Consider the following 70,512-nt stretch of genomic DNA (forward strand, 5'->3'; position numbering starts at 1 on the left):
TTATCCCTCCTTCACCCGCCCCACAGCTACCATCGGACTCCCTCCATCATGCCACTGGAACAGCACTCCCTGAAGCCATCAGCCCTCCCCACACCTGTCTTTGAACCAAAGCCCACATTCCATCCTCATTCCAGCCAACTAGCCAACTCAAAGCAGTCTCATCGGCTCTTCCCTTGACTTCTTGTCCTGTGCCCACCCTTCTCTATTTCTTCCTACCTCTCTGTTCATTCCTTCTCAGCCTTTGTAGGCATAGCCTCCTTTTTGCATCCCTGACCTGTCGATGTGCCCAGAACACCACCCTGGCCACCGCCTCTTCTCTCTCCTGCTCTTCCTGAGCAATCCTGCCCTTGTCCACAGCCTCAATGACCCTGTCTCTGCTGACCCCATCTTCATGCTGACCCCAAACACTTCTGAGTGCCTCATCAAAATCTGCACTTAGTGTCTCAAAGACATTGCAAGCTCAACATGTTTAAAGTGGAACTTGCACTTTTCCTGTGACCCCCCCACAGCTCCCCTCCTCACTCACCCCCATCACAGTCCTATTCAGCTGTCCCCATCTCATTGCCTGCCCCTGCACAGAAACCTCAAAATCCATCCTGATGCGCCCTCTTTCTCAACACATCTCTGTGATGATCTCACTTTGTGATAACTCTGGAAACTTCCACAATTCCCCAACTCCACTGCCACAAGTAACCCCTATACTCTTAACCCTAACTTGTCTTCCTGCATCTCCTCATACATCTAGTACTCCACTGGGCATTCACACAGGTCATATTAAAATTCAAATGTCACCTTTTCCCTCTAGTGCTGCCAACTGTCAGGGTCTTCCTACCACCCTTAGAATAAGAGAAAGGTCCTTCATGTGGAATCTGCCTTTTGCCCATGTTCTATGTCTACACTTCTCTACCCTCCTGCTCTCCCTCTAGGCTCTGCTACAATGGAATTTTCTGACCTCTTCTCTTCGCTCTACCTTCTGCCACAGGTCCTTTGCACAGGTTCTTCCCTCTGCCCAGCATTCTCTCTCTCTCGCTTCCATTCTCTCCTACACAGAGTTCATATTTTATCACAAATATCACTTCCTCAGGACATCCTTCCCTAACCCCTGAGCAAAGATATGTCCCTTTTTCCTGTTAATGTTTTCATAATAATGGCCAGCATGCATACATAGACAGCGCTATTGTCAGAAATTCAAGACAATCCTGTAATGTTTTACAGATGAAGAAACTAAGACACAGAGAAGTTATGTAATTTACCCAAGATCACTTAGTTAATAAGAGGCAAAGCCACAGTTTGAAGCCAGGCTGAGTGACTCTAGCTTAGCTTTTAAATACTATACTATTTTGTAAGAAAACACCTCTTTTTTCCTTTCTACACCTACTCATTGTTTGTAGCAATGTATTTATGACTGTTGGTTTAGCATGTGTCTCCCCCAATGGACTCTGTTAGGGCAGAGAATGTTTCATCCCCCACCAGAGGCGCTCAATAAATACTTGCTAAGTGGCTGAAGGTGGATTAGTTTCCTCCCGATTCCTCACTCATTCACTTACCTGGTGCCAGGAGCAGCAGTTCTCAAACCTAGGAGGGCCAGGGACCTGCGGGATGTGCTTACCACGCCCATGATATTGGATGCATTGGATGCATCTTTCACATTTTTCAGAGCAAAGTTTCCATAGTTCATACTATCTTCAGATTCACAACAGGTCCATGAAAGTAAGAACAGTTGATTCACATATTCCCCAGACTTTCTCATCCTCTCCATCAACCTCCTTTCAACCACTACAACAGCTTCACGTCAAGTAGTTTTGTTCTCCGCAAGCCCATTCTCCACACTCCAGTCACAGTGATCTTTTAAAAACCCAAGGTTTAAGGATTGTCTGCTTAAACCAGTTAGAGACAATCTACTGCCCTTGGAGCAAAATGCACACTTGGCTGGGAGGAAGGTTTGCTATAGACCCCATCAGCTGATCCAACTTTATGTGTCCTCATTTGTCCCCTCTTCTCCCCAAGTCTGCCTATAGCCCAGCGCAGCACAGACTGGCTTCTATTTGGGTTTCCCTGGCCTATGCCAGGGTGATTTCTCCTATATACCCATTCGGTACTCTCTCCTGGGATGCCAGTGCTCTCCTTTGCACCTACAAATTCCTATTCCATATTTAAGTCTGAGCTTATATGTCTCTTGGGGGCTAGGTGCCCCTCCCTGCTCCCACAGGCCTTTCCCCCAACAACACACATAAGGCATAGAACCACAGTTGCTTGGTAACCTACTGTCTCTTTCCTGCCTGTGAGCTTCGAGGGCAAGCTATCATGTCTGATTCATCTTCCCCACACCCCCCATTCTAGCCAGGCACTACCCCAAGGTACGATGCTCAGTAAGGATTTATTCAACCAGTGAATGAATGAATCAACAGATGACAAATATTGCCAGGTTCATAAGTTCTAAAAATATGCAAAATGGATAAATGAGTGGGTAAATGGAAGCTCGAGTCTAGAAAGAGAATAGGATTAGGATGTTTGGAGATGAGTAAGACCCACTCGGTCTCAGAGAGCTAAAATGGAAGACAAATCCCTTCCAGGAGCAAATGTGAAAAACTTGAGAGTCATTTTATAGCCTGGCCTACCCAGAGGGCGGGTCCAGTCCTAGCCACGCCCCCAGGCAATAGGCGGTCTTTTTGCCCTCCGAGCCCCCGCCCTTTCCATCGCTGGGGGTGGAGCCGGTCACTTCCGGGGTTGAAACTACATTTCCCGGCGAGCCGCGCGGCGGGCGAACGAGGAGCCGGAAGTGGGGCGCGCGAGGTCTAAGGGCACGAGGGAAGTGGCGGGCTAGGACTGAGGGGGGCGTGCAGGTGAGCGGGGAGTTGCGGGCATGGCCGAGGCCAGGAAGCGGCGGGAGCTGCTACCCCTGATCTACCAGCATCTGCTCCAGGCGGGCTACGTGCGCGCTGCGCGGGAAGTGAAGGAACAGAGCGGCCAGGTAGGCGTGCGCCACGGCGTGCGAGGGCCGCGTGCGGAAGGTGGGGAGCTGCGGCCCGCCCCTCTTGCCCTGACGGTCTGGACGGCGAGGAGCGTGGGATCCCGCCGTAATCCGGGGTGCGGCCAGGGGCCCGAATGAGCCGCAGCCTCTGCGCCCGGGCTCCGCGGCTCCTGGCTCTTTGGGCCTCAGTTTCCCCATCAGTGCAGTGGGCGTGCCGGGATCTGTGATGGTTCCCACAGGCCTTCGTAAGCCCCGCGCCCCCTACCTCCACCCTCTTTCTGGTGGATCTGCATTTTAAGTTACCTGCCTCAGCCACGTGGTTCGGCGCGGCCCCCTGGGGCTAGAAGGTGGCTGCGAGTCTCAGGGGTGAGTTGGCCTAGCCCTGGGGGGGAGAGCCTCAAAGAAGGCGCTTGTGTCCCTGCCATTGACTTGTAGTCCAGGTTCTTAGCAGTTCTCAGCTTTGGGATTTGAACTCGTGGTAGTCATTTCTTAGTTCATTCACCCACTGGGCAACTGTTAACCTGGAGCTCTGGGTGGTCAGTAGAACCGTAAGCATGTCCCCCATCCCTTCCAGAGCTTAACATCTAATTGGGGAGACAGACATACATCAGAAATGTGAAAGTAAAAGTACTTCACACTACATTCATGGGGGGACAAGACAAGGGCGGCAGACAAGGGATATGAGAACTGCTTTTGGGGGGAAGTGTCTGAAATCTGACAAGGAAGGAAGGAGAATTTTCCAAAGGTGCAGATGCCCGGTAGGGGAGGGAACGTGTGTACTCTGATCTCCAGAAAGAGGACTGTGGCTGCAGTGTGGAATGCAAGGGTATAGAACACCATGGGGAAGAGGCTGGGACCAGGAATCCTCTCACAGGCCCTTTGGTCTTTATTAAAAGAGCAAGTGCTAAGCCACTGATGGTTTTTTTAACTACTGAGGTGGCAACTGATTAGTTAATATCCCCTTCTAATAAGCTCTGTCCTAAAAATTGTTTTTAGGACCTTCTGGAGGTACTAACGGGTAACGGGTTTAAGACATCATCTGTACTTTGCCCAAACCTCCCTGGACCTCAGTTGCCCTCTACTAGTTATATCACTTAACGTCTTGAGGGAAACAAGGAATGGCAGGACAGGATGCAGTACCCATCTTCATTGGCACCTTTGCCTAGGCAAAAATATTGTACCTTCTTGGCGCATACATTCTAGCAGGGGCACACAGATGACAAATATTTTTTTTAAAGATTTATGTATTTATACAAGCCCTGGGTACAGTCAGAAGCGCGGGAGGGTGAGAGAATTCACCAGAGCCAGAGCGGGGAGCAGAGCACGCAGAAGGACCGAAGTACACTGCTGAGGGGAGCAGCGGGCATGGCAGGAGAGGTCTGCATGCCATGTGGGACCCTTACCTGGTGGTCGGGGATCGAACCGGTGCTGTAGAGGCTGCGGGCAGCTTCACAACTCAGCGCTCAACCGCTGCGCCACCGGGGAGGCCCCAGATGACAAATATTTTTAAAAAGTGAATGATATGCTGTGTCAGGTGATGGTAGGTGTTTGTTAGCTGTAAAAGTAAGGCAGGCATGGGGAAGAGGGAATGTCAGGGTTCAATCATTAAAAAGGTAGTCAGGAAGCCCCACAGAGAGGGGACATTTAGGCAGAGACCTCAAGGAAATGAGGAGCCAGTTATATCATTAGCAGGGGAGACAGCATTCCTGACAGAGAGACCCTGACAGAGACTGGGTAACAGTCTCTGGGGCTGGGTAACACGTTTGTGGGACAGGGAGGGAACTAGCAGGCCCAGGGTGGAATTGAGTGAGGCTCACACTTGATGTCTCAGTGTTATTGGCTCACTGTGCTGGCCTCTGACTGAATTATCTCATTCAGACTTGGTCACCTGCTGTGTGGACACTACTGTTATCCCCATTTTATCAACAGGGAACCTGAAGTAAAGAGGTAAAGGGGTTAGCTTAGCCAGTTAACCAAGAAGCTCTGTCTGACTTCATACTGGACCCTTACACTCTGTTGCCCTCACCCCACATTGTTTACTCAACCTCCTTGGGACACTGGACACCCACCCCAGGTTCTTGACATTTGGACCCTCTGACCTCAACTCCAAAGGCGTGGAGTCCACTTTATTTCCTCTGCTTTCCCAAGGGACTGCCACCACTTGGTCCAGGCTCTTCTTAGCGGACTCATGAACTGCAGTCATGGTATCTGGATGCCTTGTGTCTGTGGTTCATACTGCCCTGGAGGGATGGACTAACCTGCCCTTTAAAGACCTCTGGAAGGTCAGGGGTGGAAAAAGCCCTGAACTGCAGCCAGTGTGAAGAGTGCGTGCCATGGAGGTTGGGGGCCGGATAAATGCTGGGCTGGAACATCCCAGCTCCATGTTTTCAGCATGTTGTCTGAAAAGCTTTTAGCTGGAAATGCTTGTCTTGCTGGTCTCCAGGAGATTTGGATAGTACAGCAAGACTAAGCAGACATAGTTCCCACAGCAAAGAGACCCTCTTTTCAACCACCAGTCTCTGCATGTCATGAGATCTTAGAGAGAGGGGCTCAGAGAGGACCCTTATTCTGATGTTTTCACTTTACTTTTCTGCAGAAAAGTTTCCTGACTCAGCCTGTCACCCTTCTGGACATCTACACACACTGGCAACAGTAAGTCCACTGGGGCTGAGAGTGTGGAGAGGAACCTCCAAGCAATCAGTTTGGAATAAGGGTACTCATGACCAGGAAGCCAGGTCACATGTCTGGGGGTCTGATGGGGGGCAAGGACATTATGCCCCATAATTAATGTTTCTAAGAGATAAAAGCATGTGTTAGTCATTCCATCAATAAACACTTATTAGAAACCTACTGAATGCCAGGTTTGCCCTAAGTACAGCGATTCTGACATGCCTGCCACATGTCACATGGTCTCTTCTTTCCTGGCTCTCATCTTGCAGTTAGGCATGTTGGGAGGATTACAAAAAAGAGATGTCTGGTGCCAAAACCACATCAACAGGTTAGTGTACCCTCATTTGGGGGTGGAGGGAGTCTTCCCTGAGATGCCTTTTGACAGAACTGCCAGGAGTGGGAGCGTGAACATGGTGATGGATGTAGGGAGGCAAGGCGTGGGGGGTGGTTGTGTCTTGCAGGGAACTGCTGCTGCTGAGGCCTGCAGCTGTGGGCACAGTACAGTGCAACTGGGCAGTTGGCAGTGGCTGGTGCTCTATGGTGAGAAATTGTGTCCCTGCCCCAAGAGCTTGGGAGCCATTGCGGGGGGGTGAAACAAAGTGGTGCGGTTTTGCCAGCATGGCAGGACTGGTGGGCTTGGACATCAGTGTCCCGGTGAGAGCTGGTGGGGCATAAAGCGGTACTAGTAGCAGAGGTACACAGTAGATCCACCAGAGACAGCTTAGCTTAGAGGGTCCCCCAAAGTTCAAACCTAGTAACTGGCTCTATGACCTTGGACAAACTTGGCCTCCATGTGTCTTCATCTGTAAAATAAAAATAATAGTAAATAAAATGCTCGAACTTGCCATTAGAAGCACTTCTCGCCCCTCTCCCCCATATTTTTTAAGCACCTACTGTGAACCAGAACTGTTCTCCATAATAGCTGGGAACAAATAAGAGAAAAATGACTGCCCTGGTGCAGCTTCCATTCTTTGGGAGGAGAGAAACTGCATAAATTGTCCCATGTAACCAGCGAAACCTGGTTTCATAGGCAGTTTCCCAAAAAGTGATCGGGGAACAAGGGGGCTAAGCAACATCTGTCTCTGCTAGGGAGCGGGGCGGATCCAGTGTCACTTGTGGGGCAGGAGGGTGGGATAAAGAAATGATACTTGAAAGTTCTGGGCCTGGGCCTTCTGCTTGTCCTACCAGGGCCCCAGACTGACTGACCCTTGCAAGGCACTTGGTTGTGCATTTGTTCATTTGAAATGTGCTGTGTCCAACCCTCCCCTCCCTGGGCTTACTGGGTAGTGGGGAGTGGGCCGGGAAATCACCAAAATATAGAGAGAAATGTTCTGTTGAATCTGAGTGGCATGGCAGCAGGGGTGTGTATGGGGAAATGGGCTTTCTGAGGAAGCTGTGTTGCAGTTGAGGCCTGAAGGATAAGGAAGGCCTGAAGACTCCTCTGGGAAGAAGGTATCTCATCCAGAAAGTTCTAGAGGGGAGAGAGGAGACTGGTGCTTCTGTGACGTGCTTGCAGGTGCTAGAATGTACCACTTAGTGACTGAGCTACTGTTCCTAGAGGGTTGGTTTTTTTTATTATTATTATTTATTTTTGCATACAAGAACTGGGGTACAGGCTAGAGGTGTGGTGGTGTGAGAGGATTTACAGAGACAGGAGCAGAACACTGCTGAGGGGAGCAGCGAGCGAGACAGGAGAGGTCTGCTCTGCTGTGTGGGTCACTTCCCTGACTGGGGATCGATGTCAAGCTGCAATAGCTGCTGATTGCTTTATAGTGCTGATGCTCAACCCCTTGCACCACCGGGGTGGCCCCTAGAGTTTTAGTGAACCACTTCCTGACTATTTTGAGGATAGACAATTATGAAGACATTTTATAAAATGAGTAAAAATGCAAAATACAGCAGTTTATCTATATTGTGTTCTCATTGTCATTTAGATTCCCCTTTCCTTGGGGTGTGGGGAGGCTGAGAATGCTGGAAAGACTTTCAGATTTCTTGGAGTTGTGCTGGCCTCCCAGTCAGTACAGCCTGTGCCCCTTGTTCTGCAGAACCTCAGAGGTTGGCAAGAAACGGAAGGCAGAGGATGATGCGGCTCTGCAGGCCAAGAAGACCCGCGTGTCTGACCCCATCAGCAGCTCAGAGAGCTCAGAGGAGGAGGAGGAAGAGGCAGAAGCCGAGACCACTAAAGCTAGTAAGAGCCCTGTGTTCTGGGTCCTGGGGGGCAGCCCCTGTCATTGGTTCTTGGGAACTCAGCCCAGGTCCACCCTGACTCTTGGGAACAGAGTCAGGAAGACTGGGAGACTGGGACCTGTCAGAGGAAAGATCCAGAGGGTTCCACATCTATCTCAGTGCATTGTGGACCCTGCCTTATGCAAACATAGTGTTTCTAGGTGCTGGGGATCCAGTGGTGAACAGAAAACCAAATGGGCCTTCTAGTCAAATTTGAGGTACATACAGTTAGCCCCTGCAGTGGGGCCCTGGTGTTGCATTTCTCCGGGCTTCCCAGTGATTCTGATAGAGATGGAAAGATGCCTGCTTTCTCAGAATTGCTGGAATGATTCCAGAGGCAGCAGCCTCTGCATGGCCTGGGGGGTGCTTGGAGAGTTGTGATTGTCTGTGGGCCTTTTTGGAAATGCACACTGGGAGCTGTCCTGGCCGCTCTGGCTTCAGGGCACCAGCTGGATGATGGGAGGCTCGCTCCTCCTTCAGGGTTCTCGGGGCTCCTTGTGCTTCCGACAGCACTCGTAACTCGAGGGCAGCTGTCCTTCCGCTCTGCTTTGTGTTATTGGATTGTTTATGTAGAAGGTAACATCTTCATTTTTTTTTTTAAAGATTTATTTATTTTTTATATAAGCACTGGGTACAGTCAGAAGTGCGGGAGGGTGAGAGAATTCACCAGAGCCAGAGAGGGGAGCAAAACAGGCAGACCAACGAAATACACTACTGAGGGGAGCAGCGGGCGGCAGGAGAGGTCTGCGCACCATGTGGGACCCTCGCCCGGCGGCCGGGCATCGAACCGGCACTGCAGAGGCTGCGGGCAGCTTTGCCATCCAGCACTCAACCGCTGTGCCTCCAGGGAGGCCCACATCTTCATTTTTAAATGTTTTCTAATTGAAAAATACAGGACTTATTATGAAGTGTTCATTCTAGAGTATTTTTAATTACTTTTTTTAAAGGCAAGGGAAATTTACCTATAGTCTTGCCACCTGTAATTTGACAAAATATATTTCCATTCATTTTTCCTAAGCATGTTTCTTTTCAATATTTGCAATTGTATTGCTACATGTTATATATATATATATGTATGTATGTATATATGTATATGTATATGTGTGTATATATATATATATATATTGCTTACTATTTTAAAGAATATGCTATACAAGTTTATTTTGAACTGTCCAAAAGCATATAGAAGAAAAATGGAAGGTTTTCAGTTCTCCTGCCCACCCGCGCCCTGCCTGCTGGAAGGGCTTCAGTGGTCCTCAGCCGCATCTACCTGTGCTTACGTCTACATGTGGTTACACCTGTGATATAAAACATAAAATATAAAAATATATACTGACTGGCTAGTCAGTGGATATTTAAAGCTGTGATGATGGTTACGCTTCTTAAAGGAGTCCTCCCTGAGAGAAACTGAAGTGTCTGTGGGCAGCATAATACAGTGTCTGGCTTTTCTTCAGGATAATTCTCAATGCAAGGGTGACCCAGGGGACACTTGAAATCAGACTGATGATGGTTAGACCTGGTCATTCAGTATCTGTCCAGGAAAAGAACTAGATCAAGCCATTCATCTCCGCAATGTCCTCTTTAAAAAAAAAAAAAAAAAGATGTATTTATTTATACAAGAACTGAGGTACAGGCCAAAGTTGTGGGAGGGTGAGAGAATTCACCAGAGACAGAGTGGGGAGTAGAACCGGCAGACAGACCAAAAACATTGCTGAGGGGAACAGCGGGCGAGGCTGAAGAGGTCTGCCGCGCCATGTGGGTATATCCCTGGCTCCCCGGGAATCAAACCCGTGCCGCAGAAGCTGCGGACAGCTCCACAGCGCGGCACTCAACCTGCTGCTGTGCCACCGGGGAGGCCCACGCAGGTCCTTTTTAACCTCATACCTCTGAGATCTCAGGAGACAGCACCCTAGTGTGAAAGCACCACCAATCTATAAATCGCAACATCTAACCAGGTCCAAGTCTCAGGGTTCAGCCACCGCTTCACTGAAAAACTATTTAAATTCTGCACAGCTTTCTATGTGGACTGGAAGCTGACAGCCTGACCCCTGGCCCTAGACTCTCCCTGAGCAGACTATAGTGTGGGGACCTGTTAGAACAGCAACCCCCACCCCCAGAGTTCTACAGCACCATCATGGTAGTATGGGGCAGGGCTGTGAGCCAGCCCTTTTCCTTGGGGCCTCAGATGCCACTTTGGGATCCATTGGGGATGCAGACACGCGGCTGTCAGCTCACTGTTCCATTGCTCCTGGTGGGTGCGGCCGAGGCATCCCTGAGAGCCTGAGTTCAGCCTCATCCAGCGTGTGAGTACCTGGCAGCCACGTCTCTTGTTGGATGAGCTGAAGCCTATTTGCTTTTCTTTGTTGAGGAAAAACTCATCTGGCTCATCCAGCAAGTGCTTGTGTCTTACAGCCCCGAGACTAGCGCCAAGCAACTCCTCAGCCCTGTCAGTGGTTTTGCCATCAAGCATGAAAGAAAAAGCCAAGGTGAGTAGGGGCCATCTTCCTACCTGTCAGCTGTGGATGTTGAAGCACCCTGCAGGGAAGGACAGGGCTGTGGGTAATTCGCTGCCCTGGGTTCAAGTCTCAGCCTGTTGAGTCCCTTCACCTCTTGGGGCCTCAGTTTCCTTTTTGCTAAGTGAGGATGATGCCTTCTCTCTGGACTACTGGGGCCATCGTGAACCTAGAGTAAATGGTTTCTTTCCTCCTCATCCCTGCATTTGCTTCAACAAATCCTTACCGATGCAGTTCAGTCACTGTGAGGTTGTGGAGACACTATGGTGAGTAAGATCCCTGTGGATCTGAAAGCTCAGAAAGCATCTTCTAGTCTGGAACTGCTTAGAAAGTGGAATGTCATTTTCTGGTAAACTGTAAAGCAGTATTACAGGCATGCAAAGGCGTGTGTCCCTGAAATTGCTTGGGGTGTTAGCAATGTTATGTAAAAAAGTCATTATGAAATAAATAATGCACCTACAATACACTGTTACTTAGCCAGCCACTACCACATTTCCAAGAACTGTAATCAGGTTACCTCTAGGCCTCTGAGCAGGGGTACCAGTTTTGGCCCCACTTTGGCAGAGACTTGAATAAGTGATTGACCCAGGCTCACCTTGCCGGGAGGTGGTAGGTCTCCAGGTGCCTCAGTGTGTGTCTGCCCCTCCTATTCTCCATAGGCAAAGAAAGGTGGCCAGATGATGAACTCCATAGCACACCCTGCCTCTGGGAAGGCAGTGGTCCAGCTCCTCTCTGGAAAGTCCACCAGGAAGATGCCAGAGCCCTCAGTGAATACCATCTTGGTCTCAGAAACTGAGGAGGAGGGCAGCGTCAAAACCACTGCCAAGCCTGGTAAGAAGTTCCCACCTCTAGGAACCAAACCCCCAAGCTTGGGCTGAGGAGGCAGGCCTGGGCACTGCATTATCAATCTTTGGGACATTCTGGAACTCAGAGGTTTGTCTCCATGACAGCAGGGGCTCCACCTTAGGTCATATCCTCCCCTCCCATAAGGGAGGGTCAGCTGCATGGGCACGTAAGCTTTATGTAGGAAGTTTGAGCTGCCCATGGTAATGGAGTGTTCTCTGGTTATTGCTTTCGGGTGAGTCCAGGGCCCACTGAGGAGGCTTGGAAACCAAACTGCCATTCCTGGGTTTGTTTCAGTTTCTCACATACAGTAGGTGTGTGCCCTGCCCACCTCACTTTGATGGCAGGTAGAGATTTTCTAGGCCATCAGGTACTGGTACGTGAGTGTCAGAACCTCTAATAGCCCTTAGTAGGGCCTCATGTGTGCAGAACCCTATGATATGAGTGGTACCTATCTCAGCTGTGAGGCTCAAGAGAGGGTGGACTGAAGTTCTGCATGTAAAGGTTGGGTGCTCAGCACCCCTCTGATTAGGACTCGAGGATTGTGGTGCTGGGAGGGAAAGGCCATCTGGAAATGGTGACCCTCAGTGCCCTCTCTGTTGACCTCTCAGGAATGGCATCAACAGGCCAGGCCGACAGCTCCAGTGAGGACACCTCCAGCTCCAGCGATGAGACAGACGTGGAGGTAATTGCCACTCATCCTCAGGAGCTGCTCTCCACACCTCTAGCCTTCCCAGAGCCCTGAGCAGTCTTCACACACCAGTGGGCCCAGTTCAGTCAGCAAGTGTTCCAGGGAGACGAGAAGCCAGGAGCTGCATGTTGTACTCTGGGTGTGAGAGACACATCCCACCTGTGAGGCAAGGAAGGCCTCTTAGGCAGATGGCACTGGAATGCCTGGGAGCTTCACCAGGGAGGGATGTGGGGGCCAGGTGTCAGAAGAGCTTCATGAGCAGTACCTGGGTGGGAGCATGGCTTTCCTTCGTGGGATGAAGCAGCCCTGAGAGTTCTGCTCTGATAAATGCCCAGCCTTGGCACTTGACCGGAGAGCAGTAGGACTTTGAGAAAAGGCTGTGGCCTTTTCTCCGAGCTGGGAGAAGTCTCTGCTCTCTGGGTGGCTGCGGCCTACTTGGAATACAGCCACAAGATGATGGACTGCCTACTGCTGTGGGGACAGGAGGTCTCCCTCAGTTTAACTCAAACTGTGACAGTTACCATCAAGGAAACCATAGGGAGGGCCTGTAACAGGAGTGTGCCAGGGCGTTTGGAACTTTGAAGCAGCATCAATGTGTAATTTCATCGCTGAGGGGAATGTGATGCCAGATGAGAAGCGCAGGGGTCATATTTTCTGCCTGCCTCTGAGACCCACTGGGAGAAACTGGGGTTTTATCCTAGGAGACCTGAGGAAGGTTCCAGATACAGAAGGATAGTGGTCTGATCACTGGTCATGATCTGGATTGGAGGATGGTGTAAAATAAAAATAGTGCCACCACTGAGGTTTGGCAGGAGACGCTGGTGGCTGGCCCAGGAACAAGTGGCAAGGTTACCATGCGGTAGACGAGCAGCAAGGCTCAGGGAGGAGCTGACCGACACCCATGGTTCTTTATGCCTCACCTGGGAACCGTGATAGTGAAGCCCTCACTCCTTTCCCCCTGGGCCTGGCTGTGGGCTGCTCCCTGCTCTGCCCTAGAGCCAGCCAGCCATAAGTATGCCCTGGGCTCTCTCCTCCCAGGACCCAAGGAAGAATAGTTAAGCCCAGCCTGGGTGGGCCAGAGGTGGGTGGTATGCAGGGTCCAGCAACAGTAAAGGGGGACTTGAGGTTGAAGAAATAGCTGCCTCAGAAACCCAGGGGCAGGTGAAGTCCCCGTGACAGGTGAAAGTAGGGGGCTGTCTGCCTGAGAAATGTTTGAGTTATAAAGTCAAATGAAGAGCCCAGTGCAAGAAAGAATGTACCCAACTTATCTCACCAATACTGGTGTTCAGGTCCTGTCCCTCAGGGTAACCACTGTGGTGACTGCAGTGGAAGGGGCAAAGATGAGCTCTCCTGATTTAGAAGGTCCCCTCTGCTGACCCTGGGTGCCCAGCCACCCTGTGTGCTGACCCTGAGTACCAGGCGGCCCTCTTTGCCAACCCTGGGTGCACGCTGTGGCAGGGAACATAGTGGCTGAGAGTTCTACCCTGAAAGGCGTGCCCATGTGGCCTCCAGTCACAGCTCTGCCTCGCAGCATTGGCCCTGGTGGCTAAACGTTTAAGCCTCTTGTCCTTTTCTGGAGAATGAGTATGAAAGTAGTATGTCTCAGGTAGTTGAGGATCCAGTAGCCTGAGGTATAAATCATCTAGCATCTTGTAGCCTTTGGGGCAAAGGGTTTGATTCCTTCCCTGATTCCATCCTCTCTGGCTCCAGGAGAAACCCTCAGGAAAACACCCCCAGGTCAAAGCCTCACCAGCCTCTGCCAAGGGGTCTCCAGGGAAAAGAGCAGCACCAACCCCTGAGAAGGTGGGTATGACTCCCCAAGTCCAAGGTGCCCTGACTATAACCAGCAAGGCCAAGAAGCCAGGGGAAGGCTCAGATAGCAGCAAGGAGTCTGAGAGCAAGGAGCAGGGGCACTATGCAGACACCCAGCCAGGTGAGGCCTGGGGAGATATATCCCTTGGGATCCCCTAGTTCCTCAGCAGCCTGGGACTCTCGTGTAGACCCCCCAAGAGAGACAGAGTAGTTTTGTACTGAGCACTCTGCCAGGGAGTACTGGCTTTGGGAATTGGGGAGCAGGAGGAGGATGCACAAGTTGAAGCGTGGGAGCAGTTGGGCTGGTTTCAGATGCCCTGGAAACTCCTTGGGCAGGCAGAACCCCGAATGGCTTCTCTGAGAGTGAGGCCCTGCAACCCACTGTCAGTAACTTCTCCCCTTATCGCTTCTCCCTTAGTCAGTGGCCATTGTCCTCCCAGCTAGTCCTGGGACTTGAGAAGTTTTAATTACCTGGACCGCTACCTTCTCAGCCAAATCTGGACCTTGTTATGAACAGGGATCTGGTTACTTTCCATCTACTGAGACCCCTGGGCTTCAGCATGCCTCAAGGGGAAGCCAGGAGCCTGGGAAGATGTGGGAGTCATTAAAGGAAGAGGAAGGTCAGACAGAATGGTAAAATCACCTCCCTTCTTGCCGCCAGCCTTGAGCCTACCCAGGTGAGGCCCGGAGGGGCGGTTCCCCCCAAGGCCCGCAACGGCAGAATGAGGGGAAGCTTGCAGTAAGATTCACTGGTAGTGAATGTTAGAGGAAAATAAAGCAGGAGATGTGGGAGGTGGCCATGTAAAGCGGTGTTGAGATAGGCCTGAGAGGAGATAGTAAAGCTTGGGACCAGAAGTAGGAGAGGCAGGATCCATGTACCATGTGGAGTTTTGGAAGAAAGGTCATTCTGGGCAAGGGAGTGCTGCAAGTGCCGAGGCCCTGGGGCAGGCGAGGGAGTGAGGGTCATTACTGATGAGACCCTGTCTGCAGGGCCACTCTCCTCTGCCCCAGTCAGTCTTGCTGTGCCTAAGGTCTACCCAGTGTCTCCTGGCATCCATTTCTAGGAGCCAAGTGTGAATGTTTATGTCACGTCTACTTTCTCTGTTGAATTCAAAATTCTGAAAAGGTGCAGGCTGAACAGCTTATCTGAAGGCATCTTCCCTCCATACAGGCAGATTTTTGGAAGGCAAGTGACCAGAGCGCTGATTTTTGCATAGGGCTGAGTAGTTGGTGACCTTCCCAGAGCAGACAGGACCTTCAGCCACCCTGCCAAAGCCCTCAGGCCAGGACCAGAGGCTGAGACCAAGCCCTGGGGACCTTGCCCATGAGGCCAGGTCAAACTTCCTAGGAGTCCTGCTGTCCCACAGACCTTCCTCTGTTCCCTCCTCACTTGGGACTTCCTCTCCATGTCACATTCACTTCCTCTGATCCCTGTGCAGGCATAGCCATGTGGACAGTGCAGGGCCCAAGAGACCTACTAAGGAAGTGCTCTCTGTCTGGGACCAGAGGATAAGGGCTGTTGAGGGGTGGTGGACAGATGGAATGGCAGGGGATGCGAGGGCCCAGGATAGAGTGTGAAGCTGAGCCTCCTGTCCTGAATACCATTCAAAGTATGGGTAAGGAGAGAAGCTGGTGGGTCTTATAAACCTAAAGGCATCACAGGAAGGTGAATAGGAGTAACCGGCGAGCACACTGCCCTTTTTCTTTTATTAGGTGAAGACCTCGGAGAAAATTGTCCAGGTCAGAGCTGCCTTGGGTCCTACGAAGGGAACCCCTGGGAAGGCAGGACCTGCACCCACCCAGGCCAAGGCAGGGAAGCTACAGGAAGACTCTGATAGCACCAGTGAGGAGTCGTCAGACAGTGAGGAAGAGACACCAGTTGCCAAAACCCCTCTTCAGGTGAGGCCTGGGGTGGGCCACGCAAGCCTAACCCCCTGCCCCAGAGGCCTGCCGAGGATTTGTTCTCCACTCCTGTGTGCTGAGTCTCCCGCCCCTTCTTGCTGTGTGGTGGCATCAGCTCTCGTCTGGTGTCCTGTGTCTCCTCAAATCCACCTTCAGGACATCCTCCACCCCTACCCCCTATTCTGTTTTTCTTACTCTAGGCAAGGCCCTCGGCAAAGACCCCCCAGGTTAAAGCAACCTCTACCCCTACCAAGGCGTCCCCTAGGAAAGGAGCCCCTCCAGTGCCACTTGGCAAGACAAGGCCTGCAGCTGCCCAGGCCACGAAGCAGAAAGAGGACTCAGACAGCAGTGTTGAGGAGTCAGATAGTGAGGGGGAGTCTCCGGTAGCTGTGCCCCCAACCACGAGCCCAACTCAGGTGAGGCTGGAACATGTGATACACGAGCCACTGTACACCTTGCCCTCCAATTGCCCTCCTCGCCTCCTATCTTCACACATGCTCCCCTGTGGGCCCTCTCTGCTCTGTTCTTTGTTACTCCCAGGCAAAGCCCTTGGGGAAGAACCCCCAAGCCAGAGTTGCCTTAACCACTGATGCGGGGCCCTCAGGGAAGGGCCATATTCCGGCACCCCCTGGGAAGGCAGGGTCTGTGGCAGCCTTGACCCAGACTGGAAAGCAGAAGGAAGACTCAGAGAGTAGCAGTGAGGAGTCAGAAAGCGAGGGGGAGGCGCCAGCAGCTGTGGCCACAGCCCAGGTAAGGCCCCTGCCAGTAGGGCACTCTCTCCCTCACATCTGCCCTCTGTGGTTGTTGACCTCTCAGTCCCTTGCATCTCTGCACACAGCCATGCTTTGGGTTCCCTCCCTGACCCCTTATATCTCACTCAGGCAAACTCCTTGGGAAAAATCCTCCCGGTCAGACCTGCCTCAGGTCCTACCAAGGGGCCCCTGCAGAAGGCAGTGCCTATAGCCACACAGCTTAAAGCAAAAAAGTCCAAAGAAGACTTGGAGAGCAGTGAGGAAGAGTCTTCAGACAGTGAGGAGGAAGCCTCCACAGCTGTGACTCCAGCCCAGGTGAGGTGTTGGGAGGGGCTATTGCCCGGTCTGATCCTGAGCCTGTGGGGCACTGTGGGCCCTACCCCAAGGAAGGGGTCTTATCCTTCTCCAGTGTCTGACTTCTGTGTCCCCTCAGGCAAAACCAGCTATGAAAACTCCTCAGACCAAGGCCTCCCCAAAGAAGGGCACACCCATCACCCCCACTTCTGCCAAGGTTGCACCAGTGCGACTGGGCACTCCAGCCCCCTGGAAAGCTGGAGCAGCGACTGCTCCAGCCTGCTCGTCATCCCCATCCGTGATCAGGGCCACCCAGAGAGTAGAGGAGGACTCTTCGAGCAGTGAGGAGTCAGAGAGCGAGGAAGAAACAACTCCTGCCACAGCTGTGGGACAGGTGAGGCACAGCATGCTTGACTCAGGGCTGGCCCCCCATCGTTTTTTGAACTCTCCATTACCTGCACACTTCTGGGTTGTTCCAGGTAAAGACTGCAGGGAGAGGCCTCCCTGTGAAAGCTGCCTCAGTGCCCACCAAGGGGCCCTTGGGGCAAGGGACAGCCTCAGTACCTCCTGGGAAGGCAGGGCCTTCAGTGGCTAAAAGACATGAAGAATCTACAAGCAGTGAGGAGGAATCTGACAGTGAAGAGGAGACTGAGACTCCAGCCCAGGTGAGACTCGGGTCACCAGTGTACCACGCCACATCAATTCCCCGACAGGTGTGGCAACCCCAAGGATGGGTTTGTCGAGGATTGCTCTTACCCCGGGATGTGCAAAAGCATCCAGGACTCCCTCCACCCAACCTTCTTCCAGACTTCCCACTCTGTCTTCTCTGCCCATCAGCACTGTCGGGTCTCCTGGATGGCCTTTTGAGCTCCCACTGAGAGTCTTCGTGCTCTCCTCCAGCTCTTTTTCACCGTCTTTGGTGCTGGGAGATGGGCCCTGTCTGGGTCTCCTGTGGTGGTGGCTTTTGGGGAGGCCCTCACCTCAGTGGGTAGTATGGACATGTACATAGGTGATTCCAGACTGTGTGAATAGGGTTATATGGCGTATGGCTAGGGATAGCATTTAGGAGGCATTCGGGAGGGAAGCCCTCTTGGAGGAAGTAGCATCTAGTGTGGGCTAAAAGAATTGACTATGGACAGCATTCCGGGCAGAGAAGCCCACCTATTCAGAGACCTGCTTAATTGCCCCAAGCAGAGCATTCTGGTAGGATGAAGGGGGCAATAGGGTAGGGAGAGTGGCGGGGGTTTCAGGTCCCAGCACTGTGTCCTAGCAAGAGATGCGATCCCTCGGGGCCTGTTCACTCTTCTGTGACTCAGAAATGAACACTCAACAGGGTGGAGAATGTAAAGCCCCCACATCCAGCAAGGGCCTGCACATGGCAAACTCTTACCCTCAGGGGGCACCACGGTGAAGTAGAACAGAATCAAGTAATCTCCCAGCCTAGAGGAGCTCACTCCCTGCACTCACCTACCCACTGTTACTGTTTTTAATTGTCACTGGTTTTTCAGTAACCACTCAGAAGTTAGTTATTTTTCCCCCTGTACCTGAGCACACTTTTTTTTTTTTTTTTTTTAAAGATTTATTTATTTATTTATATAAGCACTGGGTACAGTCAGAAGCGTGGGAGGGTGAGAGAATTCACCAGAGACAGAGCGGGGAACAGAACAGGCAGACTGACGAAATACACTGCTGAAGGGAGCAGCAAGCGCAGCAGGAGAGGTCTGCGTGCCATGTGGGACCCTTGCTGGTGGCCTGGGATCGAACCGGCACTGCAGAGGCTGTGGGCAGCTTACCAGCCCAGCGCTCAACCGCTGCACCACCAGGGGAGGCCCTGAGCACACATTTTTATGGATTTTTGTTTTGTTTTGTTTTTGTCCCCCCCTCTTTCTTCGCTGGTGGATCCACAATCCTGTGATTCCTTCACTGAGGTTTTGAACTTTGGGCCCTTACTGAGTCTTAGTCCAGCAGGCCCCTATCCTTTTTCCAGGATGCATACACATTCCAGACCAGTGCCTGGCAGTGCTTCATTGTGCCAAGCATTTAAATATTTGCCTTCCTCTCTGAGCATCCCACCTGTACCATGAGCTGGGTGTTCATTTGCTTTGGTTTCTGGAGGAAGAAGGTTGGCCTTAGAGGAGATGTTGGTGACTTGTTCCAGCACAGTCTGCCAATGAGGTGGCCTGCCTCTGGAGCTTCTGCTTCCTCCAGGCACAGAAATGGTTGTTTTAAGGTTTTACCTTCTTGGCATGAAAAATAAAATTTATGCAGGCACCTCTTTTTCTATCCCCTTTTCCTAATAAACCTTTCCTTTCAAAGTGTTAAAAAAAAAAATAGAGCCACTGATCCCTTTCTAGGGACCTACCTTATAGCCTACTGTCTCAGAAGATGGTACTTTCCTAGCTTCAGGAGGTTTGACACACCTTTGCTGAGATAGGCAGGGCTCACAGGAGTCTGGTTTGACACCTCCTTTTCCTTGCCTTCATGGAAGGATGAGGATAATAACTATGCCTCCATTATGGGGTTTTTATGAGGATTAAATGAGAAAACTTATATGGCCTCACCCTCAAAAGTATACACACTTGGGTCCCCTATTGTTCAGCATTGCCGGGATCTGATAGGAGTCAAATAGTCTGATCTGCTCAGAGGCACCCAGCTAACTCAAACCATCAATTAAGGAGATAAAGTTTGAAACAAATTTAAAGGTAGCAAAGACAAAATATTCATTCTGGAAAACCAATGTGCCAGACTCAAGAAAAAGACTATTCAGAATTTAAATGCCCTAGGATGGCAGCCCTTGTGTGAGAAGAATGGAAAGATGTTCTATCAGTGTTTGACCAGTGGCCTAGGAAACTGGGGTGCCTTCTGAACCTGACCTTCTATTGTATGTTGATTTTATATCCTGTGACTTTGTTATATTTGTCAGTTTTAGTGGCTTTCCTTTTCTTTCTGAGTAACTTGTTTCTTTTTCTTGCATTATTGCATTGGCTAAAATCTCTAGTACAGTGTTGAATAGTAATGGTGAAAGCAGATATCCTTGCCTGTTTCTAATCTTAGGATAAAGCATTCAGTCTTTGACTATTACATATGATGGTAGCTGTAAGTTTTTTATAGATTCCCTTTATCAGATTGAGGAAGTGCTCATCTTCCAGTTTGTTGAGAACTTTTATTAAGAATGGTAGTTAGATATTTGTCAAATACTTTTCTCTACCAAAATAATCTTACAGTTTTTTGTTTTGTTTTATTAATATGACATATTAATTGATTCTCAGGTATTAAATCAGCCTTTCATTCTTGGGATAAATTGCACTTGGTCATGATATATACTCCTTTTTATTTGTTGCCAGATTCAATTTGGTAATCATTTCTTCAAAACTTTTGTATCTGTGTTCATAAGGAATACTGGTCAGTAATTTTCTTGTAATGTCTTGGTCTGGCTTTGGTGGCGGGGTGATACTGGCCTCATAAAATGAGCTCAGTAGTAGTATTCCCTATTTTCTGAAAGAGTTTGTATTGGATTGATAGAATTCTTGATAGAATTGAACATGAAGCTATCTGGGTCTCGGCTTTTGTTGGGGGGAGGGGAAGAGGGCTTTAATTATTAAAATCTAGGGCCTCCCCGGTGGCGCAGCGGTTAAGCGCTGGGTTGCGAAGCTGCCCGCGGCCTCTGCGGCACCAGTTCGATCCCCGGCTGCTCCCCGGCCACCGGAGGAGGGTCCCACATGGCGCGCAGACCTCTCCTGCCGCCCGCTGCTCCCCTCAGCAGTGTACTTCGGTCCTTCTGCCTGCTCTGCTCCCCACTCTGGCTCTGTTGAATTCTCTCACCCTCCCGCGCTACTGACTGTACCCAGTGCTTTTATAAACAAACAAACAAACAAACAAATAAAACATGCCTCTATTAAAAAATAAATAAATAAATAAACAAACAAATAAAATAATTACTAAAATCTATTTCTTTTTATTGATACTGGTCTACTCACACTTTTTCTTCTTGAGTTTGTTTATATTTTGTGCCTTTTAATAATTTTGTGTAGTTAATTTGTGCCTTTCTAGAAGCTTGTCTGTTTTCATCTCAGTTGTCCATAAATTTGTTCGTAATACTCTCTTATGATCCTTTATTTTGGGGTTTGATTTGTTCTTTAGCTTAAGGTGGAATCTTAAATTTTTTATTTTAGCCCTTATATAAGTATTTTAAATTGTGAATTTCCTTAACACTGCATTAGTGTCAACCCTGAATTTTAAAATGTATTTTTAATTTTTATTATTTGAGTCTGGGCTGGGTTGGGTTGGGTTTTGAAACATGGGCTATTTAGAAGTAGGTTCATTTCTAGATGTGGAGGATTATCTAGGTTTATTTCTGTTGACTTCTATTTTAACCCTGTTCTGACTAGAAAACATTTTTTATGATTTCAGCTTTGATTCTGATTTAAATATATTAATATTTATTAGGTGAAGTTAGACTTGGTGTCTTTGGTTTGTGTTTGTATATAAAATACATTACTCCGGGCCTCCCCTGGTGGCGCAGCAGTTGAGCACTGGGCTGTGAGGCTGCCTGCAGCCTCTGCTGCGCCGGTTCGTTCCCCGGCCGCCGGCAAGGGTCCCACACAAAAAAAAAAAAAAAAAACCATGACTCCCCTCTAGGGAACTTAAATGCTATCCTGGTAGTACCTTCCTCTTAGTCACACACACATTATGCTTTATAGGCAGTTCTCTTTCTTGAAGTAATGGCTCTTATTTTCACTTGGACTTATATGGATGAGGGAATCCAGCTCTGGTGGTTATCTTCTGACACTGATCAGATGACTTCCCGGAATGAGGCAAGAACCTTGAGATGCTGCCAAATTCCTTGTTCTCTTTCATATTCGCAGAACTCACTTTCACATTCCCATCAAGAATCTCATTCTGTCAAGAATTTTACCCTATTACTCTTATCTCTCAAAGTCTGCGTTAGATTTTGCAGGCATTTTGGGGATTCCCTGGTTATCTTTTTTTTTTTTTTAAGATTTATTTATTATACAAGAACTGGGGTACAGTCAGAAGTGCGGGAGGGTGAGAGAATTCAACAGAGCCAGAGTGGGGAGCAGAGCAGGCATAAGGACTGAAGTACACTGCTGAGGGGAGCAGCGGGCAGCAGGAGAGGTCTGCGCTCCATGCGGGACCCTCCTCCAGTGGCCGGGGAGCAGCCGGGGATCGAACTGGCGCTGCAGAGACTGCGGGCAGCTTCGCAACCCAGTGCTCAACCACTGCGCCACCAGGGAGGCCCTCCCTGGATATCTTTAGAGATTAGAATAAGCAGAAGGAAACCTCAGACAAATAAATCTTTGGAAAAAAGAGAGAGAGAGAGAGACTCTCCCACTCTCCCATTTACTCCTCACAGTAAACTTGTGGATGGGCCTTATTATTATCCCCATTTTACAGAGCAGGGAATTGAGTTACAGTAGGGTCAAATGATTTGCCCAGGTTCACATAGTAAATGGATGAGCCAGAATCCAAACTTAGGCATCTGAAACCAGAACCAACATTCTTAACTAACCATTCCACCTCCTTCCATAACTCCTTTTCTCCTTCCAGATGAAGGCCTCCCTGAAAACTCCTCAGATCAAAGCCAGCCCAGCTTCCACCAAAGCGGCTTCAGTCAAAGAGGCCGTGGCAGCTGCCGGAAAAGTGGTCACTGCAGCCACTCAAGCCAGTTGGGGGTCTCCAGCCAAGGCAAGTGGGGTAGAAGCCATGGGAGGTGCCAGGAATGGGGGAGAGAAAAGAACTAAACAGTGACCCCAGCCTGGAGAAGGACCCTGCATGAGCAGGCAAATCTCCCCACCATCACACCACAGGTGGGAGCTTAACCTAAAAGGAAGCATGCTGTCCATTCTATCCCCAATGCTTAACCTCCTCACCATTCAGGTAAAGCCGCCAGCCATAACCCCCCAGAGCAGTGCCATCTAAGTGAGGCCAAGTGTCCACACCAGCTGTGGGAAAGGCAGCAACCCAGGCCCAGCTAGGGCCAGTCAGGGGCCCAGAGGAGGATTCAGAGCAGTGAAGGGACACTGCCTGCTCAAGTGAGGCCTGAGGAGGGTGGGGATGCTTCCCCTGAGTGCCAGGAGCTGCCCAACACATTGTTCTGCGTGTGCCCAGACGTCTCCAGCATCCTTCTGGATTCCTTGTCCTGATTCTGTTTTTCTCAATCCAGGCAAAGCCTTCAGGGAATACCCCGCAGGTCAGAATTGCCTCAGCCCCTGCCAAAGGGTCCCCTAGAAAAGAGGCTGGCCCAGCACCTCCTCAGAAGACAGGACCCGCAGCTGCCCAGACTGGGAAACAAGAGAAAGACTCAGAGAGTAGCAGCGAGGAGTCGTCAGACAGCGAAGGGGAGACACCAGCTGCTGTACCCCCAGCCCAGGTGAGGACTAGTGAGGAAGAAGCTACAGACCTGGGCTCCCAGCCACTGCCACCCACTTATCAGTCAGAATATGGTTTCAGGGCCAGGTGGAAAAGAAAGACCACATTAAGGATTAGTTCAAGAACCCTTCCCCCAGCTTCTGTCCCTGAGGGGGCACCAGGCTGAAGTAGAACAGAATCTACATGGTGACCAATACAAGACAACACCATCTACATGTCTCCTAAGGTTTTACCTAAGAGCACTGTAAGAAGCTGCCAAACCAAGTCCTCCCTGAGGAGGTATCATAAGGCACTTACCACCGAGGCCTCCCCAGGACAAATGGACATACCAGCCCCATGCGGGACTAGTTCAGCCATTCCCACCAGGCCAGATGAGGCCAAGAATGCAAAGACACTGTAGAAACAGTTTGTTGAAGAGCTGTGAGCTGTGGTACAGGTCCCACAAGCCCCTGGAGCACTAGAGGGAGTCAGTCCCTCGCCCAGGCCTGGGATCCTCACAGTGTTCCCCCCCCCCGCCCCCCAGGGCAAGCTCAGCATGGGGAGTGGGGAGAGAGAAGGAATGAGGAGCCCACTTTCAGCTGGCTGATTGTCTCTGCTCGCAGAAGGCAGTAGAGGTGGCTGTGTCCTGCAGGGGTCTAGGTACAGACTCCAGTTCTTGCAGGCCCAGACTTGTAATGGAAGTGATTCACACACCAGGGGGCAAATACACTGACATTGAGCCTTGGTGTCAGGAGAGCAAACTGGAGCATCCCTGCCCCATAGAGAGAGAGACCCCCTGTTGGTTCTAGCCAGTGTGGCCTAGTGACCCGTTACCTCATGTTGCCACATCTTCCATGTCCTAAGGAAGCTGGAAGTCTTTCCCAGGCTAAGCGCCAACCTGCTTAGGTTTCTGTTTTCCTCATGTGTAAAACAGACACCAATGTATCTATTAAATACTTCGTACACTAACCTCTGCCTTTGCTGTATCAGGCCAACTCTGTCTTGTTGAGAGAGATGAAGGGTTAAAGATAGCCCTGCCCTCACAGAGCTTATAGTATGCGGGGTGAGATGAGGTGACTGGACTGTGCAGTTCAAGAGGGGAGATCAAGGAGCTGAGCTTGAAGGAAGACCAGTCTCACCAGTCATTTCTGGTTGCTTATTCCTAGTGGCATTTATGGAGGCCTAAATGCTAGACTGGGGCTCGAGGCCCAGCCATGCCTTGGACTCTGCGACTCTTTTGTTGTATAAGTTTTGAATGGGTAGCTTGTATCGGTCACCATGTCCTCATCTGCAGGAGAAAACCCAGTCTGCAAGGGTTTAGACTGTAAGGGGCTGGATTATCTCATAGTTCATGAAGTCTCAGGGGAAGGGTATAGCAAGAGGGTTCCTTCAGCTCAGCATCATTAGGGACCCCACTTTCTTCCTCCTCATTGTCACAGCAGAGCTGTGGCAGCTCCTAAAGAATTTCCCACTGCCAATTCCCCTGCCCTGGTCTCCTTGTCCAAACCTAAGGCTTCCTTCCACCTTGCCCCCAACGCCACTCAATCATGAGGACGCACAGTTCCCGTGATTGGCTGGGAGAAGAGACCACCCTCCCCACATCCTGTGTGTGGGGTGGGGGGGCCAAAACAGAGTTGGTCCTATTAGCAAGGAAGACTATAATGTACATTTTAGTTGACCCATTTGAAAATTGGGAAATAACACCACTTAGGATCTAGTTTCAACCTTCTTTGGAGAAGTTGGGTGCTCCGGCAACCTGGGTCCCTTTCTTTGGGCTGGGCTGAGCAGTGACAGGTGGGACTCTCAAGCCAGTGAGACGGAAGGTGCTGCCCCCCACACACACACACACCTCAGCCCTGGCTTCCCCCAAGCTGCTGCTCACTGCTCTCTTCTGACCCCTGATTGTAGTTCCCACCTGGCCAGCCTAACTACTTGTTTATGGCCGGCGTGGCAGGAGCGGCTGGCAGTTCCCACTTTTAGCTGGGAATCTTACTGCCGGGTGTGAGATGTCCTGGGCCATTGTGCCCTCCATCAGAAGCCTGGCTGACAGCACTCAACAGCAGGGTTTTGTGGTGTCTGACTCCTACATCTCTTTCAAGTTCAGAGTCAGCTCTGGCAGGAAGCAGCTCTCCTGTGGACATATAGGAGGCCTTCCCTGGAGAGCCAGCATGTGTGGGGTCATTTCTACCAGCCATGACTTCCCCAGTCCTGGTCCCTCTCATCTGATGCCCCTCCACGTGCTTGTCCCCTCAGAAGGAGAAAAACTCTAAGACTTCAAGAAGCAAGACTCTGGCTTCTGCACCTCCAGAGAAGAACAACACAGAGGGATCCTCCGAAAGTAGTGACGAGGAGCTTCCGGCGAGCCAGGTGGGTGGTTCCTCTTCTCTCTGAGGACCCTGTAGACGCACAGCAGGGCCAGTGGGTCTGGGGCACAAAGGCAGATCTTTCCTGTGTAAACAGCACTTCCCAGTTTCCAGAGCGCGTTCTGCATATTTGGACACGTTCATCCTCACCTACTGTGAGGATGGTGCCAGAGCTCGATAGTGTAGGGTCAGCGCTGGGCTCTTTCACTCATGGCTCTGCAACACAGACCTTCCCTATGCCGAGGCCTGGATATGTCTGTGGAGCAGGCAGGGTGGCGGTCCTCCCACCATGCACGCACACCAGAGCTGCAGCAACATCTAAAGAGCTAAGAAATTCCCACTACCAGCTCCCCTGCTCTGGTCTCCTTGTGCAAACCTAAGGCTCCCTTCCACCTTGCCCTCCAGCAGCCTTGCCGGAGTGCTGCCATTGTGGGAGGGCAAGTAGCATTGCCCCTTCAGTGCTAGGGATCAAGCCCTGTGGTTTGAAGGGATCTCCCCAAATTCCCATGACCTATAAGGAGCAGAAGGGGCAGATGCCAGCCTCTGACTCCCTCTATGTCTCTCCTTCCATTGGGCATCAGGAGCCTTTTTGCAGGGCTGGTCAGAATCCCCCGGGCCTGACCCAAGGCCCTCACTCCAGCACCTGTGGCACATCACGGCACTGCTTACCTGCCCTGGTCATCCCCCCAGACTGCTGCCCTAAGACCAGGGCCTATTACAGCTGTCTTAATTCCAGGGCCAGGAAGTTACCCATGTGGTGCAGCAGAACTCTCCTGTCTTGCCCACTGCTCCCCTCAGCAGTGTATTTCAGTAGACCTGCCTGTTCTGTTCCCCACTCTGTCTCTGATGAATCCTCTCACTCCCCCCTCCCCTGGCCTAGACCCCAGTTCTTATATGCATAAATAAATAAATCTTTAAAAAGGAAAGAAAAAAAATGCTTCCAGGAGCTTGGTGCCGGAGGACCCAGGGCAGTGCCATCTGCCAGAAATGCCTGGGCTTCACAAGGATGCCTGGATACAAAACTGCAACTTAACCCGTTGCACCACCAGGGGTGCAGGGAAGCCCTCTCATTCAATTCATTGTGACACTGGGTCCTGTGGCTAGAAGAGCAGTGTGGAGTCACTTCAGCCTTCTCCCCCTACATGTCACACTGGTGTTGATCTGCCCTCAGTGGGTCAGATGCTGTGTGCCCACTCCAGCAATGAGTGTGCCTGCTGGTCCCTTCTCAATAACACAAGTCTGAAGAAGTGAGGAACAGCTCCATTTGATATTAGGGGTCCCTTTCTTTGGTTGTGGGGGGGGGTCCTAAGCATTCTGTTTAATCCCAGTAACATCCCCTTGAGGGCAGCTCATTTATTCCCATTTTGAGGAGGGAGTGAGGCCTGTATCACAACACTGCCAGCACTGGACTGACCTGGGGTTTGAGCCCACGCCACCTCTGCTCTGACTTGACCCCTTCTTAAAGGAAAGCGGCCTTGCCATGGCTCTCTGGAGACTTTAGGAGACTGCCTTCTTCACTGTGCAGGAGCTAAACAGCTGGGAGGGAGGGGGCGCTTCCCCCTTCTCTGCGGGGGCGGACTAACACAATTAAAATGAACATCATGCTTAAACTGATCCATTTAATTGGTACGTTAGTCCCCAAGATTCTGGATCCCTATTAAAAAAGAAAGAGGAAAAAAGTCAGCAGTTTATGCTTTCCCTGGGAGGGTTCAGGGAAGACGCACAGCCTGGGGAAGCTGCAGCCTCCTCCTAACGGGGGGTTTAGCTCCTAATCCCCAGCCCACTAATTATGATTATTATCATTATTATGCATTTATCAGGCTCTTCTCTATTGACAAGTTTCGCTATGTTTTTGTTGTTAACCCCTCAGTCGGGGAAGGGACGGATGCCAGGGCCATGGCGGAACTGGGAGGCAGAGTGGATACTGACTCTGTTCCCAGGCCCCCTTACTGTGCCTCAGTCTCCCCACCTAAGAGATATTTCAGGGCAATGGTTTGTGGCTTAGCCCTGTTTGCTGGCCCTGGCTAGGCACCAAATTAAAAAGACTTGGGCTCCACCCTCCAAGAGAGAAAAGAAGACCTATAAGAAGCTAAATGGAGCATTAAATCAAGAGGCCTGGCATGCTTAGCCATGGAAGGCGCTCCCAGAAGGCTCTCCCAGCTAGTGCATGCAGGACCAACTTCTAGTCCTGGCTCTGGCACCAATTTGCTGGGTATTCCGGGATGGGCCTGGCCTGGGGTCCATTCACCAGCCCCAGGCAGTCCTGAGGAGGTGCTTAGAGCCACCCTGCATTCCTGGAGGGCCTCACTGCCCAGTACCTCCTGGGAACTCAGCCAAGGTTCAGTCATAATTGTTCCGCCATGTCAGCTATTGATGGGTCTTCTCTAACCAATCCCAGAAGGAGGCCCTTGTCACCCTGCATGTACTCTGCCTCGTGACCTAGTGCAGTGGCAACAGCGCCCCAATGAGTGAGCCCAAGCTGGGATAATTAAGGGCCTGTTCAACAGGTGGGAAAAGGCTTCCAAAGCTCAGGGGTTCAGCCACAGTGGCAGACAGCGTTCAGAAGCAAGTGTCCCCACGCTCTTAGATGGTTTGGCCCACCTTTGCACACTCCACGCCCGGGGCACAGCCAGGGTTCCTTGTGCTCTGCCCTCCACAGCCAGGCTCCTGCACCCCCACAGCCCAGAGGCCGGTGGGCCAGCGTGGGCTGGTGGAATGAGGAGGTGGCGCCTTTTGCTGCTGAGCTGCTTTTAACATCCCAGACGCTATTGTTTGCCTCAGTGGGTTCGTTGCTTCTCTCTGTCCCCGACAATCTGTTCCTCTGTCTTCTCACATATATATAGATCCCCCCCCCCTCCCTCAACTGTAAGCTTTCTCCCACTTTGCATCCTTCTCTGTTTCATCACGTGGGAAGGAACGCTCTGGAAGTGGCAGATCAGAGCAGCCGCGGGGGAGGCTGTTTGGCAGGGGTAGGAAGGGCAGAGCTTCAGCCTCAGGGCCCCCTTTCTTTTGCTTTTCCCTGTATTCTCATAGACCCTGGGGGCCAGGCTGGAGTAGGGCTCAGGAGGTAGGCAGGGTGCTGTGCTGGGAGAGACCCGGGTACCAGACAGTGACCTCAGTCAGCTCCCCACTACTGCCCTATGTCTGCTCATACTAGCCAGAAAGGGAGCAGAACTTGGTCAGGATCTGACCTTGGGAATAGGAACTAGACCCAGCATTCCCTGGCTTGTGGCCACACTGCGCTCAGGTACCCTTCGGTGCCTCAGCCTGTTCTGGTGCTGGGGCTGTATTCCCAGCATGACCGGGTCCAGGAAGTACCAGGGGGCACTGCTGCTGCTCTTGTCTTTCTTGCAATGTCTTAATTGAGAGTCTCCCAGATGAATCACATAAAGAACCCCTGCTGGGCAGTGACAGACTCGTGACCCTTGCATCCAAGCCCTCCACTGAGTTCCCCGACACTCCTGGCCACTTAGAAGCCTGACTTACATGCCTCATCTCCACCAGATCTTGCTTTGCAATTCTGAATGATAAGAGCTTTTTTTTTTTTAAAACACAACCACAACATATATCACACCTAAAACAGGAACCTTCCTAGTCAGTGTGCCGATTCTGTGATTATCTCATTAATGGTCATTTTTGTATTTGGTATGTTCACATAAGGGCCACACCCTTCCCAGGATCATTAGTGCCTTGCATCTTTGCCATACACTTTGTTATACTGGTCGATGGATCTGAGTGTCTGTGTCCTGGGTTCCATCTTAGAAGGTGGCACCAAGATCTGGGGGTAGGGCACCTGGATAGTGAACCCCTCTCCAGGCGACCTCTCTAGCACCACACTCACCAGTCATCTGTCTCTGAAGTTGGCCAGAGGCAGGAGGCTGAGTTACACTCTCTCAGGCTGTGTGACCTCAGGCCACAATCTTCCCCTCTCTGGATGTGTGGGTTTTCCCATCTGTACCATGAGGATCATACCACTGTCTTCAGGGATTTGGGGGGAGGGTCAGAAGGGCTCCTGTGAGCTGTGAAGTGCTGTGCACGTTCTTAGAGGCCATGGGCTGGGGGTGAGCTGAGAGCGCCCTGAGCAGCTGGAATGGCCTCCGGCTATCTGACTATCCTGAACTCTGGACCCCTTGCCTTAAAAGCCCTACCCCAGCCTGTCTCCCCTCCCCTGGCCAAACCTTTAATCACTGGGGGGGTATGTTTTGTTTTTGTTTTTCAAGGTGATTAAACCCCCTCTGATTTTTGTCGACCCTAATCGTAGTCCAGCTGGCCCGGCGGCTACCTCTACGCAAGCCCAGGCTGCGAGCACCCCGAGGAAGGCCCGGGCCTCGGAGAATACAGCCAGGAGCTCCTCCTCAGAGAGCGAGGATGAGGACGTGATCCCCGCCACGCAGCTCTCCACTCCCGGTGAGCGTGGGCCCTGAGGCAGGACCGACTCCCCCTTGGCAACTGCCAGATTGCCAGGCTTGGATTGAGGGGACTGCCAGCCACCCCCTCTCCATGGAGTTCCAGGTGGGAGAGGTTGCTGGCCATGTCACACAGCACGCTGTGGTCAGAAGGGCTCAGGGCCCACATTTGTTCATCCCTGTGGGGAGCTGGCTCGGCTCTTGTCCCAGGGCAACATTCGCCGGGGTTTCTTTTGCTGCATGAGATTTTACAATCTAGGAAAGAGCTTTGTAATAACTGCCTTAATTTGGGGAGTGCTGAAGTTCTGGGCTCCTGTTTCTGTAGGCATAGAAAGGGGGTTAGGTCATCCCTAAACTGATCCTGTAGGGAAGGGTCCATCTATCAACAGGAGAAGAGGACCAGATTGGAGTTTCTTTGATGTATGAGAATATGTGATTCTACCAGTGACAACAGAAAAAAAAATACGGCTAATAGTACCACTATTGTGACTGTAAGACTCTTCATTAGGATGTTAATAATGCTTGATCTTGGTAGACTAATCAAGAAATTTAGATTAGCACAAAAGAAAAAATACCACCTGTAATCTCATTGCCATAATTTAATGTTATGGAAACCTAAGATACTACCTGTGTGTTTTGAATGAGACCATGTTGTCCATGTACTTGGTGATCTTTGACCTGTACGTGTTTACGGCATGGTTCCTGCTAGCCACCAGGAATCCTTTGGGTGGACACCCCTTGGCTTCCTTAGGCTGGTGCATGTTGGAGGAACCTGGGGTTTTGTTGGAGGCGGGGTCTTGGCTGTTAAGCCTGCTGCATTGAACATGGTGTAAATGAGCCTCTTGTGGTCCATTGCTCAGGAGTAACTGTCTGGCCAGCTTGGGCAGGGGAATATCATGGAGGCCTTTGGGCTGAGGGGGCAAGGTGGAAGTCTGGACTGCCACAGCCCCTCTGGTCTCTGTAACATGGAAGCAGTGGCTGCATGGCTCAGACAGGACACTGAAGAAATAACTGCAGAGGCCCTGACGTGCCCCCATCTCACTCCATTTTAGCTGTTAGAACCAATGTGGTGACGGTGCCCACAGCCCACCCAAGGAACATCCTCGGAGCCGGAGTTGGCGGGGCCAGCAGCAGTAAGGCATCTGGTCAAGCCTTGGAAGGCAAGAAGCAGGAGACACCATCTGCTCAGGTACCTGGCGTACCAGTAGGGCTGTGTAGGCCAGCCCGTGTGAGGGTCTCTCTGGCTGTCCCCTGCTGATGAGAACTGTGGGTTGGAAGCCATTCCTCTCAGCCACTCCCCAGAGGTAGCTGCCCCTCCTCCAGAGCTGATCGTGGCCTCTGGGCACAGCTCTGGTGCTGGGCTCCCAACTTCTGAGTTGTCAGAAGTCACCTAGGAACCTGGCTTCTCCAAATCCCTGGTCAACTTCCAACTGTATTGGGCTTTTGTTTAGGTTTTTGGTTCTCTCCCAATTTTGAAATGCCACACACCCAAATTGCCCCCTTGTGGCATTCACAGTAGCGACTGAGCTACTGCAGTCTTAGCCTATCTTGCCATTTTTCTTTTTAAGCTTTTTTTTTTTTTTTTTAGATTTATTTATTTATTTATACAAGCACTGGGTACAGTCAGAAGCGCAGGAGGGTGAGAGAATTCACCAGAGCCAGAGGGGAGAGCAGAGCAGGCAGACTGACGAAGTACACTGCTGAAGGGAGCAGCAGGCATGGCAGGAGAAGTCTGCGCGCCATGTGGCACCCTTGGCCGGCAACCGGGGATTGAACCGGCACTGCAGAGGCTACGGGGAGCTTCACAACCCAGCACTCAACTGCTGCGCCTCCAGGGAGGCCCTATCCTGCTATTTTCTGTGCACTTTCATTTTGGTCCTTGGCTAAATCTAAAAGCTGGTCAGATAGTTACTGACTCATTGTTCAGAAGATGAAACAAGAGCATATCAGCTCTATTAAGCTCAATAAGAGGACCAAGACTTGTCCAGGAGGAGGCAGGGCCAGAACCCAAGTCCCCTCATCCCCCACCATGGCTCCTTGGACCATAGCAGTTTTGTGTCATGCCCATGGCTCCCACCCCTTCAATCTGAGGGAGCAGGAGAGACCTGGAGCCTGCCTGGAGTTGGGTCCCCCCCAGCACAGTGGGGCTGATCACCAGCTACAACCCAGCAAGAGCTTGCTGGGAATGCGGGTGCCAAGGGCAGCTAGACTGGTCTCCGTGGCCATTCGGCCAGCAGACAGCACTGAGCCTCTGTGCCAGGCACGGAAGGTACAGGGAGGGCCCCTGCCCTTGTGAAGTTCCTGAGCGAGTGAGGAGGCAGCCATTACACAAGGAAACCAAAACTACACAAAGTACTAGAAGGGCAGCATGTGTGTCAGGGGAACGTGCCCACACCAGCAAGCTTCAGACTAGAGGCACAAGCCCAGGCAGCAACCTGTGCTTCTCACCAGATGGCTGTAAACCAAGATTCCCAAGACCCTCCTCATTGGGTTTAATTAGTTTGGTAGAGCAGCTGACAGAATACAGAGAAACGTTTTACTTACTGGATTACTGCTTAATTATAAAAGGGGATGCTAGAGGAGACACGGGAACAGCCAGATGGGAGGCTCGTAACAGGCGAGGCTGGGGGGCAGGGCTTTCATGAACCCCCTCTCCTAGTACATGTTCACCAACCCAGAAGCTCTCAGAAAAGCCCCTCCTTTGGGGTTTTTACAGATGCTTCACTAGACATGACTGGTGACCTCGCTGGACATTGGCAATTGATTCAGCCTTCAGCCCCTCCTCCCTCCCCAGAGGCTATGGGCAGAGCAGGAAGTTCTAACCCTCCAATCCCATGGTTGGTTCCTCTGGGAACTAGTCCCCATCCTTATGTACTTCCCGAAGGCACCTCATTCCCATAGCAAGAGGTTCCTTATCACTCACAACACCTAAAAATTCCCAGAGTTTTAGGATCACTGTACCAGAAACAGGACAAAGACCAAATATATATTTCTTATATAAATCACAGCATCACAAGTACTCACCAACTGGTGGGTGCTTTGAAAGAAACCATATAAACTAGAGAATAAAAAGGTGACCTGCTTTAGAAAGGACTAGTGGAACTGGCCTCTGGAGGCAGCTTTGAAGCAGGAGAAGCAGGGGGCTAGAGCAGGGACCCTCCACGAAAGTGTTTGGGGGTCGGGGGGCTGGAAGAAGCAGCCAGGGGCCAGGATAAGGGGCCAGTGGGGGGGAAGGGAGCAGGTGGTTTTCATGGAATCTAAGCCCAGTTCTTTGAGTTCTCTCTCCCCCACTGCTGGTGTGGGAGGCGGGAGCGATACCAGAGAGACTTGAGGTTGTTGCGGCTCCCCAGGCTAGAGACTTGTCCCCGGAGTCAGCACAGACTGAGTGGTGGGGCTTCCTTCCTGAGCCTGGGAGCTGTGTTGGGCCCTCTGGGAACCATGTGATTAGCTCATAAACCCAAAGCCTGTCATTTTCTACCCAAATGGCGGCTCCGGCCCTTTGGTCACTCACCATTCCAGCCCCAAGGCTTCTTTTGTAGATACAGGTCCCTTTCTTCTCCAGCCAGACAGGCTGTGGCCAGGGCATAGCACCGGGGTGTCCCAAGAGCCCAGCATCTCAGGGCTGCCTTTGACTGTCCACAGGTAACAAAGAGGAACCCAGCCAACCTCCCGCTGACCCAGGCTGCCCTGAAGGTCCTTGCCCAGAAAGCCAGTGAGACCCAGCTTTCAGCTTCCACGACCCCATCTTCAAATGGGGTGAGGAGGGAGCCAAAGGAGCCAGGCCTCACCCCGGAGGGAATTATGGTCAGAGAGCACAGAGGGTAGGGAGGGCCCAGGTAAGGCCAAGCTGGGTGTCACACTACCTGCCCATGGCCTCGGCTCATGGACTTACCTCCCCAGCCTCAGTGGCCCCATCTAAGAGTCCTGGGAAGGTTAAGCAGGTCACGTGTGTGATGCACCTGACAAGTGCCTGTGTGACTCAGGTGTTCAGTAAGCAGATCTTATCTCCCCTAATTTTTCCTTCTACTCTTTCTCCTTTTGCCCAATTAGATGAACAGTGCTGTGGGTGTGCACCCTGTGACCAGTCCCCAGAGAACCCCTGTGCAGGACCGAAGCACCAGCAAGCTCAGGAAGCCTGAGATTCCTGCAGTCCAGAAGGCCACGGCTGCTCCTTCAGGACACGCCAAAGGCAAGGCTTCTGGGACCTCAGAAGACAGTGAGGACAGCAGCTCTTCAGGGAGTGAGGCGAATGCTGAGGCAGGGCAGGCACCCCCTTTGACCCAGAGGCTAGGTGAGTGTCCCACAGGAAAAGTCTAGGTGGGCCTGGAGGTGGGAAGAGATGGCCCAGTGGCACCAGCCTCCCTCTGTATCTCCACTTGTTTTGCAACTTGGCCTAGTTATCCCATGCTTGGCCTCATTCTCCCCACTATCACCACCCCACAAAGAAGTCTGTCCAGATGACATCAGAGACCTGACTCTGATGTATGACCACTCCCAGCTTCCTGGTATCAGACTTCCATAACTGTCCCCCAGAATTCCAGGGCTGTGCCCCCCACTGCATGGGAAAGCAGGTATATGTTTGTGGGACCTTGGGGACTGTAACAAATTTTGGTGTTTGTGAGTCTCGCCTGCAATGCTGTGAATAGTGGTCGGGGGAAGATCAGGAAGCAGGTGATGCCTTGGGCGGGAGAACAGGGAGCATGTGGAGGAACTGGGCCCTAGCAGGACCCCTGTGCTTCTCCATAGGCCCAGCCCCCTCCAGGAAGGAGACCTTGGTGGAGGAAACCTCATCAGAGTCCAGTGATGATGAGGTGGTGGAACCTTCCCAGGTAACTGCAGGGTAGCAGCTGGCAACTCGGGGCTTGGGCCGGGACCAGGCTCTCACCCACCTCCCACGTCCAAGTTACCCTCTGTATATGGAGGGTGCTTATAACTCACTGTTTGTATTCAGAGTAAGAAATGCCCTCTTTAAATGGGCCTATCTAAGCTGTGTATGAATTAAACAGCACAGGAGGTACACATCCAGAGCTGGTTGCCCGCTTTGGGCCTCTGTGCCTCCCTGCTCCACGCTGAAGTTCTGACCCCCTCTTGGGTCCCTGGACAGCAATTAATGGACCATGTGCTTGGGCTGGGTAGGACCACATCCCCCCCTCTTCACAAGGGCTTCTTCAGTCTCTCCTCTCAGGTTCTGTGACCCCTGGACAGACTCCGGCCAATTCCCAGGCTTCAAAGGCCACTTCCAGGCCCAATTCCAACCCCTTGGTTTCCTCTACTCCAACCACTAGAGATGCCCCTGATGGCAAGTGGAGATTGGAGCCCCAACAAGCAGCAAGCACCATATCCCCTAAAACAGGTAAGTCAGGGTCCACAGCAAGGACACAGCCAGACAGGACACAAAAGGGCAAGTCAGTGGCCCAGAGATACTAGGCCTCTTTTCCGCCCACAGAAATAGTCCTGTGAATCTACTCCTATCTGCCACAAGGCCTCCTCAGAGGTGGCTGGGGACCTCTCACCAGGTGGCTTTGTCTGGCTTTTGGTCGGGTGACCACTTTCCTAAAGGAAATGTATTTTGGTTTGTGGAGTAGGCCTTGGCTCTCTAGCTTTCCCTGCAGCTTTTCTTCCCAGCAAATGCGTTCATGGTGAGGCAGGATAGCACAGAAAAAGGGTGGGGGCCAAGTTGAGAATCTTCATATCTTATAAAAGACCCAGCGATGGTCTGATTTGCTCTAAAACCTGATGAACTCTGGCCTCTGTGTCTCAGCCATGCTCACAGTGGTTGAGGCAGTGGATGTTGAGGGGTGGCACGTGGAGATGGTGGCCATGAGTTTTTGAAAGGTTGACTTGGTGTGCTCAGATCACTGCCTGGGGCCACAGGCACCCCTACTCTGCTGGTGCTAGCTCAGCTATCAGACAGGCACCCCAGGACAGCTCTAGGGCTTCCCAGCCTTGATGTTCTAGGGTATTTACAGGCAAGAAGCTGAGAGGTGAGCTTTGGGGAGAGAGGTTGCCAGGGCAGACTGTGCCCTCCTTGGTTTTCCTCTCCAGCCAACCTCTGACCTTGCCAGGAATCCCAGAGGACTAGACTGGGCTTCTCCCTGTCTTGGGACACCTCCTTGCCTCCACCCCCGCCCCCCCGCCGCCACGTGCCCTGCCTGTCTGCCTTAGCCACTTCCCACTGCAGGGAGCAGCCCCAACTTATGAGGTAGAGCAGGGTCTGGTATGACGCTCGGTTCCTGTGAGCCCAGGATAGAGTTGAGCCCTTTCTGCCCAAGTCTCTGGGGCAGGTCAGGGGGGCATGGACACATGCTGACAACCCATACTTCCCATCCTCGGCTTCAGTTGCTACCTGCTGGTGCCAGTCAGTAAGACATCTTTGCCCACTTTGCTCCTAGTATGCTCTGTGAGAGGCAGGTCCCCAGGGAGATGTCTAAGAGGGACATCTCTTAGAATGGAGGGAATTTTTATACGTGTAGTCAGCACACAGTAATCAAAGGAGCACAGACAGAGGTGGGGAATATTTTTTTTTTTTTAAAGATTTATTTATACAAGAACCAGGATACAGGCCAGATTCGTGAGAGAGAGAGAGGATTCACCAGAGATGGAGCAGAAACAGAACAGGCAGACTGATGAAATACACTGCTGAGGGGAGCAGAGGCGCGACAGGAGAGGTCTGCTGCACCATGTGGACCCTCGCCAGCAGGCCGGAATCAAACCCTGCAGATAGTTTCACAGCACTGCGCTCAACCGCCTGCTCCACCAGGGGAGGCCCTGGGGAATATTCTAAACAAAGGCTGCACAGAAGTCACTCTGGCAGGTGGCAAACCTGTTTAGTCAGCTGTGACATGCATGCACTCCACACCCAGCGCTCCCCTAGCCACCTGGACCCCCAGAAGGCAGGGCTGGGCCCACTGTGTGTAGTTGGGCGTGCGTTAAGCGGTTGCCTGGCCTTTGCTTGTATCAAGGAGTTGTACACCGTGAGGGGATCTCCCTGCTCTAACACCTTGTTTTACAAACAGAAGCGGAAGAGCTAAGTCACAGAGCATCTTGGTGGTGGTCAGACCTGCCCCCAGGCCCTCTGTCTCCCAGCTTATGATTACACAATACCACTTTGCTCCTATCTGACCTTTGCATTTCATTGCTAGATTTCCAGCCTTTTTGTTAACTTGCTGGAGTCATTTTCTACCACCAACTCAAACTTGAGTTTTGAATGAGGGGACAGAGCTCTGTTAGAAGGTGGTGGAAAGGTGTGAGCAAGGAGGTGGGGCTGGGGGGACGCGCAAAGTGACTGCTGGGCCTCACTTTCCTTTCTGTCCCTTGTGAGTTCTCTTTTTCTTTTTTTTCAAGATTTATTTATGCATACAAGAACTGGCATACAGGCCAGCGGTGGGGGCAGGGATTTACCAGAGACAGTGGGGAGCAGAACGGGCAGATCTACTGAAATAAACTGCTGAGGGGAGCAGCAGGTGAGATAGGAGAGGTCTGCCGTACCATGTGGGTCAGCTCCCTGGCCTGGGATCGAACTCATGTTACAGTGGCTGCTGATAGCTTAACACCTGTGCCACCAGGGAGGCTCCTGTCATTTCTGTCCTTGGATCCCCTGGGCTCTTAAACCATAAGAGGTCTGTCCCCCTACTTTCCCAGATCTGTGACCACAAGTTCTCTCCATAGGCAGAAGAGAGGTTAGCACCACCCCTCAGAAGCCCCAGAAGCCCAAGAAGGGAGCGGGGAACCTCCAGGCCTCCACGTTGGCCCTGCAGAGTGACATTGCCCAGCGCCTCCTGAGTGAGCCCTGGCCCCTGAGTGAGGCTCAGATACAGGCCTCAGTGGTGAAGTTCCTGACAGAGCTGCTGGAGCAGGAAAGGAAGAAAGCCATGGATGCCACCAAAGAGAGTGGCAAGAAGGGCCGAGCGGGCCGCAAGCGGAAACTTTCAGGAGACCAGACGGCAACCAGGGCCCCTGGGAGCAAGAAGAAAAAGCAGCTGGTGTCCAGGGAAGGTGGAGAGGGGACCACTGTCCCAGAAAAGACCCCAGGGACTCCCAAAGAGAAACCCAAGAGAGACAGAGCACGTGGTGACATCAAGGAGAAGAAGGGGAAGGAGTCTCCTGGCTCCCAAGGGGCCAAAGAGAAGCCAGAAGGAAAACTGGGGGTGGTGACGGTGGAGGGTGGAGACGCAGGTGATTCAAAGAACAAGAAGGAAAAAAAGAAATCTGATAAGAGTAAGTAGCCTGCTGCAGCCCAGAGCATGAGTCCCAGGCCATGCTGAGGACTGTTGGCCCATAGCGCAGGGGTGACCCTTGGCCCACACAGAAGGGAGAGGCTGAGAGGCAGTTCGTGCAGGGTCATGGAGGGGCAGGTCTCACACAGCCAGGACTGTGTCCCAGGCCCATGGCCAGCACTGCTAGGCTTCTTGGACCCAGCCCTTAGCCACTAGGGTCCGTCAGTAGTAGAAGCTTCCCTTTGCGAGCTCTGTGTGCAGGGGGCTGGCCTAGCCCTCACCCAGCTACATGCAATGGGTGATACTACCTTTTTAAAGGTAGAAGTCTCTTTTTTTTAATATATAATATATAGAAGTTTTTAAAAAGTGAATTAAAGAAAATAGTACCAGGCCAGCTTGTGCATGAATGGGGCAGAAATCCCTCTGGCTCCCAGAGACTCTCAGGCCAAGGGAAGTAGTATAGGCACCTGCAGGCCTCAGGGTATGGGGAGAGTCAGGGGCCCAACCTTGGGAGGAGTGAGTTTGACCCCTAGAGACATGCCCTGTGTCTCCTGACATTGACCCCAGCCCCTTAAAGTTAACATCTGTTGTTTAGGAAGTTGACTTTGTTCCCACAGAAAAAAAAGACAAGGAAAAAAAGGAAAAGAAGAAGAAGGCAAAAAAGGCCTCAAGTAAAGACACTGATTCACTATTGCAGAAAAAAAAGAAGAAAAAGGTATAGTGTGTTTTTGAGGGATCTGAGACCAAAAACAGGAACCCCGACCTCTTGGCTCTTCCCACACACATCAGCCTGCAGCCAGGCAAGCCAGAGCTGCTTCCCTACCCATCGCCAGTCCCCGGGTCCAGCTGGGAGGGAGCGTGAATTGTTGCTCATGACAAGAGCAGGCATGTACCACCATGAGGAGGGATGACGTCTGTCATGGAAGCCAGGAGGTGGCCTGTCTGGCCTGTGAGATGGAAGGATGTAGTGGGGGTAGGTGAAAGAAGGGGAGACCCTGGGAACAAGGCAAGTGGAAACATTCCTGCTGCCCTCCTGGCAAGAACTTCATTGCAAACGTGGCACACTGTCTGCCCTAAGGCGTCCAAGTGTTGTCCTCTGAGTGGGGCCCAGCCCCGCGTGCACAGGTGATGCTCCTGCATGGCGGAGGGCCTTGGCTGTGTTCAGAGAAGCTGAACAGCTATGGCTGCCACATCCTGGCTCCTTCCTCCAGGGCATGTAAGCACTATTCCTCCCTCAGGGGTTCCCTATATACCCCACATCTGTCCTGGGGGAGACACCTCTCTATATGAACCTCTCTTCTCTCTTCACAGAAGAAGATGGCAGAGCAGGCTCTCTGAGGGCACAAGCATCAGGTATGCGTCCTGGTCTGGGAACCCTTGCTGACCGCCCCTCCCTGGTGAGGATGGGAGGGCAGTTCCCAGGGCACCAGCCAGGTGCTAGTAGAGGACCCCAAGGGAGGGGGTGCTGCCGTTGTTCCTGGATCTTTGAGGTCAGTGGGACGAGACCCGGGACTAGGGTGGCAGTCAGGGTCCAGAACAGTCATGGCAGTGGCCATCCCTGAGTGGGCACTGCAGTTGTGTCTCCTAGATGAGGTGAGCCCTGAGCTGTCGGGTTCAGCTTGTTCCTTCGTGTTTGTGACTTGTGCTTCCTTGTGAGGTGTAACTTGAGGACATTTACTCACAGAAAAGAAGATGATTCATTCAAGATAAGCCATTCCAGCGCATCTGTGCTGGGGGATGAGGGGCTGTGTGATGGGGTTAGGTGCTCTGCCTCACTGAACACGACCCTGTTTCACCACCCCTGTGAGTGGGGGTGACACAGCCCGCCATGAGGGTCAAGTGAAGCTCAGCACCAGAGCACTCGGCCTGTTTCCCAGAACACAGTCAGCGCTTAAGTGTCCACTGTGGTCAGTTAATGCCCTTCCCTGCATCCAGGACATCAGATTTTGATTTGATTTGATTCCATTCTCCTTGGAGAAAAAGGTCAGGAAATCATATCTGGCTGTTTCCTTCCCCAGGGATTTCTTAGCTAAGTGGTGTCCAGCCCCCTGCCTCTGCTGACTATGAGTTGGAATTGAATTTTTAACCTTCCGTCCCTCCCCAGAAGAAGATGGCCAGCTTCGATGCACAAGCAGAGAGCGAGGAGCCCTGCGGGGGGCTGGTCAGAGGAGGACGCCCAGCTCTCTCATCCTGCTTGCCAACCCGCACCTGACCTCTGTCCCAGCACAGGACACTTCATAGAGATGTGTACAGTATATATATTTTTTTAAGTGACCTGCCCCTCTCCCAACAGAACCTCCGTGCCCATTGGCCTCGGGCTCTCCGCCTGTGTCCTGCAGCTCCGTCCCTGCCCCTCTCTCCAGCTGAGGCTCTGTCCTCCTTTTGTCAGTTTTTCCCCATGTTGTTTGTGGGCTTTTTGTAAGAACTCAGAAAATAAAAGACTGTTAAGGAAAAGTGCAAGTTCCCAGTGCATCTGGGGCAAAAGTTTTGCTGTTGACTTCTCCTTGGAAGGGAATATGGCTGACACTTGGAGGTGGACAAACCACAGCTCGGGATTTGCTTGTGTGACCATGCAGACTCTGGGGTGCTGTGTGAATGGAAGCGCTCGCTCAGCGAAGTGCCCTGGTGTTGAATTGGGGTGAGGGAGGCTTCCTGCAGAAGGTCTCCTCTAAGCTCAAACATGGTTGTGATTGTTGTCCGATCCTGGGGTGGTCTGTGCAAATACCCAGAGGCCTTCCCAGCCTGTTGGAGTTAGGACTTGAACTGGGGGGCAGCCCTCTTGAGGCACATGGTGGATAAAGCTGAGACAGGTTTAGCAGGAATAGGAAAACCACTTTGGATTGAGTTGCCCTCATGTCCAGGGGAGGAAGAGTCCATGATAATGAAAACAAAAAGCAGATGCACTTGAAAGATACATCTGGTGACAATGAATAGGCCTCCATTGGCCCAGGCCAGGGAAGAGCATCTGGGGTCATGGAGATAGATTTCTCTCCAAGGCCGTGAGCTTCTGCTGGAGACAGCAAGAGGCTGTGCAGGAAGAGCAAGCTGGGCTGAGGCCTTGCGGGCCAATTTGGCATCCATCTGTGCCTTAACCCTGGGCTATGTTCCCAGAGCTCCCCTCCTTAGTAAGCATGTTGGTCAGAACAGAGGCCACAGAGGAGGGGGCCCAATGGCTTCAGTGACCCACCGTAAATCTTCAAAGTTAGAAATGGAGAAATTTCACTAAAGTTGATTTGGGGGTCTTCAAAAATTTAAGGAAGCAGTCAGAGAGGCTCCTTCCTAGCACAGTCATCCCTCAGGACATGGCTGCAGCCCCACAGCCCTACCTCCCAGCAGCCCCAACACCAGGGCTGTGTGCCATCTGACATCCTGCTCATGCTGTTCCTAATGTAGAAATGGGGTGGCGGGGGTTGCTGAAAGTCACCCACACGAGCTGGTGCTTAAAGAATGGTAGGCCAGAGCCTGAGTCTTATTAGAAGTAAGGAGTCCTGCATGTTGTACTGGAAACCCAGTGAGTCTGGTTCCCTGGGCTGTGTTCTCTCAGACTCACGGATTCAGGGTCTTCAGTCACCTTGTAAAGAAACAGACGGTGTTTCTACTTACTACCTTTTATTCTCACACAAGCTGAGGCCCTCAGCGCTGGCGACAAGCTTGGTGAAGGGGTGGGGGGAACTGGGGTTTGGCAGAAGGAGATGGAGGGAGGCTGGTGGTTCCTGAGGGAGGAAGAAGGTAGCTCTTACTCCAGTTAAACTGGGTGAAAAGCTGAGGACCTGGAGCTCAAAGCTCTGTGTGTGTGTGTATGTGTGTGTATGTAAGCACACAAGTGCACATGTTTAGCATTTGTGCATGTCCATGACATGTGTGTATGCAGAGTGGGGGTCTGCTGTGGTGTCAGGTTAAGGGAGCGAAGAAGCTGTGGTCATGCCCGGCTGGCTGGAAGCTAATCTCTGGCTGCGGTTCTCACATGGGGCCTGTAGAGAGAGGCAGCAGTTAGGATTGGAGTCCTCTGTTGTCCCACTTCCCAGCATCCCAGGACCTCCACCCTCCGCTGCCCACTGTCCAGGAGCAAGCACTGACCATCGTAGAGCGTGGCCTCACTGTACCCCAACACTGGTCCTTAATCTGTGAAGGGGGCTTCCCAGGGAGGCTGGAGTAAAGCCTGGCTCTCTGGGTGTCCGCCCATGAGGGAATCAGCCTCCCCCCGGCCCCGCGCAGCCCCCTGTGAGGCACTGCTGGGGAACATCCCTTTACGGGGGCCCTTACCTAGTCCCAGCTCCTGCTTGGTCACTCCCTGCCCAGACCACGGTTCTTCCATCTCCAGCGGGTCTGCACAGGAGCACAAGCCCACGTGTTACTTGTAGTTCAGCCCCTGGCTCACAACAGCAAGGTGCTGGAGCCAGGACTCCCCACCTAGCACAGCCTAGTCCTGGTACAGTGGCCCCAGGGGACGGTGCCTACCGCAGTGCATCTGCTGGGGGCACTGGCTGGGCAGACCAGGGAAGGGGGATAAAATGAAGTGGGGGTCTGTGGACTGGATGCCTAAGTGGATGGTCTACGCATGGGGGAGTCAAATGAAAGGACTGAAGGATGAGGGAGGAGACGAGTGTGGGTGTGAGAAAACAGACACACAGAGGAGTGCTGGATGGATACAGGCGGATGGAGTGGCTGCTCCCCAGGAGCTGCCGCCAGAGTGACCTGGGTGCGCCACAAGGGACCTCGTCCCTGAGCCTGCCTGCTCCTCATTCCCTGCACCACACCACTGCTTACCACTGCAGTTACGGCGCCCGCGGCTCCTGGTGTGGGGGACCTCGGTGCCGTTGGGGAAGACGCACCAGCAGTAGCCGATGCTGCCATAGCACTGGAGCGGCATATAGTTGCCGTTCTCATCGCACCGGGGACGGAACAAGCCCGGGTGGACGGCCGGGACGTGGCTGACCTCTTCCTGGCACTTGGTCAGTGCTGCAGCGACAGGCACGGTGAAGACAGTGAGTGAGCACGCTCTAGGCTAGGCTCTCGGCAGGAGCAGGGAGCCACCACCATTCTGGCCTGCCAATGCCTACGCCCAACTGGCTAGACTCGCTCTACATATGGAAACTGAGGCCTGGACCAACAAGGCCCAAAATCTAAGAGGAGGTGAGTGGCTGTGTGACCACTTCACCCCAGAACTTGATTTCTTGTGACACTCAAATGTCCAATGAAGTTTGGAATGGCACCTATTATTCTGATTTCTAGAGAAAATCAACTTGTACCTGGTAAGTCTGAGCTTCCATTACCAGGGGTATCGCTATAGAAATGGGGTGCTGTAGAGGGGATTCTGGGAATTGGTGGAGAAGATGCTGTCTATGAAGTAGTGGTGGAGAAACTTAAGGCCCACAGCGGGGCAGCGGGGTAAGTTCTTGATTCTCTAAGACAAGCCCTGAGGGAAGAGATGCCCAAAGTCACCTGGCACCTTAGTACCAGGATGAGAACACAGATTATAAGACTGAAAATCCTAGTATAAGGGAGTAGGATCAAAAGAGGGGTGGGAGGAGCACGAGGGACTATGGGGGTGATACATGGGTGAATGGGTGGTGGGAATTTCACGGGGGACTATACCTGAGATGGAAATACACACATTGTATAAAAATGAAAAATGATGTTAAAAATATATGAAAGGAAATAAAAGAAAAAAAATTCTAATATACATTATTCATAAGATGGAAAAACCTGAAGGCCACTGAGACTGGCACCACATGGTGGCTTGTGACCCCAGAGCCTTTGCAGGATGGGGCCTCGAGCCACCTCCCTGAGCCTGCAGAGTGCAGGGCTGGGGAAGGTCATTGTGATGATTCTGGGATGTTTCAGGTCTGGGATGTTTCAAGGCTTTTGCACCAGGCCCACTTGCAGAGTGGTATCCTCCAAAGGGAGACCGCCTCCCGACAGGCAACCGCTATACCCTGGGCGCACACAGGCAGGAGGGAAACAGGGAGAGGGGGCAGCTAACCCAGGAGGAACAGGTAGGAGAGATAATGAGAAAAAGACTGGGAGAGTTTGGCACTTGGATCAGGGGGTTCTCCACCTCCAGGAGGCACAGAGGGAGCTCCCAGAAGCCCTGAACCCCAGGGCCCCCACTCCCGGTACCTTTGGTAGGAGCCTCAGTGGGTGTCTCCTCCAGCGAGTTCTTGCTCATTTCAAACAACAGCCACTGCTGCATCCAGCTCTCAAAGATCTGATTGGGACAGACGCAGGGCATCAGGCTCTAGCCCTGGCCCTGGGGACAGACAGGAGGGCCAGGCAGGCCCAGCATCTTGGGGTCCAACTGCAGCCTGGTTCTCCATCTCATCACCCAGTGCTTGGTTAAGGTAGTCCCTCAACTCCAAGCACCCTCTGTAGTCATGGCTTTGTGAGTACACCCCACCTCCCTCAACCCAGCCCTAGACATCAGGAGGGCACAGTACAGGAAAAACAGCAAACCTTCCAATCCAGGCCCTCCATGGTGTTCTTAAGGTGTTTCAGGTTCTCTGGGAAGTTCCCCTTCAGCTGCGGGTATACCTTCAGGGGGTCAGACCTCTGTGGGGTAGCAGAACAGCAAGGTTTAAAAAAGAGCAACCTGGAAGGCAAGATGAAATGTTCCCCTGGTCTCCCATTTTGAGGGGTGACCCAAGATGCACCAATCTTAGGCCCCAGACCTGAGCCACAATGGAATTGGGGGCAGAGATGGTAGGGGAGGCATTTCAGCTGTCCTGCTGCAGGATTCTAAGTAAGGAGTCAGGAGACCAGGTTCCAGGCCCAGCTCTGCTAGTCACCCCCAGTCTTCTCCCCACAGACTTCTTATCTTTCAGTTTCCACTCCCCCAGGAAGACTTCCTTCACACACACACACACACACACACACACACACACACGTAGGTTGGGTCTTCTGCCTCTCTCCTCACAAAGTCCCCTTCATGTCTCTCATCACCTGGTCACTTATTTGTCCCCTCAGGCTGACCTGGGACTCTCATGGGATTGGGAGTTGGGTCTGATCACTCCCCATTGTGAGCCCAGAGCCTTGCACAGTGCCTGGCACAGTGGATATACAGTTAAAAAAAAAAAATGGAGAGAAAAAACAGAGCTCCTTTAACAAGTCATTTCCAGGCTTTGGGCTTTCATTTCTCCATCTCAAGTGCTCAAAAAGGCGGGTAAGGTGAGGCCATGGGCTGAACAGGTACTGTTTCAGGCCACACTTGTGTTCCTTCGCTATTCCAATGAGCCTGTACTGACTGTCCACATGAGATGGCCTGGGAGCACAGCTTCGCAGGGCCTGTAAGGGTAGGAAGGCCATTCGGCAGGTCCCACTCACCAGCAGCAGGTGCATCACATGGTCCTGTGTGGTGTTCCCATATTTGGTGGCATTCTTCATGGGCTGTGGAGGGAAGGAGCAAGGTTACCAACACTGGCCCTCAGAGAACAGACCCTAGACTGGAGCCAGGAGCTGGGGGCTGGGTGAGTTTGGCGCCCTGAGGATTCCATAGGCCCATCTCTGCCACCTCCACACTGGAGAGCTCAACTGAGTCACTTTACCTCCCTGCCTCAGTGTCCTTAGTGATCAAATCTGCATAAACTTCCTGCCCAGGGCTTTGTGGATGGCTTTTGTGAACATAAATGTCATCCATATATGATATCAAAGCCTTTGAGAATGGGAAGAGGCCACCAAGAAATTATTTTCCACCCCTACCCCACCACCAGCCCTGGGAGCCCTCTCTTTCTGCGGTGGGCCCTGTCCTCCCCAGCAGGCAGGGCCTCTGCCCCAGCTGGTTTTCTCCAGGTTCCTCTGTCCTCCCTGCCCCTCCACTCAACATCTCCCTTCCAGATTACATGCCACTGGGGCAGTCCTTACCTCCTGGAGCAGGCCTTCCATGGGCAGTGCCCGCATCAGCATGGGGGTAGCCATCCGCATCTTGCTCACAGGCTTGGCAGCTGTGGGGGAGGGGTACAGCGTGAGTGTGGCCCAGGGCCAGGAGAGGGTACTCAGATCCCGGGCCTGAGGAGAGGCTGCAATTCCAGAGCAGAGGAGAGGACAGTGGACCCAGCTGGGTGAGTGGGGAGATGGTGGAGTGGGGACGTCCAGGACAGAGTGGAGTGGGGCACTCACACTTGGGAAGCTTCATGCGCAGGTTCTCCAGCTGCAGGTTCTGTGACGTGACTGTCAGCTTGTCCAGCTGGCCCTGCTGGTGGTACAGGAAGTAGGCCGTGGTGGCCTGGCCAGCCAAGAGCAGAGCCACCAGCACAGAAAAGCTTGTGTAGAGGGCTCCACGGCTACACTTGCTGCAGGGGGAGGGGAGAGAGGTCAGAGGAGGGTCCACAGAGGTGGCTGCCCCAAGGGCATCTGGGAGTGCATGAGTGTGACTCCCCATTCCTAGCAACCTTCCCCAAGTTACCCCTAACAAACACATTTGTGTGCAAACAGTAAATGCCTGTCAACACGCCACTCAATGACTTGGCCCTGGCTCCCTCCTGCCGCCCCTAAATCTCTCTCCTTAGTAGGAATCTGGAGCTACCCCGGGTTCATGCTGCATGGAGAAGTCAGGCTTTGTCCTCTTGGACCTCATCGCCTGTGCAACGAGGGGCTCAGTGGAAGGTCTCCCTAGGGTTCCCTTTGCCGTGGAATTTCCGAAGCTGAGGGCTGCCCTTAGGGAGAAAGGAGTTCTTAATCCCCCTGCCCATCCTCAACCCTCCACCTAGTAGTCTCTTCTCTGACTTCTCCCTCAGCAGTGAAATCAGATTTGAGGAGAAAAGGAAGTGAGAACAGGACCACAGAGCCTGCAACCTACTTGAAAAAAGAGAAGTGAGGGCTAGACATTTTAGAAGTGGTTTGGGGGCCCTGGACAACCTTAGGCTGGAGCAAGACCAGGCACCACCCCTTCTGGGGGCACATCCTCTCCCCAGACTCTGCCTCTATGAGCAAATCCCTTCCTTAGCTTGAGTGGAGCGCCAATGAGAATAAGCCATGTCTGTGATGTCATGAGTTCCTAGGCAAAAGGATCTCCTGGAGCTTCCTAAACTTGCAGTCTCTCTTCCTAATCATTTCCAAGGGGTCCAAATAGACCCACCCCTGAACTGAGATGGGAGGGAACAGGTCAGGAACTCAGCATCCTGGGACAGGCTACTTCCATCCCTCATACTGTTACCTGTCCACATGCTCCCCAAACCTCCCCAAAACCATCAGCTGCGAGGGCTCCACTCTGCCTCAGGGCTCATGACAGAACAGGCACAGCTCACTCTCCCCTGTTCTCTGCACACCAGGCCCCACTAAGGGACTGTTATTCTGGGAGAAGGCTAAACCCTGTGTGGAGAAAAGAGGACAGACAGGAAGAGGAAGAAATCCCACTTTTGGCCTTCGGGGGGAACAGAGGTAGCCTGGCCTGTAAGGTAGTGCAGGCCTGCCTGGTCTTGCCTGGGTTCAAGCTCTTTAATCTGCTACCTCTAGCCACATCCCTGTGCCCTGTCCAGTACCAGTTCTACCTCTTCCCACCAGGACTTGGGGGAGAGCATCCCTTTGATACCGGAATTGTCAGGCCTAGTCTCCCAGCCAGGAACGGATCCCAGGCTGCAGGGCAGCGCTGAGCCCCAGCCACTAGACCCCCACGGGTTGGTGTCTCACGAAGCCGCAGCAGGAACTTCGCAGACGCTCAGGCAAGCAAGCGAGAAGAGGCAGGTTCGTTTATAGAAAGAAAAAGTTTATTGAGGAGGAAAAGAGCAGAAATAAAGTGGGACTCCCAGGCCAGGGAAACAGGCCTGGGAGGGGCAAGGAAGCCAAAGTGGAGTCGTGTCTCAGGGAATATAGACCTTTTTTCCCTCATTATTCTAAAGCTCCACCAGTCCTTTTGTGATTGGTTAGTTCTCGGCTGTCTCACTTAATTTGCTACTGAGTGCGGGATCTTCACATTCCTTATCTAACAGCTTTCTCTTTCCCCATTTGTTGCATCTTTATCTTTATGGCCCAGTCCTCTGGATGAGCATCCCTGCATTGAAGTTAAACAGCTGCCCTTCTAATGTGTCCATAAATTAAACCACTCTCCATTTCTCCAAACTCCGCCTCCCTTTACCACCTGAAGGAAACCAGGACTAGCATTAACAATGTTGTCCTTGGTCCTGGCATGTTTGTTTTTCCTAGTGGAATGGGTTACTTTCCCTTGGTTGTCCTTATCTCTGAAGCCTCCCTAAATTCTTCAGAGGTCCCCTCCTGCACTGTCCCTAAAACTGCCTAATTTCTAGCTTGCCCTGTGTCTCACCTTCTCTGAACCTCAGTTTCTTATAAGGACAACGAGTCTAGATTCACTGTGAAGGTGACTGAACAACCTGGAATCCTGGTCCTGCCACCTCCTTAGCTGGGCCAGGACAAGTCAAAGTCACCTAGCCTCTCTGGGTCACTGGGTAAGACTGTCCACTTGAAGGCCAGCTATGTTGCCGAAGCTCACAAGGGCACAGCACTTGGCTCCACACTGTCCGGGAACTCCTCCTCCGTGTGCTTAGCACTCCACAGGTCACGCTGTTGTTCTCAGGGGAGTTAATAATTAGCTTTAACATCTGGTTTCCTTCCTCTTTATGCATCTTGAATCCTGTCCCCTGGCTCTGGATGAGAGCCAACCCTTATCACCCCTCTTCACTTCCTCCTTTCCCCTGCCTCCTTCTTGAATTAAAAAAAAAAAAAAAAAAAGCAGTTGCTCAAAGTCAGGAGCCAACCAGAACTAGGGGAATCTTGACACATGTGTTGCCAGGTAGAAGCGTTTAGGAGAGGGTTCAAAACAGGCTCCAGTCTGGAATGGCTTGAGAACAGGTGGGAGCAGTTTTAGAGAAGGAACTGAATAAAAGGAAAGCTGACAGGGATGTGCTGAGGGGTATGTTCTCCGGGCACCGGGGCTGGGTCTGCTGCTCACTGGTAGCCTGAGCTCAGAGGGCTCCTACCTCCCCTCCCTTCAAATTGTGCCTCTAAAAGGGCCAGGTGGTACAGTGAGCTCAAACTGAAATCAGACAAGTCCTGGCTTCAAATTCACTAGCTGTGATAACAGGATCATCTCTTACCACTGAGTCTCCTGTCAAATGGGAGTAACAAAAGGGTTACCTATGAGACTCTTAGGGCTATCATGAGAACCAGTATGGAGTTCAGCATTTCGTTGTGTCCAGCTAATAACTAGCTACAAGGGCACAGCACAGCAAATGGGAACTACTGTTGTGAATGTTCTGTTACTGGGAGAGAAGAAACAGTGATTTACCCAAGTCACAGGAGACAACTGCAGAACCGAACCAGAATCCAGGCCTCATCAGAGTGGCCCTTCCAGCCATGGGGTTCCCCAGGGTTTTCACAGGCCACTGTGCCTATGGTCTACACTTGGTTACCCGTGCCCCAGGCACAGCTCCGCCTCACATCTCTGAGCGTCTCTCCCAAGCCCCCTTCTGCCTGCCAAGAGCTCACATCACAGCTCTAAGCCTCTGTAACTTGCACATTACTTGTTGGAGATTGGGGGCCTCAGGGGTATTTGGGTAGCGCATTCTAGCTCTCCCCCCTCTTTTTTCAGGGAAACACATGGGTGAGGCCATCTTGGGGCTGTGAAGGGGCCCAGAGTCTCTGGATGGGACTGAGCTCTTGCTTCAAGAGAAGGAGGCACAGGCAGGGCATCCCCCACATCAGCCCTCAAGCCCTTGTAGGAATTCAGGAAGAACACCTTCCACACTTTCCTGACTCCCTTCAACCTCTTTCCATGCACACTGTAACAGCAGAGAGCTCCGGCACTCTCCAGACACCTGCAACACCAGTACCTTTGATACCAACCCATGTGCCCACCCCCGGCAGAAGCTCCTCTGTGATGAGCTGCTTCCCTTTGAGGAACTCTGTTTCTCTGTCTAGGATCCATACCGCCTTCCCAATCTGGTCCGAGGTGTCTGATGTGGGTTCATGGTCCAGCTTCAGAGGGGTCTGGAAGCCCCAGAATATGTGAAACGAGGGAGCCCCTGGGACGCTCTCCGTATTTTCAGAAGGCAAGTACATGATGCAAAGGGAGTCTGAACCCCGACCCTGGAGGAGTTCCCTCATTTTACAGGGGGAAGAAGTGAAGCCCAGCATGGGCGAGAGACTGGCTTAAATCACCAGCCGTGTTAGAACCAGCTTCTGACCTGTCCCCCTTCTCTGGGCTAGCGCGCCTCCCTGGTCTGTCTGCATGGTCCGGGCCCCGGCACCTGCCTGCTGCTCAGCATACCTCTCCTGGACTCCGGGGCGCTGGCCCAGCATGGGCAGCTGCTCGTGGTTGGAGATGAGGTCGCGCTGGTCCTCCATGGTCTGTCTGGCCTCTGGTCTTGCCCACGCCTTCTGCTGCTGTGGCTGCTCCCTGTGTATCTGGGATCCTGGACCCGAGGTTCACTTTTGAAGATGGGTCTCAGAAAGAATCTGATTGGTCCACAGGAGGCCACTCCACCCACTTGGTAGAAGTGGAAGTGAAAGCCACGAAGCTGGAAATACCCCCACTTGGTCAAAGCTGCCTTTAATAGGGAGGCTGAGGAGGGGGAGCACCCCCGGCAGGTAGAAAGGCCAGCACACTCCCATTGGCTGCCCAGGGTCCTCATCACTTGTTCCCAGGCAGACCTTTGGATTCATAAGGCTCTTTGGATGTTTGGAGAAACAGACCAGTGTGTTCACACTCCAGACAGGAAATCACTTTGAAGCAGAAAATTCCTTTGTTTGTCCTCCTGCTCACCCAGGGTTAAGTGGGTGTCAAAAGGGGCTGCTCACCTAGGTGAGCTTAGCCAAGTCCAACTCCTTCTCTCTAGTCTGTTAGGTCATCTCAAAATCAAGGAGGAAAGTTGAAGTCACTGTTCACTCTGCTCCCTTCCAAGGCGAGAATTTCTGAAGTCCACCTTCTTAGGTGCTGGTAGTAATATCTGCCACCATTGTGCCAGGCAGTGTGCGCGCCGTTTTACAGGATTTGTTTCATTTCACCTTTCCGGCAGTGCATTGAGGACTGTTTTAACTCCATTTACAGATAAGGACACCAAGCCTTTGAGAGGCTACACGCTTGCCCAGATTTATATATCCAGGAAGTGATGTGGCCTGTTTTTACCACTCTGATCTTCTGCCTCTTGATTCCCAAATTGAATGATTCAAAGGCAGGAGAAAGTGTCCTTCTAAGAGAGGGAGAAAGGGGCAAGGAAAGACTAATCAGCAGAGCTCTGACAGCATTGGCAGGGTTTTATTCCTCACTGTGGCTCGTAGGCCATATTTGTTTTTATTATTCTTTATAGCTTTTGTCTGCTTTAAATTTTACATTCATTCACTTTTTTAAAGTTAAAGATCTTGTGGTTCTAAAATTCAGTGACTTCCAGATTTCAAAATTGAAGAGTTTTGGGAGGAGGAAGGGCAGACATGGCCTTTGATGCAATCAGTCCTGAGTCAAATCCAAGTTGGAATCATCCTATCTGTATGACCTCAATCAGTCCCTCAACTTTTCTGAACTGGCTTTCACCTTCGTAAAGTAAGGACAGCAATACTAACCTGAAAAGGCTGTTACATTAAATAAGCATCTAGCACAGACTCTGGTAGCATAGGAGATGCTCAAGTAATGAAAGAGTTTTTTCAAATATTTACTATAAGATACTTTGGATAATCAAGACAAATGAAATCATATATCCATACAAAATTGTGCAAAATGTTCAGAGAAGCTTTATTCAGGAGGCTCCAAAGTGGAAACAATGTCTCTCAATGGGTGACAGGATAAACAAAGTGTGGTTCTGCCATTCAATGAAATACTACTCAGCAACACAAAGGAGTGTGCGGCTGATACCCATACAACTGGATGAATTTCAGATAATCACACTATATGAACAAGTCAGAACAAATGAATACGTACTATACATTTTTACTCAAATAAAATTCTAGGAAATGCAGATTAACTTTCAGTGATATAATACACAAGTAGTTGCCTGAGGATTGAGGGATTTTGGTGCAGGAAGAGACAGAGGGTGGATGACAAAGGTGTACAATGAAACTTAAGGGTATTATGGTTTATCAACTATCTTGCTGTTTTCATAATGTATATGTGTATCAAAATGTACCAACTGTACACTTTAAATATGTAAAGTTTATGTGTCAATTATACCTCAGTAAAACTTTTAAAATAGATTTCTCAAAACACAAGCAACAAAGAATAATAAATCATGCTTCAAAGGACAATACCAAGAGAGTGAAAAGTGAGCCTGAAGTGAGCCACAAATTATATGCCCAATAAGTATCCACAATATGTGAAGAGTTATTACAACTCAACAACAAAATCAACCCAACCCAATTTCAAAAAGTAAAATGATTTGAATAAACTTGTCTCCAAAAGTGATGAGTGCATAAAAATTTGCTCCACATCAAAGCTACAGTGAGGTACCACTTCATACCCATTATGATGGTTAAAATAAAAAAGGCAATAAAAAGTGTTGACAAGGATGTGGGGAAATTGGAACTCTCTTATATTGCTGAATGGGTGGTGGTGGTGGTGGTGATGTAAGGTGGTATAGCTACTTTGTAAACCAATTTGGGAATTCCTGGAGAGCTAACACAGAGTTACCAATACTCAATAATTCCATCCTGAGATATGTATATGAGAGAGATGGAAACATAAATCCACATTAAAAACTTGCATACAAATTTTTATAGCACTATTATTCATAATAGCTTCAGAAAACAATCCAAATACCCATCAACTGATGAGTGGGTATACAAAATGTGGTATATTATTTGGCGCCCAAAAAGAATTAATATCTCAATAAAACTGTTTTGTTTTGTTTTTTTAAGGCAGGATTCCTGCCACAAAATGGATGAATTTTGGTTTGGAGAGGAAAGGAATAAAAAACATAGATGAATCTTGAAAACATGTTATGTAAAATAAGCTATACACAAAAGGCAACAAAGTGTATGATTCCATTTACATGAAATATCCAGAACAGGTAAATCCATGGAGACAGAAAGTAGAGTAGTCGCTGCAGAGTCTGGAGTGAGAAGGAGATGGGGAGTGGCTGATAATGGGTCTGGGTTTTCTTTTGCAAGTGATGAAAATATTCAGGAATTAGTGGCAGTTGTTGTGCAACTTTGTGTATAGAGAGAAAAACGTTGAATTGTATAATTTTATTTTATTTATTTATTTTTTTTAATAGAGGCATGCTTTTTATTTATTTGTTTGCTGGTTTGTTTGTTTTGTTTATACATGCACTGAGTACAGTCAGAAGCGCGGGAGGGTGAGAGAATTCACCAGAGCCAGAGCAGGGAGCAGAGCAGGCAGAAGGACCGAAGTACACTGCTGAGGGGAGCAGCGGGCGGCAGGAGAGGTCTGCACGCCATGTGGGACCCTCCTCCGGTGGCCGGGGAGCGGCCGGGGAGCAGCCGGGGATCGAACTGGCGCCGCAGAGGCCGCGCGCAGCTTCGCAACCCAGCGCTCAACCGCTGCGCCACCGGGGAGGCCGGTATTGTATAATTTTAAAAGCTTGAATATTATGGTACATGAATTATCACTAATTTTTTTTAACAACTATCTTTTTTTAAAAAAAAGATTAATTTATTTATACATGCACTGGGTACAGTCAGAAGCGCGGGAGGGTGAGAGAATTCACCAGAGCCAGAGCAGGGAGCAGAGCAGGCAAAAGGACCGAAGTACACTGCTGAGGGGAGCAGCGGGCGGCAGGAGAGGTCTGTCGCGCCTTGTGGGACCCTCGCTGGCAGCTGGGATCAAACCGGCACTGCAGAGGCTGCGGGCAGTTTCGCAGCCCAGCACTCAACTGCTGCGCCACCAGGGGAGGCCCTATCACTAAATTTTTTAAAAATTTCTTGGTGGGCCTCCCTGGTGGCAGAAGGGTTAAGCGTCAGCACTATGAAGCAATCCGCAGCTACTACAGCATGATTTCTATCCCTGGCCAGGGAGGTGACCTATATGGCGCAGCAGACCTCTCCTATCTTGCCCGCTGCTCCCCTCAACAATGTATTTCAGTCAATTCACCTGTTCTGCTCCCTGCTCTGTCTCTGGTGAGTCCTCTCACCCCCACACCTCTGCCTTTACCCCAGTTCTTATATACACAAATAAATAAAACCTTTAAAAAAATTTCTGGGTAATGGTGGTTAAAACACAAATATATCTTGTATTCTTCTCTCATTTTGCTTCTGTCACTAAATAGCAAAGTTTGTTGTCGTTGTTGTTGTTTTAAGTGTTAATCTGTAAGGACAAAGAGAACAGAAGATAAAAAGTCAGCAGAATTTTGGAATCTAGAAAGCACATGGAATGGAGGTAACTCTTTTCATAGCCCCCAGAAAATTGACTATTAAACCTGCACATGAGCCAAAAAGGCAGAACAGATGCAGGACGTGGGGTATTAGGCACCTAGGTGGGAGTAGAGGTGGGGCTAAGGGAGTCTGCTTATGAGGAAGAGCTGGTTATCCATGCCCCCTCCCTTCCTGAGAGGGGCTGGAGTCACCCGCAGGCCCAGCAGAAGGCATGGGCATGGGCCCAGCACCACAGCTGAGAGGCCCAGTCTTTTCCCGACCCAGTTCCCACAGTGCCAGATCCCAGGCCTTCTCCCTCCAGGCCACACCTGGGACAACCCTTCTCTGGGAAGCATAACCACCCCAAGAGGAATGGCTTAAAGAGTCTGAATTTCGGGTCCCATGAAACAGCCCTCCAGATAAACCTCTACACGCCCTCAGTGGATAAGCCCTGCTCATGATCTTAGCTTCCACTTGGACTTTTAGACTATTGGGGATCATGGGACCTCTGGAGGGAAGAAAGAGAACAAAACAAACAACTAAACCAAAAAAGAGCACCATGGAGGAAACAAAGGGCCACTACTAGCCTTAGGGAGATATTGCACCCTCAAAGCAAGATATTCTAAAGACATGAGTACTATTAGAAGCACACAAAAACAATTACTGAAGGTTAAAAGTATAAGGGTAAACATAAAACAATCAATAGGATAAAGTTTTATTTTTAATCTGGCAGAGAGTAGGCCACAAAGATCAAAAGAAAGACATTGAAGAGAATTAAAGGCCAGTCCAGGAAGCCCAACAGCCAAATCAGAGTTCCAGGAATAGAGAACAGAGAAGACTGAGGGGAGAAACCATCAGTGAAATAATTCAGTACAATTATTTCCAGAACTCAAAGACATAAATTTCCAAACTGAAAGGGCTCAGTGAGTACTCAGGACAAAGCTTGAAAATAATTTCACACCAAGGTACATCATCTTGAAGTTTCAAAAAAATAAAGACAAAGAAGTTTCTGCAAGTTTCCAGAAGGATAAAACAAGACAGGTATAAAGGACCAGGGTCAGAATCACTTTGGATTTTAACAGGAACCCTGGAAACGAGAAGACAATGGAGCAGTGGCTTTAAGTCCTATGGGGGAATAATTTCTACTCTACCATCTTTTTTTTTTTAAATTTTTATTTATTTATGCATGCAAGAGCTGGGGTACAGGCCAGATATGCGGGGGGGTGAGAGGATTCACCAGAGACAGAGTGGGGAACAGAACAGGCAAACTGACTGAAATACACTGCTGAGGGGCGCAGCGGGCGAGACAGAAGTTTGCTGTGTCATGAGTTTCTCCCTGGCCGGCAGGGGATCAAATTCGTGCTGCAGCGGCTGCGGATTGCCTCACAGTGTGGTGCTCAATCCCTTGCGCTACCAGGGAGGCCCTCTACTCTACAATCTTAGAGAACCAAATTATCAAATAGGTATGAGGGTATTGTTAATATATTTTTGCTCATATCTCAAAAATGTTCCTTTCTCAAAAAACTTCAAGAAGGCATACTCCACCAAAATGAAGACATTCACTAAGAATAAAGGAAGAGAGAGGTGAAACTGAAATTCAACTCACAGGAGGGGAAGAGAACCCCCAGAATAATGGGCAGAGAAATCCCAGGAGTAAAGTAACAAGATCCACTTTAGCTCAGTCCATAGACTCTGAACTGAGAGGATAACATGAATATATGACTAGTATGTCTGAATGTGCTGAGAGGCAATTTAATTCATTTCTTTAAAGGTTTATTTATTTATACAAGAACCTGGGTACAGTCAGAGGTGCGGGAGGGTGAGAGAATTCACCAGAGACAGAGCTGGGGGCAGTACAGGCAGATGGACCTAAGACACTGCTGAGGGGAGCAGAGGGCAAGGCAGGAGAGGTCTGCCACGCCATGTGGGTATCTCTCTGGCTGGCAGGGAATTGAACCTGCTGCACAGGCTGTGGACAGCTTCACAGCACTGCACTCAACCTGCTGCGCCACCGGGGAGGCCCCAATTTAATTCATTTTTGTAGCACATGGGATTAAATTCTGATTTCAGAAAAAATGAAGTAGAAAGCCAAGATGAGTAATTCTTGGGAAACAAAAGTTATCTAGGAAACGAATAATAATCCTAGCACACTGTGTCAGTCAGCTATGAATGGCACTTACCTTATCCTAATAAGGTAAACATTGAATACTGAACTAACCAGACAGACAGTAGCCATGTACAGGAGGGTTAAACCTTCATCTCCCAAGTGAAAAGCCTGGAGTTATTCAGAGACATGGAGGTATAACAAAAGATTCAATTTAAAAAAAATTGGAAGTGGGCCTCCCCGGTAGCGCAGCGGTTGAGCGCTGGGTTGCGAAGCTGCCCGCAGCCTCTGCGGCACCAGTTCAATCCCCGGCTGCTCCCCAGCCCCTGGAGGAGGGTCCCACATGGTGCGCAGACCTCTCCTGCCGCCCGCTGCTCCCCTCAGCAGTGTACTTCGGTCCTTCTGCCTGCTCTGCTCCCCGCTCTGGCTCTGGTGAATTCTCTCACCCTCCTGTGCTTCTGACTGTACCCAGTGCTTGTATAAATAAATAAATAAATAAATAAATAAATAAATAAATAAATAAATAAATAAATAAATCTAAAAAAAAAAAAATTGGAAGTGGTGTGAAGATGAAGGTGAGGAACCAGCATTTTTCAGTCAGTCTTATAGAAATAGTTGATTCTTTAAATATGTGAATTTATAACTTTGATACAAAGTAAAGCTAAACTGAAAATAAAGAAAATACGCCTCAAAATCAGTTCTAATGAGAGTGTAAGCTGACTGAGATAACAAAGCCTTGTCCATGTGAAGCAACTCTAGGACAAGACTGAAGTTGACCCCAAAGGTCATCCTGCCCACAGCATGCTGGAGATAATTCCAAGCAGGAGGGTGGTGCCAAGACTGAGTTTCCTGGAATGGGTCAGACAGTGACTCTCCCACCTGACAGAGTAAGAGGTCTGTTGTCACACAGATCCTGCTGCAAAGTGGGGGGGCAGGGTCCTGCTCATCCTCCTGCAAAGGAAGGAGATAGTGACAGGAAGCAAGAAGACTTGGTATCTGCTACACCATTAGGGGACTAGACAATTTAGGGGGTATTTTAGCTCCCCCACTGTTCGTAGGGAGAAAGTCTGGCTCACAGAGGGGAGGGAACTGGCCCAATATCACACAGAGCTAAGCCGTGAACATTAAACGGAAGAGCTCAAAGGCCGGGATCCTGAATTCACACCCAGGTCTGAAAGATGGATCAGATCGCAGGGCTGAGGAAGGGAAACTACATGAGTCAGGGCATCTTTTTTTTCCAGAAAGCAAGGAAGTGCTCAAAGACTTCTGGGGACATTTTCACAGGGACATGAAAATATAAAAAACAAAAAATACTGGGCCTCCCCTGGTGGCGCAGTGGTTGAGCGCTGGGCTGCAAAGCTGCCTGCAGCCTCTGCAGCGCCGGTTCGATCCCCGGCCCCCGGCGAGGGTCCCACATGGTGCACAGACCTCTCCTGTCGCCCGGTGCTCCCCTCAGCAGTGTATTTCGTCAGTCTGCCTGTTCTGTTCCCCACTCTGGCTCTGGTGGATTCTCTCACCCTCCCGCGCTTCTGACTATACCCAGTGCTTGTATAAATAAATAAATAAATCTTTAAAAAAAAAAAAACTCATTGACTAAACACTGGTTTCAGCAGTCTGAAAGAATTATTCTTTAGTTTGCACCTTAGAAATCCCATTCATATGCCAAGGATTATAAACATATTGAGACACTAGGCTACCCCAATGCAGTCACCCAAGGTCCAGGGTGGAGCATAGCAAAACACTCCCCTCACTCCAAAAGGGGACAATTGATGTGGTTTTGAGTCTGTGGGTTTGAAGCACGGGGTCCTTGGGTTCACTCTGGGAATGGTTTCACCAGAGGTCCCCTTTCAGTGGCACATGAGGAGTTCCCAGGTAAGTTTCTCCACGAGGCAGAGATGGTAGTTATATTTAAAAAACAGGTTTATTAGGGAAAGGGACAAAACAGTAAAGGACACCTGCATAGACACAAGCAGGCAGGAAGAGCTGCCCCAAAAGGGACAGGTTTGCTGAGAGGGGCCTGCATGATTGCAGGCGGTGGCCTTGAGGAGAGCTGCCCTGCTGAGGGAGGTCAGTGAAGAGAAGCCCTGGCAGGGTACAGTTCATGGGCAGGCAGGAAGCTGCTGCCCTGCAGAGGGAGAGAGTTGGTGAAAGGAAGCACCTGCATAGGCACAGGTGGGCAGTAGGACTGCTGCCCCGAGCCTGTGCAGAGACTGCACGGATGTACTCTTCTGTGTGGGAGGGGCTCACTCCGCTGTGGAGTGGCCTGTTTGTTGCTGATTTTGGACAACTAGGCAAACCTAGAAAGAGATGAGCGATTCCAGAATGGGCCCAATCTCATATCTTTACCCTCAGGTCTGTGTTCCACTCCCTACAGCAGTGTGATCCTGCTTGGGTCTTATGCCCTGTGATAAGGCGCTGGTGCCTAAGGTCCTGACCTCCATAGCTGGGTGAATGGTCATGTTATTCCCCTCGACCATCACCTCCTTGTGAGTCAGTTTCTGGTCTTAGGGCACCTTCTTTCCAGTCTTTCTATTCTTTTCCTCCATCAAAATCAGTTTAACTTCACATTTATCTTGTGGTGACAATGATTAATCTCAGTGTTAAGGCACTGTCATCTGTGGACCCAGGTGAGCAAGTCTCGTGGTGACAGCAGTGTGCAACTGGATGGGGAAAGCAGCAGCAGGAAGCACAGTATCACCTAATGAATTCACAAGAAATGTGGAGCAAAACCAGTGACAGAAAAGAAGGAGCAGGAAACTGTAGGCCCTGATCTCCTGAGTGCTCCTAGCTAACTAGCTTTGGGTCTTGCTGATTTTCTAAAACTACATGATGAGAGGAGCCAGTGTGAGATGAACCAGTGGCTGACTGAGCAAGGTCTGTAGCAAATCAGGGACACCAAAAAAGACTGGGTCAACATTACTGGAATAAAATTTGAGGCAGGGGCCTCCCTCGTGGTGCAAGGGGTTAAGCACAGCACTATGAAGCTGTTTGCAGCTTCTGCAGCACGAATTCGATCCCCTGGCCAGCCAGGCAGCTGTCCACATGATGCAGCAGACCTCTCCTGTCTCACCTGCTGTTCCCCTCAGCAGTGTATTTCAGTCAGTCTGCCTCTTCTGTTCCCCACTCTGTCTCTGGTGAATCCTCTCATCCCCCCACCCCGGCACTGCACCTCTGGCCTGTACCACATTTCTTGTATTCATAAATAAATAAATCTTTTTTAAAAATTTGAGGCAGAATATTAAAAATATATACGACCTCAGAGTCATTGGAAAAAACTACTGGGGTCTGTGAGAAGAACCACAGAGTCATCTTGAAGAGGGCCCCTGCCACCCAAATATAGGATAATTTCAGCATCAATTAGAATATTTTACCCTTCCTCTTTGGAAGGAAACTTGTTGATGAGGAATCTTCTCTCTAGAATGATGCAAGCTAATGTAAACAAAAATGCAGAATTAGAAATTCACCTTTCTGTAACCCCAGTGTAATAACTGATTCAGGCCAGGACCACCAGTTAATGCCAGCACCAGCAGAGGAACCATTGAGGGAGCACAGGCTGGTCCCCCACCACAGGATTGTTTGCCGGGGCCTTGCCAGGTGTAGAGGGAAGGACACGCCATGATGGAGAGACCCTGCTGTCACCATCAAGTGATCAAATTGGCATCACTGATGGTAGAATGACCTGATATGTTTCCTAACTGGTCAAATGCAACATCAGCTGGGAGTGTCTCTGCTAAAAAATCTCTAATCTGAAACTGCCTTTAAGACCTAAGTTCCTGTTTCCAGTAAACACAGCAGATAGAAAATAGGTTCAATAACACTATGAGAAGGGCCTCTCTGGTGTCACAAGGGGTTAATTTAAGTCTCAGCACTATGAAGCTATCGGCAGCCACTACAGCAAGAGGAGCTACCCACATGGTGTGGCAGACCTCTCCTGTCTCTCCCGCTGCTCCCCTCAGCAGTGTATTTCGTCAGTCTGCCTGTTCTGTTCTCCACTCTGTCTCTGGTGAATCCTCTCACCGCCCCCCAACATCTCTGGCCTACACCCCAGCTCTTGTATGCATAAATAAATAAAATAAACCTAAAAAACCCCACAAAACATTATGAGGAAACAGACAAATCCAGGGACAAGGTTGTACCTTCGGGGTTAGTGACATGAAAGAGGTGGGGGAAGGTTTCTATACTTTAAAAGATTAAAGAGATACCAGCCTAATGCAATTTATAAATCGTGAGAAGATTCTGGCTTAGGAAAAAAACATATAAAAGATTATTGTGGGGAGCTGAGGAAATTTGAATATGGACTGAATATTTGATATTTGGGAACTTATTGCTTTTCTTAGGTGTGATCATGGAATTTAATTTGCTGGGAGAATATTTTTCTTTTTAGGGGCTAAACATTGAATGAGATACTTAATGGGCCATGATATTTGCAACCTATTTTCAAATGATTCAGAAAAATTGGTAGATGAGGGCCTCCCCAGTGGCGCAGCGGTTGAGCGCTGGGTTGCGAAGCTGCCCGCAGCCTCTGCAGCGCCGGTTCGATCCCCAGATGCTCCCCGGCCACCGGAGGAGGGTTCCCACATGGCACGCAGACCTCTCCTGCCGCCCGCTGCTCCCCTCAGCAGTGTACTTCGGTCCTTCTGCCTGCTCTGCTCCCCGCTCTGGCTCTGGTGAATTCTCTCACCCTCCTGCGCTTCTGACTGTACCCAGTGCTTGCATAAATAAATGAATAAATAAATAAATAAATGTTAAAAAATGGTAGATGATAAATGATCTATAGATAATAGAAAGGTGATGGGTAAAATTAACAGTTGTTGACTCTAGGTAATGGGTATATAAATCATCAAATTTTCCATATATTTGAAAATTTTCATAATAAATGGTTAGAGAAAAATGAAAGGCAAATGTGTACAGATCTGATTTCCTCCTATAGAAGAACTGTGCTGGAGGCCAAGAAATCCCCATGTTTCCATCACTCCACTGACACTTTTGGCACACAATGGCGTGCCTGGATGAGGCCCCCGAGACAGAGAATGAGGGGACAGGTGGGCAAGAAGTGTCAAGTGAGAACCTGTGCCTGGGGACAGGCCTGCCTTTCACTCTGAGTGAAATTGGGGCCACAGGAAGACTTGGAGTGCAGATGGGCTGTCAGGTGGCTTTGTATTAGAACGGCAACTGGCTGCTGTTTTCAGAGTCTCCACCTCAGTGGCAGGAATTCCCCTGTTTCTTGGAGGGCCAATGAAGGCTGGGTGGAGGAACACTTTGAGGTAAGATGTTCTAGAGGATCTGGAACTCCCCGACTCTCCTCCAGGGCTCTGTGCCATCTGGCAGGTAGGTGGATGTCTCGGCAAGACCTTTGGACGTGTGACCTCAGCTAATGGGGCTCAGCAGGCCACCGAGTCCTCTAGGATTCATTCATTCAACTAGGCACCAGTTGAATGCCAGGCATTGGGTCACAGGGCATCTGGAGACACCTGGCGAGGGCTGAGACCTACTTGGTGGTGGGGCAGGACGCGGACGTCATTGGGAGACCAGGCTGCAACAAGCCTGGTGGGGCTAGGAGGGTTGAGGTCAATCTGTGGCTGAAGGCTGCGGTGAATCTAGCAGAGGGCAACTGAGGGCTGCTGAGGCTGGGAGCAGGAGACAAGGACACAAAGAGTGAAACTATCAGGAGGGAAGTCCACCAACTCGGCCAGACTGGATATGGAGAGAGGGCAGGGACCAGGGCGCTGCTGAGCTTTCCCACTGCCTTGATAGAGAGAAGGCCACTGCAGAGACAAGGGAGTGGTCTGAACAACAGAAGGAAGCGTGGAGCTTCTGCACACAGTGAGGGCAGGGGAGGGCAGGGGAGGGCTGGGGAGGGCAGGGGTGGAAAGGGGAGGACAGCTTTGGCTGTGGCGGGGGCCGTGCAGCCTTGCCTGCTTGGATATTATTCCAAGAGTAATGGGAAGCTGGTGGAGCGTCCGAATCCGAAGGAGGGCCTGGGTCTGGTTTACATTTTCAAATGCTGTGTGCACACAGATATATGGGGACAGGAGTGGGCTCTGGGAGACCTGTAGGGGTGAAGCCCTTTAGGCGCACGAGGAAGTTACCTCAGGTGGCTATGGAGGCAGGGAACACAGAAGGGCCCCATGGCTGTTTTGAAGGTAGACCTGTCAGGACTTGCTGTGAGAACAAGGTCAAAGACATGGTCTTGCTGGGGCTCCACCCGGGAGGGTGTCATTCCCCGAAGCCGGGACGAGGGGGAGAACATTCTGGAAGAGTCGGCTCCAAGGTTTGGTTCTTGCTGTATTGTGTGTGACACCTACGCATAGACATCAGGAACATGGTGGAAGGCACCAGACTGAAATGTAGAAAAAAGTGAACATTCACATCTGTGAGTTATCAACTTGCAGATGGCCTAGGGCCGAGTTTCAGGGACCCTCAATATTTAGGGATGGAATGATGTGGTGCAAAGAAATGGTCAGGGGTTAGCAGGAAAACCGGGAGAGGGGTGTGGTCATGGAGCTCAGGAGCAAGGGAGGGCGTGCCAGCTGTGTCAATACACTAATCCGACAGGGAGGAGAGACGTGCCTGCTGCACTTGGCCACGTGGAGGTCACAGGAGATCTTGACAAAAGCAGGTCTGAAAATTGGGTTGGGTTGGGAGGTGTCTGAGGGGGAAGCAATGCCAGCATGGGAAGGAGAGTAGCGGGGAGCAAGGGGCTGCAGCTGAAAGAGGGCGCTGACGGAAGTTTCAGCATGTTTGTCCACAGATGGGAATGACTCAGAAGGGAGGGACCGAAGATGAGTTTAAGATCAGTTCACCAGGCTTTTGTCCAACCCAGGAATGATCCTTTTAGAACATTTCCTCACATCCCTGATGGTCTACTTGCATGGCCCTAGAGGCAGAGAGCACACTATCTTCCTGAGCAGACAGTATCGGGGAGAAGAATAAGGTGCAATCCAGGACATGGGCTCCAACTCAGGTGGCTGTGGTTGAATCTTTACTCGGCTACCGATTTTCATTCTGTGTCCATTGCTTCCCTATAAAATGATAATAGTAGTACCCTCTGCCTAGTGTGATTATGAAGCTTAAATAAAATGCTCTCTTTAAGTTGCTTGGAAAGGGGTAATTGCCTAAGAAATTTACTATGCTCTTTATTATTATCATCATCACTACCCTATTGTGATATTTGCTGATGCAGAGCTACATCTCGCATCCCTGGGAGCTCCATGCTTTGGGCTTAGTCCCAGTCTTGAGAATTCTTACCCTCTTTTTCACTCATCCACAGGTTATTCCAAGTTCTGCATTTCTCAATTTTCATTTTCTCCTGACACCAGTTTTTTTTTTTTTCAGGCTCAATTATTCATCATGCAAACATGATTTTTCATAGATTATGAGTTTTCCTCTAGAGTCACTGGTTGTTTACCGGGTAAGCTCAAAGTTGCCAAACATGTAACTGAGAGCCTTGCCTCCTGCCCCCCTCCCCCCTCCACAGGCCCACCTTTGGCTGTCAGGCTTTTGCCTCTCCTGGGTTTGGAGTACCTGTCAATGGGCCGCACTGCACATCCTCAGCACCGACCATCAGGGCAGGATTCTGTCATGAGGACAAACTCACTCTAGAGCCAACCAGAGCCAAGTTCAAATCCAAACTCCTCCAGTTACCTGCATTGTGTAACCTGGGGCAAGGTACTTGAGTCTGTCTTTTCATCTGCAACCGGGTCTAATCATCCTCCTGTCTGAGTCATAGGATACTGCGAGGCTTGACTAGGATAAAGCATATAAAACTCTCAGCACAGTGCCTACTTCAATAAATGTTTGCCATTGATATTCTAGAACTGTGTTGTGTAGGCAGCCACTGGCAACGTGTACCGTTTGAGCCTTGAATAGTGGGTAGTCTCAGTTAATCTGTGCTGGAAATGTGAAGTACATACTGGACTTCAACGATTTAGTATGCAAGATGAACGTCAAACATCTTGTAGTGACAGGATGGCCACAGGGCAGGATCTCTATGATCTGAGCAGACGGAGTAAAGGAGAGAGTCCTGGAGCCCTCGGTGGCTTTTGCAGGCTTTTATTGGGATTTACCAGGTTCATGGCAGGTAGAGGTGCCAGAGGGCCAGGTTGGCAGGCCTCCCAGCCCCCAGCAAGTCTTCACTCTTTCTGGGCTCTTCAGCCTTTTCTCGCATTCTCTCTGCTTCTCTCCTCTTCCTCTGGCATCGCTGTGATGCCGCCCTTATAAGCCCAGTCTTAGCCCAGGTGAATCCCATGTACATGTGCCCACACCACTCCAGGTGCCCCCCAACAGGCATGCATTCAGGACCACAAGGATCCATCATCAATCCTAATAGTGAGAGGGCAGAAAAGCCTGATACTTTTTCACTTACCCTATACATGTTTTCTAAAATTTTTTTAAAGATTTATTTTTTAAAAAGATTTATTTATTTATGCATACAAGAGCTGGGGTACAGGCCAGAGGCGTGGGGAGGGGGGTGAGAGGATTCACCAGAGACAAGCGGGGAACAGAACAGGCAGATGTACCACAATACACTGCTGAGGGGAGCAGCAGGCGAGTCAGGAGAGGTCTGCTGTGCCATGTGGGCAACTGCTCCCTGGCCGGCCAGGGAATCGAACTCGTGTTGGAGAGGCTGCAGACAGCTTCATAGGTTGCGTCTTAACCCCTTGTGCCACCAGGGAGGCCCTTTAAATTTTTTTAAAAGATTTATTTTTATTTATTTATGCATACAAGAAATGGGGTATAGGCCAGAGGTGTGGGGTGGGGGGTGGTGAGAGGATTCACCAAAGACAGAGTAGGGAGTAAAACAGGCAGATCTACTGAAATACACTGCTGAGGGGAGCAGCAGGTGAGACAGGAGTAGTCTGCTGCACCATATGGGTATATCCCTGGCAGGGGATTGAACTCATGTTGCAGTGGCTGGTACTAGCTTGATAGTGCTGAGACTCAGCCCCTTGCGCCTCCAGGGAGGCCCTCAAACATCTTTTTAAAAAACATTTTTATCTGTTTTTAATTCTTTTTCCTTTTAAAAATATCTTGATTAGGGCCTCCTTGGTGGCGCAAGGGGTTAAGACGCAACCTATGAAGCTGTTCACAGACACTGCAGCACAAGTTTGATCCCCAGCTGGCTAGGGAGCTACCCACATGGCACAGCAGACCTTTCCTGCCTCGCCCACTGCTCCCCTCAGCAGTGTATTTCAGTCAATCTGCCTGTTCTGTTCCCCACTCTGTCTCTGGTGAATCCTCTCACCCCCCACACCTCTGACCAGTATCCCAGTTCTTGTATGCATAAATAAAAAAATCTTTAAAAAAACTTGATATTTTTAAAAATTGATTAGAATTGGAGTGAAAATATTGTAGATTAAAACACATGATCACAACTGATGTCATTTTTCATACTTTATAAATTTGCCTAGTAGCAAATTTGAAATTATGTGGCTCAGCTCTGAGGCTTGCATTATAGTTCTTTTAGACAGTGCTAGTATAGTGGGGTTTTTTTGTTTTGTTTTGGTGGCGGTGGGTTTGTTTTTGTTTTTTTCAGAAGGGGAGAAGAGAAACAGTAAAACTTGGTTTAGGGCATTTAAATTCAGTTGCTATACTATCTCTTATAGATGGTATTTGAGCTGCAACGACTCTTCTTCGGCAACTATAGAAATCCAATCTCCTCGTTGTAAAGCCAGGGAAACTGGGGCCCATTGTATATGGGACTTGTGCTAGGCCGCATAAGGAATGGTGGCGCCAGAACAGAACCAGCACCGCCCTCCCCGCAGGGGCTTCCTGTCAGAGCGATGCTGCCACCTGGTGGTCATCCTGTAGGCCGGGTGCAAGCCCCACAGGCACCTGCTGGGCCCCTTCCCAGGCAGCACTCTGCTGCCATCTACTTCCAACTCGCTGCAGAGGCGCTAAACAGTGAGGCTCTTCCCTGCCAGCCTGACTGTGACCCCCGCCTGCCACGGGCATGAGCATCTAGAGACTAAGGGGCAGTCTGTGGCTGTAGACGGGCCTGGGTCTGAATCTCTGCCCTGCCCTTTTTAGTTAGGCACCCTGCACAACTGACGTAACTTTCTGGCCCTCACTTCCCTCAAAGTGAGCGAATGAGATTATAACTGTAATCTGAGTCAAGAAATACTACAGAGTGCCCTCATTTCCGCACTACTCCCAGTGCCAAATGCAAGTGACCAAAAGAAACATGTGCGGTAGTTCTGAGTGTGGGCTCCCGGATGCCAATATCAGCCCTGCCTGGGAACATGTTAGATATGCAAACCCTCAGGCCTCCATCCCACATCTGAAAATGTATGCCCTTTTCCCCAAGACATTTTTTTTATGCATACAAGAGCTGAGGTACAGGCCAGAGGTGTGGTGGGTGAGAGGATTCACCAGAGACAGAGTGGGGAGCAGAACAGGCAGATTGACTGAAATACACTGCTGAGGGGAGCAGCGGGTGAGTCAGGAGAGGTCCACTGCGCTATGTGGGTAACTCCCTGGACGGGAATCGAACTTGTGCTGCAGTGGCTGCGGACAGCTTCATAGGTTGTGTCCTAACCCCTTGCGCCACCAGGAAGGCCCCTCCCTAAGACAGTATTCTAATATATTTTTAAGAGAAATGAGTTTGGGGGGTCTAATATACAGAATGGTGACTACAGTTAATAGAAAAGGAAGAAAGAGACACTTCCCATAAATTCTATATACAATATCTGCTTACATCCCATTGGTGCAGCTCGGTCACATGGGTCACACCTCAGGGGCGGCTGGGAACTGCAGTCTTTATTCTGACCAACCATACATCCAGCTAAAACTTGAGGCTCTGTATGTAGTGCCAGTAAGGCACAGAGCAGGTTTTCTATGATCTGGGCAGACAGGTAAAGGAGAGTCCTGGAGCCCTCAGTGGCTTTTTCAGGCTTTTACTGAGCTTTTTACACCATTGTGGTGCAGCACCCAGGTACACGGCAGGCAGGAGGGCAGGAGGCCAGGAGGCTGGCAGGCCCCTCAGCCCCTGGTGAGTCTTCACTCTTTCTGGGCTCTCTAGCATTCTTTTGCAGGCTCCAGTCTCTGCTTCTCCTTTGCTACTCTGCTGGTTTTGCTCTCCTTCTTCTTTCTGCTACTCTACTGGCATCCCCCTGATGCCACTCTTATAAGCCCATTCTCTCAGCCCAGTGTGCCCACCTAATGCATGCCCACACCCTACTCCAGGTGTCCGGCCTCAGGCACATTTGTAGGACCACTGGGGTATATCATTAATGCTAATGGCGGGAGGGTGGAAAATCCTGATAAATTTCATTTACCCTACAGGATCCTATTTACCTCAGAAAAGTAAAAGCATATTGGGCCTCCCTGGGGCCTAGGGGCTAGGTCTTGGCACTATCACTGTGACAGCCTGTGTTCTATCCTCGACCAACAAACTGACCCACATATCAGACCTCTCCTGTCTTGCCCGCTGCTCCCCTCAGCAGTGTGTTTCAGTCAGTCTGCCTGCTCTGCTCCCCGCTCTTTCTCTAGTGAGGACCCTCACACCTCTGGGCTACACCTCAGTTCTTCTATACAAAAATATAAATATATAAAATTTAGGGGCCTCCCTGGTGGCACAGGGGTTAAAGATAGAACTATTAAGCTATCAAGCTATCGCCAGCCACTGAAGCATGAGTTCGATCCCTGGCAGGCCAGGGAATAACCGACACAGTGCAGCAGACCTCTCCTGCTTACCCTGCTACTCCCCTGTAGGGGCAAGAAGGACAGGGCAAAGTGCAGGCTTTCTGATCCAGCAGACCGGGTAAAGGAGGAGTCAGAGTCCTCAGTGGTTTTTTGCAGGTCTTTTATTGGGATTTAGCGGGTACATGGCAGGCAGGAGTGCTGGGGGGCCGAGAGGCTGGCAGTCCTACCAGCCCCCAGCAAATCTTCACTCTATCTGGGCTATCTGGTGTTCTCTCTGCATCTCTTCTTCTTTCGGCTTCCGTTCCTTCTTGGCTTCTGCTGGCGTCCCCGTGATGCCCCCCTTAAAAGCACAGTCTTAGCCCAGGTGAATGTCATCTACCTATGCCCACACCCTACTCCAGGTGCCCGCCATCAGGCATGCATTCAGGACAAGGATCCATCATCTATCCTGATGGCGGGAGGGCAGAAAAGCCTGACATTTTTCCTTACCCTACATCCCCTCAGCAGTCTATTTCAGCCAATTCGCCTGTTCTGCTCCCCACTTTCTCTGGTGAATCCTCTCATCCCTTGCACCTCTGGTTCTTGTATGCATAAATAAATCTTTAAAAAAAAATCTAAAGAAGAAAAGTGTATTGGGGAAACACTGTCTCTGCCACACTAAGTGATTCTGTTGTAACCAGTCTGAGGGTCTGGTTTACACTTGTATGCCCTGAAACATGGGGAGATCACTGTCTTGTGAAGCATTTGATTCCTTCTTTGAGCAGTTCTTTTAGAACTCGGGCCTCCCCGGTGGTGCAGCGGTTGAGTGCTGGGTTGCGAAGCTGCCTGAAGCCTCTGCAGCCCCGGTTCAATCCCGGGCCGCCGGGCGTGGGTCCCACATGGCATGCAGACCTCTCCTGCCGTGCCCGCTGCTCCCTTCAGCAGTGTACTTCGTCAGTCTGGCTCTTCTGTTCCCCGCTCTGGCTCTTGTGAATTCTCTCACCCTCCCGCAATTCTGACTGTACCCAGTGCTTGTATAAATAAACAAATAAATCTTAAAAAAAAAAAAAAGAACTTTCTTTTTCCAAAGCTGTGCTCTGCTCATGGCCATACACTCTGTAGGGTAAGGTAAAAAGTATCAGGCTTTTCTGCCCCCCCGCCATTAGGATGTATGACGGAACTCTGTGGTCCTGAATGCATGCCTGATGGCGGGCACCTGGAGTAGGGTGTGGGCATAGGTAGATGGTATTCACCTGGGCTGAGACTGGGCTTTTAAGGGCGGAGTCACGGGGACGCCAGCAGAAGCTGAGAAAGAAGCAGAGAAGTAGAACCGAGCCATGAGAAGAGCAGAGAGAACGTGAGAGAAGGCCAGAGAGCCCAGAGAGCCCAGAGTGAAGACATGCTGGGGGCTGGGAGGCCTGCCAACCTCCCGGTGCCCCGGCACCCCTGCCTGCCATGTACCTGGTTAATCCCAATAAAAGCCTGCAAAGCCACTGAGGGCTCTAGGACACCTCCTTTACCCTGTCTGCATGGAATCACAGAAAACCTGCAGTGTCTTCCTGCCCCTACACACTCCTAAAGTCAGTCCCTGCAGGGGCATCTTGTTTCATGTGCAAGCAACGAGTGGACTGGCATCACCCCAAGTTCAGGACCAAGGTTCCCCATTGTAGGGTAAGCAAAGTATCAGGCTTCTCCGCCCTCCCGCCATTAGATTAAATGCATGCCTGATGGCGGGCACCTGGAGTAGGGTGTGGGCCTAGGTAGGTGAGATTCGACTGGGCTTAGAGGGGCGGCGCCAGAGGAAGACAGGGAAGAGAACTACCAGAAGGAGAACAAGTGAGAGACTGCAAGGGAAACAGCAGTAGCAGAGGCCACGAGAGAACGCCAGAGAGCCCAGAAAGAGTGAAGACTTGTTGGGGGCTGGGAGGCCTGCCAGCTTCCCCTGGCACCCCTGCTTTCCATGTACCTGGTAAACTCAATAATAGCCTGAAAAAGCCACCGAAGGCTCCAGGACTCTTCCTTTACCCATCTGCTCGGGTCCTAGAGAACCAGCTCTGTGCCTTCCTGCCGCTGCACCCACGCCAACAGATCATCAGAATCATCTCACAATTTTCAAAATGATCGACTTTAGGGTTTTAGAAGATTTTGATTTGGTTTCTCTAGTATCCAGATATGGTTGCTTTACCCATTCTTCTTTCTAACGTGCAAAACCCAATTTTGTTTGGTGCTCGGACTCAGGGACGGTAATTGGATGTCTGCCTTCAGGGGTAAAACATGAGTGGTACAAGCCAGTCAGGATGATCCCAGCCCCTGTAATGCTTTAAGGTGAGGCACATGACCCAGTTGCAGTTAATTTTGCATGAGACTATGTGAAATAAGTGAGGCTAATTCCACAAAGACCATGCTCCAGACTTTGAAGGAAGGTCCTAAATCTGAGAAAAAGACATGAGAAGAGAGGGCCCCTTCTGCCTCTGCACATGGCTGGACATTTATAACCAAGATATTTTAATGCC

General features: G+C 50.8%; 2 protein-coding genes across 2 annotated transcripts; one reads left to right on the top strand and one right to left on the bottom strand.

Annotated features, from left to right (window-relative positions):
- The first annotated feature begins 2,732 nt into the window (after positions 1–2,732).
- On the top strand, positions 2,733–40,453 carry TCOF1 (treacle ribosome biogenesis factor 1). The gene is given in 31 exon segments (XM_084252641.1): positions 2,733–2,971; positions 5,568–5,623; positions 7,687–7,829; positions 10,280–10,353; positions 11,040–11,211; positions 11,835–11,908; positions 13,625–13,847; positions 15,338–15,342; positions 15,440–15,625; positions 15,835–16,044; positions 16,169–16,363; positions 16,510–16,695; positions 16,814–17,068; positions 17,154–17,339; positions 22,243–22,380; positions 22,573–22,611; positions 22,615–22,616; positions 22,618–22,701; positions 22,703–22,727; positions 22,859–23,065; positions 25,282–25,410; positions 29,627–29,828; positions 30,865–31,001; positions 33,455–33,568; positions 33,863–34,103; positions 34,559–34,641; positions 34,985–35,165; positions 37,481–38,029; positions 38,646–38,743; positions 39,340–39,381; positions 40,133–40,453. Coding segments are annotated over 30 exon segments (4,329 nt in total). The 5' UTR covers positions 2,733–2,863; the 3' UTR covers positions 39,367–39,381; positions 40,133–40,453.
- Positions 40,454–41,620: 1,167 nt separating this feature from the next.
- Positions 41,621–50,319, bottom strand: CD74 (CD74 molecule; the record flags this gene model as incomplete). The annotated part of the gene is made up of 8 exons (XM_084251751.1): positions 41,621–41,999; positions 42,292–42,354; positions 44,149–44,236; positions 44,482–44,577; positions 45,349–45,411; positions 45,886–45,965; positions 46,141–46,313; positions 50,243–50,319. 8 exons carry the CDS (start codon positions 50,317–50,319, stop codon positions 41,989–41,991), a joined length of 651 nt encoding a protein of 216 aa, XP_084107877.1. The 3' UTR covers positions 41,621–41,988.
- Between the last annotated feature and the right edge of the window lie 20,193 nt (positions 50,320–70,512).

The sequence above is a fragment of the Talpa europaea genome, assembly GCF_964194135.1.
Source record: "Talpa europaea genome assembly, chromosome: 13".
NCBI classification, from domain to species: domain Eukaryota; kingdom Metazoa; phylum Chordata; class Mammalia; order Eulipotyphla; family Talpidae; genus Talpa; species Talpa europaea.